Raw genomic sequence first — 72,089 nt, forward strand, 5'->3', positions numbered from 1 at the left:
ATTCCACATCTATTCATAATTACTTGGTTTTCCCCCTCTATATGGGGGAAAAATAAAAGATTCTCCCAAAGACCTAGGTGATCTGAGTTATATCCTCTTTTTCCCAAAGGGGACTAAGGGCTACAATCTCTTCTATTAGACCCATAGATCTTTTTCTATTGACTATGTATATCTTCTGTATTCCAAAATGTCTAGAAATGCTTCTAAATTTCTTCCTGCTATGTATAATCTAAGACATTACTTCTCTGAGCAAAGGAGCCTTAGGCTCATCTTACCTCATCAACCGCTTCTTAGACTGAGGTTAACCATCAAACCACTTGGAAAATGTGCAATGAGTATTACCAGGCCTTCCCCTCAGCTCAAAAATGGTATGGATATTGTAAATACGGAAAAAGATTTGGAAGCTGATCAACCAGTACTGGACCTTCCTCTGTTCCACAAGGTATTTACTTTTAGTTCAATGTGATATTGCATTTCCTATTTCATTGAACATTTCCATACAATGTATACCTCTGACAAATATGTGTATAGTTTACGCAAAGTATCTCTGAAATAAAAGTTATGACCTAGGTTGCATCAACATTTCTCCTTAATCCCATGGAGTCTGCCATATTACTTCTTTGGTAAAGCACATAATAATCTTTTCATTTCTGTGCAAAGGTCAAGAACTGTCTCAATCTTACAAGTGAGAATGAGACATCCACATGAATAAAGAGTGCTTCTGACCTGCCTTGTGTGATTAAGGAAAGTCCACAGTTGATTTCTTACCTACAACTTATAATTTACTAGGTCTGGAAAGTACTGTCCTGACTAAAGTGATCTCAGTGCACTCTGAACTGAGGTACTTGATCAAAAGAACAACAAGATAAGGGTAACTGAGACTACTTTCTTCACTCTGGCTTATTAAACAGAGAATTCCTGTCATACATGAAGAGGAATGTGTGGATGGGCCTTTACTAGATGAAGACACTGAGCCAGAAACTACTGTCATGCAGTCTTTTAGGAGATTTCTATGACTGCTGACATGCCTGACATGGACATTCATAAGATGTGTATTCTAGGTTGTGATTTCAAGTTTGGTGCTGATGAAGAAGTGAGTGCCTGGGACTTTCTCTCTTTCTTAGGGTACCATTTGACCTTCAGATTCTGCCCAATAGAGCCATAGGCATACTACCAAGAGAGGATGAAAGTATTCCTGGGGAGCTCCTCTCTCCTCTGTTTAAGTTACAGGTTCTTGTACCTTTTACCTGCTCCCAAAATGATAGCAGAGATTCTTCTGTTCACTGGGAACCTGGATATGCCCCACCTATCCCAAGAATTTTGAGAGTATTCTTTCCCTCTCTCTTGCTGAAGTGACTTTTCAATTATTTCCTCTCTCAAGTATACATCAACTCTTTCTTTTCTGACCAAAAGGTCCTCAGACTTGCCTGTTCTAACAGAGAGGTACAGTCAACAAGCATGCAAAAGGTTTTCAGATCTTCTGAATATGACCCTGTGGGAGTGACTTACTAAGTCCTTGTAATTGGGTTTTAGATCATTCCAATGGGACTAAAGGAGTTCCAGTCTACTGACTCTGATTTACCTATGAGCCTCAGATCATCTCACACAGCCAAGATTTTCTTCAGATATGCCCTTCTGCCCAAGGAGTACCTCATATTGTCGTCTTCTGATTCAGGGGCCTCCTACACCCAAAAGAATATTTTTTATTCTTCACTGATGACTTATTCAGAACACCCAGGCTTAAAGTATGAGTACAAAAGTGTAGAAAGATAAGTCTAGAACTGATGCCCACTACCTCAAGGCAGAAACCAATATAATGTGGCCCTCATCATTTAAACCTAGATCTGAACAGATGAACATACGTCTGAGAAGGAGAATGTGATTGGGACTCTCATGCAGACTATTGGGTGACCACTTAGACTGCTGCCTCACCTACCACACATTCACTACAGTGGACAGATGTTCAAGTCTTGGATGAAGAGCTGGAAGCTGATAAGGCAGTTCCTGGAATGTGTTCCACTGCATGAGGTAGGCTGAGACCTTGATCTCATGTCATGCAGTGGGTATGCTGGTTTCCAGCTTTACCCAATCCAACGTGTTAGTCTATATCTACAATAGCCCCCAGATCTCCACACTCCTCAAAAGACGCCCTCAAACATTTCCCAACTGACACTGGGGTCCTTTTCTCCATCACTGGATGTATTTTCTCCATCACTCTTGCCCCTCCTTTCCCCCTAACATCTCACTTCTGCCAATTGATCCTTATTAGTACATTTCTGACTTATGTTGGGGGGTGTTCAAGGTCTGAATATAAGGCCTTCAATAGTGCACCCATTCACCAAGGTTGTCTCCACATACTCTTTTCCTTTAGCTGAGTATTCAGACTCCACACCTGGCCAAGAGAACTTCAGATCTTACTCGTTTCTTATGTAAGGTGTCTATACTAACATTCTTATCCAAAGGCCTCTAGTTTTTCCTTCTCTCCAAGCAGGTGCCTGACATTTCCATTCTGCTCAAAGACTCATCTCATGTACATGAGTTGGACAGAAGTCTTAGGCATACTTCTGCTAATCAATGTAATATTTCTCCCTTCAGGCTGGAGGTCTTAGAGCTCCAGAGTAGCAAGGAGAGGCTGGAAAACAGCCATCAGTCTTCAGGGCATTCATCAGAACTTCAGAAACAGAGTGGTTCCATCTTTAGTGCCCAGAACTGGATGGCTGAACAGTAACTTGTGAGGCTGTAAAAGAAGCAGACACAAGCTACGCTCTTGGAACAATGTTCATATAACTGCATTCCTCCTGAAGATGCCACAGATGATATGGTTACTTTGTTGTTGTTGTTTTGGTTGTTGTTCATTTCTTGGTGTGACTGTTTTCTTTTAAGTTTAGAATAGGACATATTAATTTTTTCTTGGTATGTTAATCATCTACTGGCATTTAAACCCAGCAACCAATTGCTTAAATGCTTCACATGTTCAACTTTATTTGGAAATCACAATGTATGCATATCTTCTAACTTTTTGTTTCAAAGACATACCATTATGTAATTCTACTTTACGAATGTAATCATTTTAACCAATATTCCCCAAAATATAAACTTTATGTGTTAAACTATTTCCTCTGTGGTGTTAATTTTTCCACTGGTGCTAGGTTAATTTTATGCAATTTGGAAACTTTCTTTCTTACTGATGTGTCTTAAAAAGATGTACCTTAGCAAGATTATCCTTTACTGTAGAACTAATATTCACTTAGAAGTGTGTACAAACCATGTTTGTATTTCTGGACCAGGATTACCTCACTCAAGATGATTTTTTGTCTTGACTGATCCATTTTCCTAAAAATGCTGTGATGCTCTTGTTTTTTTTTTTCTTTTATGAAATTCCTATTTATTTATTTATTAAAATTTCCATTTCTTCCCTGCCTCCCTTTTCCTCTCCCTCCCCACCTCCCCCTCCCTCTCTAGTCCTAAGAGCAGTCAGGGTTCCCTGCCCTGTGGGAAGTCCAAGGTCCTCCCCCCTCCATCCAGCTCTATAAAGGTGAGCATCCAAACAAACCAGGCTCCCACAGTCAGTCCATGCAGTAGAATCAAAACCCAGTGCCATTGTCCTTGGCTTCTCAGTCAGCCCTCATTGACAGCCACAATCAGAGGGTCCAGTTTGATCACATGTTCCATCACTCCCAGTCCAGCTGGCCTTGGTGAGCTCCCATTAGATCAGTCCCACTGTCTCAGTGAGTGGATGCACCCCTTGTAATCCTGACTTCCTTGCTCACGTTCTCCCTCCTTCTGCTCCTCATTTGGACCTTGGGAGCTAAGTCCAGTGCTCCAGGGTGGGTCTCCATCTCTATCTCCATCCATCGCCAGATGAAGGTTCTATGGTGATATGTGAGATCTTCATCAGTGTGGCTATGGGACAAGGCCAGTTTTTCAATACTGAGTAATACTCCATGGAGTATTTTTGTTTTAGGTAGGTCACTACCTTTTATCTTTGTTACATCTCTTGTGGTTCATTGATTATTTCATTTTGCTAAATTTCCCCTTTGTTTATAAAACTTTGTATTTTAAACATCTTAGAGCTGAGGGTTTACAATAAAGTATCAGCAGTAGAATAAAAATCTTCAACAGTATTATCATCTAGTGGATTAGAAATATCAGTTAGCATACAATAGTAAATGAATTAAGACCAAAGTCTGAGGAAGAGATCAAGGGTGTAATTCCTTACAAGAGTCAGAAACTAAAGAAGTCCCAGTTACTAATCATATATTTGTGCATCAAATGGACATTGTGTGTTTTTTGTATGTGTTTAGAAGACTTTGTAGTTTGAATCCTCATTCTTCGTGTGTCAAATGGGAGTAATAAATCATGCTCAGTGTGTGTCTGAGTAGAGCACTATATTTTTGTGTTTAGTTTATCATTATATCTAACTATGTGTTTGTACATCTATCTATCTTGTATACATGCATGTAAGTATATATGAGGCTAGCTAGGTATGTAATGATGTAATAATTTCATTTTTCAAGTCTTGAACTGCTTCCCTTACCTGTTTGCTTGCTTTGTCTTGGTTTTCTCATTTTTCTTTGGTTTCTATGAGAGATTTATTCATTTCATCTACCTTTTTGTTTGTTATCTTCATTTCTTTATGGCAGTTTTTCACCTCATGTTTAAGTTTCTATATTATTTTCATATAGTTCCATTTAAAGTCAATTTCTTCTGTTTTTTCTGATGTAGGGTGTTCAATTCTTCTTCTTTCGTGATCCCTGGATTCTGGATTTTTTAATTTTCCTGGTAAGACACGTTCTTCACAGTAACTGGGAATGACTGGACCGCATTCATCATGGGGGGCCTGCGAGAGCCCCCCCCCATGGTGTTTCCTGATAATATCGGGTTGCCTTGCCAATCTGTTGTTGACCTACATGATTTTTTTTTTCTGAACTGCTTTCTATACCTAACCCTCATTTCCTGGAATCAGAAACAGTCATTGGGATTCAGACCTCTGTTCATGGCCTTGGAGATCCACAGAAATTTTACAATGGTTTACATATTTATCAGTCCTTCTTTCCTTTCTTCATACCCTTCTTTCTCGCTCAGCCTGTCCTTCCTTCATCCCTTTCTTCTTACCTATTCCATTCCCCCAACCATATTCTCATTCTGTTCTCTCGGCTTCATTTTCTGTGCATACAGTATATTTATGGTGTGAAAAACATGTTAGTGTTTGTGTGTGTGTCTGTGTGAAACACTGCATTCCTTCTCTTGACGACACTGACTTTATCATTTCCATGTATTTATATCCTAAGAAGAAAACAAGATCAAGGTGTACGTTTCTTTTGAGTTTGTCTAAAATGTAATACCAAGCAAGGGACTGACTGAGGAAAGGCTGCTGGTGTGCTGCAGTGGTAGTGGCATCCTGGCAGGAGCCAAGAGGACTGTGTTCTTTGTAATGTGTCCTGGTGCCCTTAAGTCTATGTAAATATATCAGCAGCTGTTCATTGTATGAATGGAGGGTTACAGACATGGGTACATGGCTGCATGCACATGGCAAAGAAAGGTCCATGTACAAGATGAACTCTGTCCTTTAGAGAAAGGAAATTGTGCAAATATTTTGTCTGGCAGTGGCTGTGTGTGGTGGAAAGAACTACTGATTACAGACAAAGAGATCATAATGTTTTCTGGGCGGACCCCAATAGATGGTTTGAGGCCACAGACCAGGACTTGACAGGCTGGTAAAAGCTGGGATCAACAAATAGTAAATTGGTATTTTCTAGTTCCCAGTGAGGGTTCCTGGGAAATTAATCTTCCATCAGAGGCTCAGGGGTCTCAACACAAAAACTCTTGTGATCTTGGAGGTGGATGATGCAAACATTTGGATGGACAGACAAGGTCTTAGAGTGCACAGGTTGGGGGTCTCTGGACAAGGAAGCAAAAGAGTTTAAGTGACATTTATACTTTTTACTCTGGCTCCAGTTTATGGCACAGGAATCGGGACCCTCAACATGGAAGCTAGCTGTGTGCTTTCAGTCCTTGATACAGCCTGGCCTATCATTCTTCAAGTGTAGATCCGTTGCTGGTCCTTTGGTGTGTGTGTGTAGGTGACGTCTCCCTTGGGCAAACTGCCCACCTTCCTCTCTGTCCTGTGGGCTCTCCCAGGCAGGATCCTGGTGTGTGAGTGTGAGGAGGGGGTCGGGCAGTCTTGAAGTAGAAGCTGGCTTGTGGAATGGCTACATAATGTCTGCACACCCACAGGAGGACTGGGCACTCTATGGGTTACCCTGACACCAGCTTCAAGATTCCCCCTGAGTGCCATGGACATGTGGGTCAGTTAACTTGTTCCTGGCAGGATATAGGGGGTTGTGCTCAGCCCAATGGCCAGTTTCTGCCTGAGATTTTATTTCTGTGCCTTCTTCTGGCTCATACTTCTCATCTGAGGGTTCCAAATTTAATTTTTCTGTATGATCCTTAGTCCTTGAGAGCATGTTGTTTCCTTGTGTTAGAGTAAGGTCTGTGACCTCCCATACAGTAAGATTCTAAGGCTTCAAGGCCCATCTCTGGCTAAAAGAGTCCAAAATTGAACTCATGCAAGGTGGAATCTAATAGCAATTTGCTTGACTTTTATTTTTTTAATCAGAGAAGGGTGGAGGGAGATGCCCAGGAAAACTGGTACCTTGACCTTGTTGGTACAATACTGCCCTCAAGCGGTGTTTCTTTACTGTTCCCACCAACACCTCAGTGTTCTTTCTCTCCAAAAGTGAGGGGAGGAATTGAATGAAGAATTCATTGGGGTTCAAAGAGTAAAGTAACAGGGGCTTCAGTTAGCCCACTCCAGCTGACAGGTGACCGCCTCATCATTGCCAGAGACTTGCTGTACTGCAGAGCAATAACCATAGCTACACAGGAAATGCAGGTTTGGATTTCCTGTGGCAGCCATATTTGTCAGGGTGGGGAGGGGCTCTCTACCCAGGAGTCTGTAGCCATAGTGCAGATGTGTGCAAAGTATCCAGGATCAGAGACAAGTTGAACACCTGTGAGTTCAGGTTCTCCTTCTTCTTGATTATTTTTTTGAACTTCACCTGCACTTACCCCTCAAGTCCTGGAATAGACACTGCCCTTGGGATCCTGGACTCTGTACTTGGGCTTGGAGGTCTCCAGAATATCAACAAGAGTTTAGCTATTTCTCAGTCAGTCCTTTTATTTCTTCATTCCCTTCTTTCTCCCTCATTCCATCGTCACTGCATCCCTTTCTTCTTTCCTTTGCTCCGTTTCCACTCCCTCCTTTGCTGCTGACATCCCCAGTCTTCTCTCTGCTTCATGTTCAGTTGATTCTTGCTGTCTTTCCTGAATTTTGACATCCTTTTTGTTTCGTTTATAATCTCCTGTCATTAAGGAGGGCTTCAGATACAACTCAGTGACATATACCTCTCAGCCCGGTGTTAAACATCAATATCAGGTCCCCAGTACAATCCAAGGTATGGGGAATAAACTCAAGTATGGATTGCAGGCATTCTTGGGCACATTGCAAGTGGGCATCTTTGTTCTGTGAGTCAAGTGAATTGAGTAGAAAGGAGAAGTCAGAGTCCTTCCTTAGTATGTAACTAAGTCAATAATGAAGGTAGATGTGAGACAGGAGAGCAGTTGATTATACTGGTTTAAATACCAGTGTCCCCTTTGCCAGGCCCAATGGCTCCAGGATGGTTTTAGAAGCAGGTAGCTGCTTTTGGAGGTCACAAACAGTAAGACAATAATGGTTGCTAGGAAAGCACAGAGAGAAGGTTTGGAGCCCCCAGCTCAGGTCTGGTAGGCAGGTAACAGGTGTAAATGAGCGCAGTGTCTTCTTAAGACATTGCGTATTTCCCAAATCAGGATTCTGGGGAGCCTCCAGTGTCAACAGAGGCTGAGAATGCCTCTAAGTTATAATGTCCTGAGAGCTCTAGAATGTGGCTGACACTCTCTACTTGAAATCAGATAGGGTCTAGGGATGCAGCTTGGATCCTTCGACCAAAACCTCCAAAGGGTTTCAGGGGAAGCTGACCTCTGTGCTTTGACTCTTGGCCACGGAGTTATGAACTGGGGCTCTCACAAGGGAGACCTCCCATATGATTTGAGTCCTCTGTCTTCCCTGAATCCTCCTTCTGTTAGGCAATAAGCCATTGCTGGCCCTAGGACAGTTGGGTGAATGGATGTCTCTCTCATGTCAATTGTCCATATCATCTGTCCTCTGCAAACCTTCTGCTATCAGGCAGGAAGGCTATACAATATCTACACTCACACAGGTACCTAGACACTATATGTGACACTGTTGTTGCCCAGTCAGCTGAGGGCCCTGTGCATGTGTTCCAGTTAGAGTGTTCCTATAAGACTGTGAGGGATAGGATCATGTTTAGCGTGAAGACTAGTTTCTGCCCAAGATTTCACTTTTGTGGCTTTTTGACTCTTGCATCCTTATGATGGGGATTGCAATTTATTTTCCCTGTATATTGTCCTTATGCCTTAAGAGTATGACTTGCTAAGTGGTTTCATGTGCCAATGCGGTAAGTGTACTTCCCACTTTTTCTTCTATAAGGTTCAATGTGGCTGGCTTTATGTTGAAGCCTTTGATCCATTTGGACTTGAGTTTTGTGCATGATGATAGATATGGGTCTATTTTCATTCTTCTACATATTGATATCCAGTTATGCCAGCAGCATTTGTTAAATATGCTTTCTTTTTTCCATTTGATATTTTTGCTTCTTTGTCAAAAATCATGTGTTCGAAGGAATGTTGATAATATCCAGGTCTTCTAATTGATTCCATTTTTCCTCCTGTCTGTTCTTATGCCAATACCAGGCTGCTTTCAGTACTGTAGTTTTGTAGTAGAGTTTGAAGTAAGGAATTGTGATGCCTCCAGAGGTTCTTTTACTGTACAGGATTATTTTGGCTATCCTGTTTTTTTTTTCTTCTTTTCCATATGAAGTTAAGTACTATTCTTTCGAGGTCTGTGAAGAATTTTACTGGGATTTGATGGGTATTGCATTAAATCTATAGATTGCTTTTTGTAAGATTGTCATTTTTACTATGTTAATTCTGCCTACCAAGAGCATGGGAGATATTTCCAATTTCTGGTGTCTTCTTCCGTTTCTTTCTTTAAAGATTTAAAGTTCTTGTCATACAAGACTTCCACTTGTTTGATTAGAATTACTTCAAGATATTTTATGCTATTTGTGGCTATTGTGAAGTGTGTTGTTTCCCTGATTTCATTTGAGCCCATTTATAATCTGTGTACAGGAACATTTCCTAAATATAACCCCAGCAGCACAGACACTGAGAGAAACAATTAATAAATGGGACCTCCTGAAACTGAAAAGCTTCAGTAAACCAAAGGACATGGTCAACAAGACAAAATGACAGCCTACAGAATGGGAAAAGATCGTCACTTACCCCACATCAGACAGAGGTCTGATCTCCAAAATATATAAAGAACTCAAGAATTGGTCATCAAAAGAAAAAATAATCCAATAAAAAAAATGGAGTACAGACCTAAACATAGAACTCTCAACAGAGGACTCTAAAGTGGCTGAAAGACACTTATGGAAATGTTCAACATCCTTAGTCATCAGAGAAATGCAAATCAAAAAACTCTGAGATTCCATCTTACACCTGTAAGAATGGCCAAGATCAAAAACATTGATGACAACTTATGCAGAAATGTACCCTTTTCCCCATTAATGCTAATAAGAAAGGAACAACAGCAGCAGAGAGGCATTGGATAATGGAAAAAAGTTCTGAATTGAATTAACCAGTATATTTCAAGGATGTGTTGACCTCACAATGGAAACCAGGAGATGTACTACGTTGGGGAACGGGTTTCCAAAAGAGATGAAAAATTATGGATACCATCAAAATTAATAAAGATTCGCTTTGAAAAGGAGAAACCTATTGAAACAGAGAAATGACAGGTCATCCACAATGGTGATAACCATACAGGTGGTAAGAAAAGCATATAGGATGTGGGCAGGGTCCCATTATTGTCTTTGCAGGAAAATATTCATCTTCAAAAATTCAAGAGACCCCTGATGTTTGAATGATGACAGGTAGAAAAATAACTATTCAATAAAGATCATCAAGAAAATCAAATATGGTTCATAAGTTCAAAGGATACAATGTATACATTTATATATATGAATATGTATGTATGTATGTATGTATATGTTTATGAATATATAGAACTGGTTTTAGAGTTGGACAATGGCTCTGTCCTTCTTTAAATCCAAGCGTGTTGTTGAAAGAAAAAACCCAGAGTATCTATCTCATGTCAAGAGCCATTTGATGTGGGACAGAAAGAAAAAAAATTTAGAAAATATCTTTGCTTTTCTTCATATCTATTTTTGTCTTTATCATACCTTTCATTGAATATATTTGTCTGTATATGTTAATATAAATCATGTTTAAGTTTTCCACAATGAACAATATATTTTTCTGCAGTAATCTTTGAAGTTTCCAGGAAGAAGATGGGGCCCCATAACAACTCCACCTGATATGACGCCATGATACTGAGAGTGATACTACAAGACCTGTTTTGGGTACCAGCTACACAAGATGGTTCCAACTTGGTTAGCTGAAATGGTGTACATCTTTTACAACGTTCTGGCCAGATCTCCACAAAATAATCAGAGACTATTTGCAACCTTACCAGACATTAATCTTGAAATTTAACCTTCATTTTACTTTCACAGGATCCCCTAGAAAGAATGTCGCCCCATGACAGCTGGAAGTAATTCTAGAAGATGACGTCCCCTTTCCCAGCAAAGTTTGTCCTCAGAGTTAGGGACATCATTTATGGTTTGATTATAATTGGTATATGGTTGAAGGTTGGGGGAGGAATTTTATAAGCTCAGGGATCTTTTTGGGAAAAAAAGAGGAAAAATTGGATGATGGGATAATAGATTGGCATTTGTGAGTTATTATTTACAGACAATTGCATTGGTATGGATTCTTGTATATTGATACAAAGTTATATTATATTGAATATTGTATGTATGCATGCATGCTGATACCTCTGTTTAAAACATTTTTATGTATTGATATATTTATTTGCCATATTGCAATGTACATTTCTACCTCTGATCAAGATACTTTTACATTATTTACATTTGGAGGTAATTGTCCTCATATATTGCACAGTTGTTTATTTTCATAGTCTTTAAGTTAGATAGGTATTAAGAATTATAGATCAATAGTCATCTATGTTTGTCATACTTATAGTTAGACTAATCAGGTTCTTTAGATACATAGAAATTAAATTCTGTATAGATAGATAACCTTCAACAATTTCAAGGATCTGTGGAACATGTCATTTAAATAACTTAGGGTTTTGTGGACATGAGACATGATTGCTCCTGGCAGCACTGATCTATTCCCGAGAGATACTTGAGCACCAAAGACAAACCACTAGGAGCCTGTTTTCTTCTTGGCAAAAACTGGCCTTTGGGCAAATAAATGTCCATGCCCCAAACACTGACAAGATGTAGTGTTCAGAAATGGATAAAAAAGACTGTCAAATCTTTCCAAGACAGGGTAAGATGGTTTTGAAAAATTTCTTGCCTTTGAAAATGGTCTGTCAGTTATTCTAGGCTTTAGCCAAAGGTGGTTGCAAATGAGACTTTGAGTGATTGCCCAGGTAGCCAGTTGTCTCTGTCATATATCGCTAACTTTGGAAGTTCTTTGATTACACTTCCTGCTTGCTCAAGTAATATCTCCCTTCTCAGGCCTCCGATAGGGTTGAAGATTAGATAATCACTGTTACTGTCCTCTTATGATCTAGCTAAGCCATTTCCAATACAAGACTTAGACTCCTTAGGATAGAATGTTTATTAAAACATTTAGCATATGTTCCTTGGTTAATATTAGTTGTGTTTATTGTAATTCTAATCTTATAATTGATATCTGTTCCTAGTGTATAATGTTTTGTATCAGGTTTGGAACTCTCTTACTTAAACAAAAGGGGGAGGTGCTGTGGGAGCCAACGGCCTTTAAGATACCAGTTCACTTGGGCATGGTCTCTTTAGGTTTAAAAAAAGCAGCGGTAGCCCTGCTCTCTTGTTTTTTGCTTCTGGCTCCACTTCCTGATACTAGACTCCTTTCCTGGTAGTGAAGAGGGCTGTTGTCTAGGATAGTGATCTATAAGTTTTTCCCTTTAAATAAATAATACTTTTATTAATCATAATTCCAAACTATGTGGGATTTTTTTGTTATTAACAACTTCAGTAGAGTCAGTCCCAACTTTAGCAAGTAATAGAGAATGACTATGCTTTTTCTGGACTTGATGACATGCTGTTGTGTGCATTTGCATGTGAGAGAGCTCATTCTGAGGGTGTCTGCTGTAGAGAAGAAAGGCCATTGAAGGTCCAGACACCATGGCAAAGCATCTCACCTCTAGTGGGCATGAAGGACAGACCTGAAGCTAAAGCCCTTAGAGACTCAGCCCTCAGCTGAAGCACAGGTGGGTAAGAGCTGGGATCATAGAAGTGTGTCATCTTGTCATGTGAGAGGGTGATTGTCTGCCTATAACATGGTAACAGGGACCTTTTGCTGAAAAGTATGTTCCAGAAGTAATTGTGAGTGTTCTCAGGTCAGTGAGAATTCAGCCAATCATAGTGAGTTCAATCGCCATCACAAAAAACATAAAAAGTGTTCTTTAAGCGTGCCTTCAACTGGATCTTAGTAAAGATGGAGTTTTCAAAGCCAGGCAGTGCTGTCTCGAGGAGAAAGGGATAGAGTCCTTTTCTTCTGGGCATTACAGCCAGTCTCAATAATGAGTGGTGGGCCTCTTGAGGTTCAGTCCTGGACACTCTATAGGTGAGACTTGATGCCCAGTGTCAAGGGGACAGTGCTCATGTAACAGAGTGCACCTGGCAGGATGAATGGTGCTGTATTTAGCCCCGGGACAGTTTTTGCTGAAGTTTTTTTTTCCCCCTCTGGCTTCTCCTGACTCTTGTATCTAGTGAAGGAGGTCCCTATTCAGTTTTCCTGTTTGGCTCTTTTGCCCTGAGGCTGCGCCCTGTTTTTTGTGGAGGAGTATCTAAGTACAGAGGTTTATTGGGTTGGAGACCTTACAGGCCAGATCCATAAACTAGGGATCCAAACCCATCTCTGGCTATAAGGAGCCAAATTATAGCCAAGATATTTTGGAGTTTAGTGTCTTGTTGCCTCTTTTCAGTATTTTTTTTTCCTCAGAAAAGGGCGGGGGGAGCGACTGAGAACCAAGGGTACATTTTGCATTGCTGGTGCTATACTGCCATCAAGCGGAACTACTTTGCTGTTTCCAACATCAACCCAATAGGCTTTTTGTCTGTATGTCTGAAAAATAGTAGGTGAGAAATGTAGGGGCATCTGGTCCAAATACTGAATTAACGGGGGCTCTAACTAGCTTGCTAGTTCTGTTGTAAGCCAGGGTTTAGTGCCTAAGGTGGGACTCAACCAGTGCTAGCCTCCAAGGCAGCATGGATTTCAAAGTAGTAAAGCCGTGAATATGGATGGGTTTTGCGATCTTGTGGCAGTCATGTTTGCCACAGTGATGAGGCTGTGGGATGCAGATGGGTGAGTAATTTGCTTGTTATGATACAGAATCTAGCCGGGCAGTGGTGGCGCTTGCCTTTAATCCCAATAAAGGCGGGTGGATCTCTTTGAGGTCGAGGCCAGCCTGGTCTACAAGAGTTAGTTCCCGGACAGGCTTCAAAGGTACTGAGAGACCCTGTCTCAAAAACAAAACAAAACAAAAAAAATTACAAAAACAAAATTATTCATGAACTTTAATCTTTTTAGACACCTACCTGCACAAATACTTCATTTTCTAGAATCAGCTACTGCCCAGGGGTCTGGTCTCTGCTTTAGCGTCCCCAGAAAATCAACCTAGAGGTCATAAATTTGTCAGTCCTTCTTTGCTTTTTCATCCTTCTTTCCATCCTACTTTCCTGTTCTCCCTCTTTCTCTCCGTCTTTTGTCACGTCCTCCCCGCTTTCATGTTTAGATCTTCAGTCTGTTGTCTATGTTTCATTTTCTTCTTCTGGCTTTCTGCATTCCTATCTTTTGGATTTCTTCTTATTCCCTTTGTACATTTGCTGTCCTTCAAGAGTTCTGCAAGACCTGTCTTAAACCTGTGAGCCAAAAATTCAGCAACAAAATCAAGTTCCTTGGAACAATGCAAGGGTATGGGAAATAAATGCAAAAGTGATATACAGAGAGGGCATTATGTATGATGTACCTTCAAAACAGGTGGGGAATTAGCCCAGGGGAGACAACCATCCTAATTTGTCTGATGATTTGCAATGGAATCATACCTGGAAGTAGACTCCATGGACACAGAGGAGAAAGGGCACACAGGAAGTTGTCATTGTGAGTTGCACTTTCCTACGCCATGACCAGGAATCAAAGTGGAGAGGACAGTTGCCAGTCAAATCCTTTGCTTTTCCTCTCCAGAGACCCCAGCTAACATTGCGTTTTGGCTGGTAGCATGCTCAACCTCAGCTGAAAGAAGAGGCTCCCCGGAACCATGATCTGAAGATAAGAAAATATCAAAATAAAACCTTCATTTCATCTCAGCTTCAACTTGCCTACCAGCTCCTTTGAAGCAGCCCCAATTCATTTCTTTGGGCTTGCCTACAACAATTACCTTCTCACTGTGTAAACAATAGTTCCCTGTACCTGAGGCATCGATACCTGTGGTGGTATTTTGTTTGTGCGCTAATAAATAAAGCTTGTCTAAAATCAGAGGGCGGAGCTAGCCACTTGTTAGTCATAGAGGTCTGGAGGTCTGTACAGACAGACAGGAAGTGGTATTGCTGGGCAGAGAGAAGAATATAAGGTGGATAGAGACAAGGGCTCAGCCCCCCTTTCTGCCAAATGAGTTATCAAGGTAAGAACTGGCTTTGGCTTGCGTCTTTGTTTTTCTGATCTTTCAGCATATACCCCTACATTTGACTTTGGGTTTTTATTATTAAGACCAATTAGAAATTATACAACAGATGCCCACTTAAGGTATTTGTTATTATTTCGTTTCTCCAAAGGACACAAAGTAACTCTAGGATTTGAAACTTTATTATGTGCATTCCAGTCATCTACCCATTTCTGAAGCACTGCACAAAAATAAAGGAAGGATTTCTGATGAAAGTCCCCAGTCCTTTGTGTTCCTGCTAGGATGCCAGCACCACAAAAAAACCCACCAACACCCCTTTATACTACAACTGGGGCAAATTCAAAAGAAACTCATCTTTACACCCAGAGCACACACAGTACAGAGAGGCACACAGTGCAGAGGGGCATCCAGGGACAAAGTGAGTATAGGTATCAAGTAAAAGAAGGTGTTTTATTACCTGCCCTTATGTAGGCATGCACGTGTGTGTGTGTGTGTAGATGGAGCTCACTGAATTCCTAGGGAATTATTTTCTCTTCTATCAGGTTCAGTGTGGCCAAACTCTTTTATGAAGTTATGGTTACCCTGATACCAAAACCACACAAAGAATAAACCCAGAAAGAGAATTACAGAGCAATCTCACGCATGAACATTGACGCAAAAATTTTCAATAATATACTGGCAAACCAAATCCAAGAACACATCCAAAAAATTATACATTATGATCAAGTAGGCTTCATCCCAGAGATGTAGGACAGGTTCAACATATGCAAATCTATCAAAGTAATCTATCATATAAATAAACTGAAAGAAAAAAACCATATGATCATTTCATTGGATGCTGAAAAAGCATTTGAAAAAATTCAACACCCCTTTATGATAAAGGTGTTGGAGAGATTGGGGATACGACAATCATACCTAAATATAATAAAAACAATATATAGCAAGCCGACAGCTAACATCAATTTGAATGGAGAGAAACTCAAAGCCATTCCACTAAAATCAGGAACACGACAAGGCTGTCCACTCTCTCCATACCTCTTCAATATAGTGCTTGAAGTTCTAGCAATAGCAATAAGACAACATAAGAGGATCAAGGGAATTCGAATCGGAAAGGATGAAGTGAAACTTTCGTTATTTGCAGATGATATGATAGTGTACATAAGCGATCCCAAAAACTCTACCAAAGAACTCCTACAGCTGATAAACACCTTTAGTAATGTGGCAGGATACACGATCTACCCCAAAAAGTCAGTTGCCCTTCTATACAAAGAACAAAGAAGCAGAGAGGAAAATCAGAGAAACATCACCTTTCACAATAGTCACAAATAGCATAAAGTATCTTGGGGTAACTCTAACCAAGGAAGTGAAAGACCTATTTGACAAGAACTTTAAGTCTTTGAAGAAAGAAATTGAAGAGGATATCAGAAAATGGAAGGATCTCCCATACTCTTGGGTTGGTAGGATCATCATAGTAAAAATGGCAATTGTACAAAAAACAATCTATAGATTCAATGCAATCCCCATCAAAATCACAACAAAATTCTTCACCGACCTTGAGAGAACAATAATCAACTTTATATGGAAAAACAATAAACCCAGGATAGTCAAAACAATCCTATACAATAAAAGTACTTCTGGAGGTATTACCATTTCTGACTTCAAACTCTATTGCAGAGCTACAGTAATGAAAACAGCTTGGTTTTGGCATAAAAATAGAGATGTTGACCAATGGAATCGAATTGAAGACCCAGATATTAATCCACAAACCTATGAACACCTGATTTTCCACAAAGGAGGTAAAATTATACAATGGAAGATGGAAAGCATCTTTAATAAATGGTGCTGGCATAACTGGATGTCAACCTGTAGAAGAATGAATATAGATCCATATCTATCACCATGCACAAAACTCAAGTCCAAGTAGATTAAAGACCTCAGTATAAATCGGACCACACTGAACCTGATGGATTTTTTTAAGTAATAAAAAAATAAAAAAAAGGTGTGAGTCACAAGCACCTGATCTCTTCTTGGATTGATTTTGTACAAGCCCAGTTTGGCCTTGAACTCACAGAGATCTGTCTGCCTCTGTTTCCTGAGTTCTGGTATTAGAGGCATGAGCTGCCACTGCCTGGCCTTTATGACTAACTAGTGGCTTAGCTTTGAGCTCTGATCATCAGGAAAGATTTATTTATTGAAATACAAATAAAATATCACTACATTTCTTCCTTTTGTCTAAATAAAAAAGAGAATGCTATAACTAATATAAGAAAAGCTAAATATAATAAGTATAATAACTATATACAATATATGCAGGTCATAAGCAAATCAGTAATGTCTAGTCCATTTGCATTTCAGAGAAATTACTCCATTATCTATCCTATCTTGGTGAGTCCAAATCTTGTACCCAATATACTTTATATCATAACTTGCATTACCATCCAAAACTATCTTTTGATATCTCTCAACCTTATATACTTTAGAACTTTTCAGTGAGTTTCTTTTCTCTGTCTGTTAAACAAGAAAAATATAGCCAAAACTATCTAGTCTTCAAATCTCTCAGAGATCCAAGAAGTAAATAATATTAACTGAATAAGCAGGAAGTATGAGCAATCAACTTCCAAAAAATATAAGAAATGACAAAAACAGCTTGTGCAATTTGAACAACATACTAACTATCAGCAGTTGAGGAAAGGGCATTTTCTAACCCAGTGGCTTACTTTTGCCCCAATGAAAGTAAACTTCATGTGGAATTTCTTCAATGCCTATTATCTTCTCTGAAGTAGATTGGGACTGCCAGGAGCAGACATGTCTCATTGTCATAAAAAAAGCCTCTGTTTTTAAAATATCTTAAATGCCATATTCTGTAGATCTCTAAACTGTTTGAAAATGACTTGACTATTTAAAATATATGTTTTGATTTTGAAAACATACCTAAAATGTCTACAAGTTCTGTTGTAATAGGTGACTAATTATTAACCTGCATTTCTTTATTATCCTAAACAGGAAATAAATATAACTTTCAATTACAAGAAATTTGTATTATATTTTTAAATAAGCTGTATACATACAATACCTTGAACAAGCTTAGAAACATGTACAGCATGTTTTACCAAAATTAATATCAAATTTGTATCCATGTACAAAATTTGTATACAATATACAAAAGTCCAATCCAATGTAAAACATTTAAAACTAGTAGTTGCTTTTTAAAAGCAGTTTCAATAATCTACCTTTTTATCTTATCAAAACTATATTTTTCCTTTTTCTTTACAGAGTAGATTTAATAATCTACCCTTTTATTCTATCGTATCTGTATTCTCCTTTTTCTTCTTTTCTAAACAAGAACTCTGTATCTTATCTCCTGTTTTCAACTTTTTTCCTGACTATAACCAATAACAAGTTGTAACTGAGCCCCCTAAACAATAACAAATATTCATAACCCATTGAATGACCAAAAACAACCCACCCTACTACTTGGGAGTGGGCGTTGCCTTCTTAAATTTACTTCCTGCTATCTTAGGGTAACAGCATCGTGAGGCAGGTCTGAAAAGACAAATTTGGGTTAATTGTCTAGTTCTGAGAAAGGTAGCTGTGTCATTTGTTGTTCCGATTCTGTATAATGGGGAAAGACAGGGCTTGTAGTTTAGTGGTGTTGACATCCTGGCAGAGGTAGTAGAACTAGGCTCTCTGGAATGTTTCTAGATGCCTCTCGGTCTATGTAAATCCCATTAGAGAGTTTTCCTTTGTCTGCCTGGAGAGATGCAGAAATGGGTAGCTGTCTGGATGCACCTGATAAAGAAAGGTACACATACAAGAATAATTCCCCACCTATTGCAGACAGGAAACAGAGGGAAAATAATGGTTGAAAATGAATTTCTGGGTTAATAACAGTGATTGATTACAAATAGTCAGATCATAATGACAGCTAGACAAGTCCAAAGAAATGATTTAGAGTCCCAGCCCAAGGTCTAGTAGGCAGGGAACACTTGGGATGGAGGAAAGGTTCTTCTTTTGATTTTCTTGTTCAGAAATCAGGATGTGTTGGAGCTCTATCTTTAAGCAAAGGAAGAGGTTGCTTCAACCCAAACTCATACATAATATGGCAGATGGCCCAGAGCAATCATTTGAATGCACAGCCAGGGTGATGAAGTCCACAGGTTGATGTCTCTACACAAGACGACCAAAGTGTTTGGGTAGCAGCTGCCCTGCTATGCTGCTCCTGGCTGTTGTCTAAGGAGCTAAGGACTTCACAATGAAAACTTCCTGTGAATTCAGAGTCTCATTTCTCTAGATATGAATCCATCCAGGCCCTGTGTGGGTAGGTGTTGTCTGTCTTGTGCCAAAGGCTCACATTCTTCTCTATCCCATGCACTTTTATGTCAGGAGCATCCTGTGTGGATGTTAGGAGGAGGAGGTCAGCTAACTATGAACATGAAGCTAGGGAACTCATGGTTTTCCAGAATGTGCACAACCATGGGAGGCCTGGACACACATTGCTTACCCTTAACCCCCAGAGTCAGTATGGTAGCTGAGACTCCTTTGCACAAGTGCCAGTTAGAGTTTCTTCCTGGGCTCTGAGGGATACGGGCCTTGTTCTGCCCTGAGTTCATTGTCTGTCCAAAGTTTTGATTCTGTGGCTTCTCATGACTCCTGCATCTAGTGGTGGGTTTTTCAATTTCATTTTCCTTGACCAGGCAGTTGTGGTGCATGCCTCTAATCTCAGCAATCGGGAGGCAGAGGCAAGCAGATTTCTGTGAGTTTGAAAAACCATTTAAAAATATTTCATTTTCCTATATGGCGTTTACACCTTCAGGGTGTGACATACTGGGTGATGAAGTGACTGGATATGGTGGAGTAAGGACTCTGGTCTGTGACAACCTTGTCCCCCTTCCCCCTTCTCCCCTGTCCTTGCAGAGTATGGGATCCTTACAGAAAGACTTCAAGACCTACATGTGCAGAATGTCCAAAATTGAATTCAACTACCTTGTAGTGAAGTAGAAAGTAGTTGGCTTTTTTTTCCTCCCTGAGAAGAGCGGAGGGAGAAAAGCTGGAGGAAGTATCCTAGGAATACTTGGTGCAACACTGCCATCAAGCGGAATTGCTTTCGTATTCCTGTGAACACCTCAGAGTGTGATTTCTCCTCAGGTCTTGGGATGAATGAATGAGAGGGCACGGGATACTGTTTTCCACAGTGAAGTAAAGGAGGCTCCAACATTCCAGCACTAGGAAAAACCAGGGTCAAGGTCATCTGTGGGGCTCTCTCAAGCTATCCCCTGAGGTTTGCTATGCTGTAGATCAATAGCCAGGGCAAGGCAGGAAGTGCCGGCTTGGATTTTCTGTGGCAGCCATGTTTGTCAGCGTCCAGAGGATCCTACGTGTCAGCTGCTTTAGAGCAGATAATATGTGAGACCTGCTTGTGGCTCCTTCATATCCTCTTCTGACCATCAGTGAGTGGAGACAGCCCAAGTGCTGAGGGCACAACATTGTGCCTGGCTTCATCATCTTTTTTTAATTCTCATGTGGACCTATCCGACTCATTTCCTGGAATAAGATATGGCTTTTTGGTGTCTGGTGTCTGCTTACGGGCTGGGGATTGCCCAGATTTCCACATGTCTTCCTATTTGTCAGTCCTTTCCCTTCTTCATTTCCTTCTTTCTCTATAAATTCATCCTTATGCTTCCCTTCCTTCTTTCACATTCTCCTTTTACACTAGCTCTTTCCATCCTATGCTCCCATCACCATTCTGTTCTCTACGATTCATTTTCTTTGCTTCCACACAATGTGTGCTGTGAAAGAAATGTTACTGTCGCCATACGTGTGTGTGTGTGTGTGCGTGTGCATGTGTGCATGTGTGTGTGTGCGTGTGCATGTGTGTGTGTGCGTGTGCATGTGTGCATGTGTGTGTGTAAAACTGCATTCCTTCTCTGAGGTCCACCCATGGCCAGTGTTGTCCAAGGTTGGTCTATGCCATCTTGAAGTCTAGCATCAAATCTTTAAGTTTTCTTTCTCTTTTTTTTCCCTCAGAGGAAGGTGGAGGGAGACAATGAGATGAAGGGTCCTCGGCATTGTTGGAGCAATACTGCCATCAAGCGGAATTGCTTTCCCATTTTTGCCAGCACCTTGGAGATCTGTTTCTTAGCTTGTCTGCTGGTTAGGGAACACAGAAAGAACACGTGAGGACTCTGGCTCAAATTCTGAGTGATGGGAACGCTAGTCAGTTGTGAGGTAATCCATGGTCCAGGTAACTGCTAGGGCTGCTCCCTTGTAAGCCTCTGAGAATCACTCTGCCTCACAGCAATATCCAGAGCTATATGCGAAGCATAGGCTTGGATTTCCTGTGGCAGCCATGTTTGTCGGGGTAGAGAGGAGCTTTCTTCCTGGAAGCCAGCACTCTAAGAGCAGATATGTGGACAATAGTCTTTTGAATTCTTCAAATTCTCCTACTGTCATGAAACAGAGACAGCCCAAGAACCTGTAGGCACAGCAGGGTCTCTGGCTTCATGATTAATTTTTTTATCCCTTCCCTTATAACTGGTGCTCCTTTCCTGGAATCAGACATTGCCTTAGGGCTTCTGCTATGTCTATGGATCAATCAGTCCTGACACCTTCTGCATACATATTTTCCTGCCAAAGGTCTTGAGAACCATATTGTAAGAACAGACACCCACTTCTTGAAAAGACTGCATGCCACTTCTCTGTGATCCCAGCACTTTCTGTCAGATGCATCCACTTGTGTACTTCTGCTGAGGGCTGGGGCTTCACAGGGCTTACAAAATTCATACCAATAACTCTTTCAGGTTTGAAATGAGTGGATGTGTTATACACCTTCTAGAGGCAGGATGCTCTACAATGAGAATTACACACACACACACACACACACACACACACACACACACACCCATACATGCAGGCAGAGAGAGGAGAGAGAGAGAGAGAGAGAGAGAGAGAGAGAGAGAGAGAGAGAGAGAATATATATAATATACCAGCTAACTGTCAAGTTGAGTTGAACCATAGATTCATCTTTTGCCACCTGCCTATGTCGGGCCATGATCTGCACATTATTCCACTGACTGATCACAGACCAGATTCCTGATTTCTATTACCTAATAGGGCAGCTATCACTTGGGAAGGGGCAGGGAAACTTTCCTTGACCTTGTCCCCAAGCATTCTCTGGGAATACTGTGGGCTAGTGAGGAGTACACTCCAAGAGTTCTGAGCTGCCTTTGAGTCAGGTTTGTTGTTAGTTGGTTTTCCAGGGAGACTCAGGTAGTGAATCCCGGTCATGTGGCATATCACCTCTCACCTCTACCTTCCTTCTAGGACTGAGGCTGCTTCTGCTCAGGCTCACCATGAGGATGGACACCGCCCTCTGCTCCTTGCGGATATGTACACAATTGGCTCTCACAACCAGGATGTTCCAAGTACATACCTCCGTTGCAGTAACTCCCTATACCCTGGGATTATGCTGTGGATATAATTTTTATAGCAAAATCCTTGTCTGATCAGTAGAGGACACTCAACTCCACCTGCAGCAGTCCTGAAGAAGAGTAAAAGTCAAACTGAAGCAGAAAGAAATGAAATGGGGGGGGGAAAGGAAGACAAGATAGAGAGGAAAGCAAAGTGAATAGGCTAAGGTTGTCAGTAAGCAAATGAGCAAGGGAGGATGAAAGCAGGGAAGGAAGGGAGGAAGGAAGGAAGGAATGGCCAGATGGAAAGAAGGAATGAACTAAGAAATGATCTACATGTCAATGACCTCTGACTGGAATTTCTGGGGACCCCTGAACTTCTGAGAAGAAGCAGTGTCCCTGGTATAGGTAGGGGACAGGAAAAATAATCAATCAGCCTGGGACACTGAGTGTGGCCACAGGTACTTGGACAGAATCTATCCCTTGCTCCTAGGAGGACACAAAGAAGTCACAATCAGTCTGTCCACACATCTGAGCCCCATGTGGCGCCTAGGCAGAGAGCTCCTCTCATGTATGTCAGCTATGGCTGCCACAGGATCTTCTTGGCTGTACTTCCTGTATAGCTGAGGTCTGGTGCTCTAGAGCCTTGCCTTCTTTGGGAGCTAGACTGGCCGGTGCTTCACATGGGTCATGGTACCCTGGCTACCCCAAAGTTTGGCAAGCCTGCTGGAGCCGCCTTTCTTGCACTGTTTGGACTAGAGTCTCCCTCCCTCCCATTTCCTCACCCCCACCCCCACCCCCACCCAGACCTACTAAGAAAACCTGGAGTGCTTGGTGCGAACAGCAAAATAATTTCACTGGATGGCAGTATTGTACTTTGAAAGCCAAGGAGCTCTTGTTCCAGGGCCACTCCCTCTGCCCTTCTCTGAGGAAAAATGCCAGCAACAACTTACCACCAGACTCTAAAATGGCTGACTACCTTTATAACTACTTCTGGTTATAGATGGATCTCTTAGCTGAACTCAAGGCATCTGACGCCACATGATCCTCATTCTCGCCGCCTAATTGAGACATTACCTTCCCAGCCATTGTACCCTCTCAAGGTACTAGGACCCTTATTGGAAGCTAAATTTGGAGCCTCATCACTAGTTGAAACAGGGTAAACTACAGGAACCAAACTTCCTGAGCCTATGACTGACCATCGCTCTCTCTCTGTCAGGGACATTGATCACCCTTTCAGCAGGCCTCCTCTGAGTTCCCAGAAGACCTCAGCTGCCCACTTGTTAAGATAGCCTGCCACCTTTCACATAATTTCTTGCTATTTGCCAACAGCTTTACCATTCTATAGCTATGGCTGCCCAGCTTACAACCACTGGACTAAGCCAATTCACTATGTATGTTTGTTCTTCCTCCAGTGTTAAGTCTCAAGCCCTTGGTCAAATGGCTGAGGTGTCTACCTAAAGTATTAAAGCAGACAATGGCCACCAGGGTCTCCCAACATCCCACAGTCCCTACCTGGCTGGTCCCCTATCCAGAACTCTCCAGCCCAGGGGCTGGGCTGCCCTTCTCCCAGAGGCTCTTCCCTGTATAATCCAGCCATTTTGGTTCCCCTCTCTCCCTTTTTCTTTTCCCTTCCTCCTCTGCCCACATGGCTCAGCTTTGTCTGGTCATGTCCACTCTGAACTCTCCCAGATGTCCCTACCTCTGGCTTTGCTCTCCCTTTTATCTACAAGGAATTTTCTCCTCCACCATATTTAGGGAAAATCATGTCCTTTTCTTTTTTATTTCTTTTTTTTTTCATTCAAAAAGAAACCTTGCTATCCTTTCTCAGTCAGCCACAGAAACTGCAAAAGTCCTGTTTTAGTCAGGTGGGTGTCCATGTCCGTTATATTTTGTCCTTAAGTGCAAGATGATGTGGGATTCCCTTCGCATGCTGTGACTATGTTTCATTACCTCTGTTTGCAGCAGGATGCAGACTGGAAGTTCTAAAGGCCCATATCCATCTTATGTGGTTCCATGTTGCCTGAAGAGTCACCCACACAACTCCTAAACCAGGTTCTGTCAACTAGAATCTCACGTACCAGCCTTTTCTTCTAGTCGTGGTTGAAACTATACCAGATGGTATACTACTGCTCCATTCAAGATCAACTGCTTTGTTGTCTTCTCCACCAGCATGCCAACAGAATCAAGGGATTACTTTTTGAACACAGAGTACTTACCTGGAACCCCAGGGTGTAGCGATGATCAGAGACTGTAGTGGAAGCCTTTATCACACTGAGCACCCTGGAAGGAAACAGCAGAACATCTTTCAGTTCATGTGGGGCTGCCAAACAGATTGTCAAAATGTGACACTATATTACTCGCTTGGCCAGACTAGAGAGTAAATTCAGGATATAACATCAGGTTTCAGTTACAGTATAGCTTTTGAAGAAACTATGCCATGAAATGTAATTCTACTCATCCTTTGGAAACCTCACAGGTATTAAGTTCAGGTTAAATAATTTAATCTTTAAGGTTTATTTTCTTTCTTTCCCTATCTTCTTTCTTCTTCACCCACCCTCCACCTGATCCCTCCTCTTTCCATCCCCACCCAACCCAGTCCATCCTCAAAAATATTACTCAGGTGTTAAAAAATATCATGAAACTTGCAGGCAAATGGATGGAATTAGAAAATAAATCATCCCGAGGAAGGTAACCTTAATCCCAAAAGACAAACATGTTATGTACACACTTATAAGCAGACGTTAGTTGTTAAGTAAAGGTTAACCCATGGACCAAGACAGGTTAAGTATCAAGGAGGCCTCAAGGGGAAGCGTGGATCTCCCCGGGAAAAGGAAATAGAAGATATTCTTTTTAAGGAACATTAACAAGCAGCTTTCACGAAAGAGTCCCTTGAAGACACAATTAGCATAAAATATCTCAGAGTAACTCTAACCAAACAAGTAGAAGACCTGTATGACGAGAACTTTAAATCTTTGAAGAAAGAAATTGAAGAAAACAACAGAAAGTGGAAAGATCTGCCATACTCTTGAGTAGGTAGAATTAACATAATAAAAATGGCAATCTTACCAAAAGCAATCTACAGATTCAATGCAATGCCCATTAAAATCCCAGCAAAATTCTTCATAGACCTCAAAAGAACAATACTCAAATTTATTTGGAAAACAAAAAACTCCGGATAGCTAAAACAATCCTGTACAATATAAGAACTTCTGGTGGCATCACAATCCCTGACTTCAAACTTTACTACAGAGCTACAGTACTGAAAACAGCCTGGTATTGGCATAAAAACAGCCAGGAGGACCAATGGAACCAAATCAAAGACCCGGATATTAATCCACACACCTACGAACACTTGATTTTTTACAAAGAAACAAAAAATATCATGTGGAAAAAGAAAGCTTATTAATCAAATGGTGCTGGCATAACTGGATATCAACATGTAGAAAAATGCAAATAGACCCAAATCTATTACCATGCACAAAACTCAAGTCCAAATGGATCAAAGACCTCAACATAAAGGCAGCCACACTGAACCTCATAGAAGAGAAAGTGGGAAGTACACTTGAACGCATTGGTACACGAGACCAGTTCCTAAATATAACCCCAGCAGCACAGACACTGAGAAAACAAAAAATAAATGGGACCTCCTGAAACTGAAAAGCATCTGTAAAGCAAAGGACATAGTCAACAAGACAAAACAGCAGCCTACAGAATGGGAAAAGTTCTTCACTAACCCCACATCAGACAGAGGTCTGATCTCCAAATTATATATTTTTTAAAAACCCTCAAGAAATTGGTCATCAAAAGAACAAATAATCCAATAAAATTGGAGTACAGACATAAACAGAGACCTTTCAACAGAGGACTCTAAAATGGTTGAAAGACACGTAAGGAAATGCTCAACATCCTTAGCCATCAGAGAAATGCAAATCAAAATAACTCTGAAATTCCATCTTACACTGGTAAGAATGGCCAAGATCAAAACCATTGATGACAACTTATGCTGGAGAGGTTTTGGGGAAAAGAGAACACTTCTGCATTGATGGTGGGAGTGTAAACTGGCACAACCCTTTGCATATCAGTGTAGCGACTTCTCAGAAAATTAGGAAACAACCTTCCTCAAAACTCAGAAATACCACTTTTGGGTATATATCCAAAGGATGCTCAAACGTGCCACAAGTACATGTGCTCAACTATATTCATAGCAGCATTGTTTGTCAAAGCCAGAACATGGAAACAACCTAAATGCCCCTTGACTGAAGAATGGATAAGGAAAATGTGGTACATTTACACAATGGAGTAATACACAGCAGAAAAAAATAATGACATCTTGAAATTTGTAGGCAAATGGATGGAGCTAGAAAACATCAAACTGAGGGAAGTAACCCAGACCCAGAAAGTCAATTATCATATGTATTCACTCATAAGTGGGTTTTAGACATAAAGCAAGGAAAACCAGCCTACAAATCACAAACCCAGAGAACTTGGATAATAATGAGGACCCTAAGAGAGTCATACATGGATATAATCTACAAAGATCTCCTGAGTAAATTGGGAGCATTGGGATCATGGGAGAGGGTTGAAGGGGAGAGGACAGGCAGGGAGGGGAGCAGAGGAAAAAAATGTATAGCTCAATTAAATCAATAAAAAAAAGAAAAAGAAAAGAAAGTGTCCATTGAAAGCTGAAGGATGCTTTCTTCTAGGACCACTTTCTGGAGAATGAACCTTTCATCTCACCACTCCTTTACTTAGACTGACAAGGTGGATCAATGAGTAAATGTGTTTGCTATACAATCCTGAGTACCCAAGTTCAATCCCCAGAACCCATGTAATGGTAGACTTTTGCCAACATTAAACATGCAGTTTTCACCTTAAAGAAAATAAGAGATAATTTATTCTGCAGCCATTATAAGTGACCATGTTATGGTAACACAGTTTTAGGCCACACCAAATTCCATGTGGGTAGATCCAGACATAGCAACCATCAGACAATGTTCTGTGTCCCCTTTATTGCAATCACCAGCCACACTGCCACCTGGTCTTACCTAGGAACTTAGATTGCATAAACAGTAATGTCTACCCAGGGTCTCCATAACGTCTACCAAACATCACAAGCGGGGAAGAGTTCTTTCTGTGTCTTTCTTGGACCAGAATCCCTCCCAAGCAGGTCAGTCTTCCCTAGAAAATACAGGAAAGTGTTGGCAGAATCTACAAAGCAATTCTACTTGATGGTTGTATTGTAACAAGAATGCCAAGGTAGCCACGTTTTAGGGCCATTCTGTCTACCTTCTGATGAGGGGACAAAGCAAATCAGTTGCTATGAGACTCCAAGATGGCATCTCACTATCTAGGTCACTTCTGATATGACAGACTGAGTCAGTGAATATGGCCTGTGGGGTCCTCATTTCGGCCGGACTGAGATACTTCACTACTGGGACATGGTACCCTCTCGATGCACAGAGACCATACAGGAATGCTGAAGGAACTTCATTCTATTTTGGAGATCTAAATCTTTAGCAACAAAATCATAAACAATGGCTCCCTGGGATGAGCCAAGGCCCTTTCACTGCCCAGAAGAAACATTTTGACTTGGACATATACAAAGAATCCTTAGTAAACAAGTTCTAGGAAAATCCCTGGCCAATAGCAGACTGGGGGGTGGCTGAATAATAGCTACAGAGAACACACTTCCACTTCTAGAACCATCTAGGCTCTGTCATCTTCATCTTTATCATCTGGGTCATGTTTTTTCCCCCTGTGGTCATTCTTAATCTTTGAGTAGAAGTCTCCTGAGCTTTCCTTACTGTATCAAGGGGATAAGAAATGCATTTGCCTCTTACACTGCACTTCCTTTTTAAGCTATGATCTTATGCCTAAATTGTTTCACTTTGTTCTGGGGTGGGTGACTGAAAAAGTTACAAGTTGTCTTTATTTTTAAGAACAGAAAAAAGAAATTTGAATAAAGTGAGGAAGAACTCCCAAGAATAGAAATGACTCCAAAGGAAGAATTCACCGGCATTCATTTTTTAAAAAAGTTTTTGTATTACATTTTAATTGCGTACATATGTGTGTGGGTATATGCATATGGGTGTAAGGTGCCTCTGGAAGGCAAAGGAATCAGACCTCATTGTAGATGGAGTTACAGGTGGTTGTGAGCCACCCAATGCAGGTGCTGAAAAATGAACTCAGGTTCTCTATAAGAACATTACGTGCTCAGAGCCATCTCTCTAGCTCCATGGTGTTCACTTTAATGGTGTATTCAATATGTTTACATAATGAAGTCCTACATTTTTGGCTGTTTTGACGATTAAGGTTTGATATTATATAACTCCTACTGGTCTTCTACTTGAAGTTATAAGTTTTATAATGTATAGTCAAGTTTGTGTGTGTGTGTGTGTGTGTGTGCAAGTGTGTGGCAACATGTGTGTGACTATGTGTGTGTAAGCATGTGTGAGAATATGTGTGAGTAACTGTGCCTGTGTTTTTGTGTTTATGTATGTGTGGATGCAGGGTCTCTTCTCTGGCCTGAAGATCTTTGATTAGTTTAGATTGGCTAGTCAGGGAGAGCCAAGGATTTATCTGCCTGTCTTTGCTTCCCTAGCTCTGGAATTGTAAGTGCATGTACCTTGCATGCCTGGCTTTTTAAAATGTGAGGTCTAGGTACCATTCTCACCCAGTTCACCATGTTTTGTGGGTTGTTTTTCCCTCAAGGACTGGATTATGGAGTCATTTCTCGAATCTGTGATAAGGTCAATATAAAATTGTCAATATAAAGATGGCTAGATCTAGTTCTTCCCAGGGCCTGAACAACTTCTGACCAGAACATTTTGGTTTTTCATCACTAAGACAAAGTTCTGAGCCTTTAGAAATAATTGTCCAAACAAAGAAATGTGACTATGACCATCCATGGGGTAAAGGGTCACCAATATGCAGAATGGGAAAAAGAAACACCAGCTCCACCAACAGACTATTTTTGGTTAGAGTTCTGGCTGTAATTGGCAAAGAAACAAGTTCCAAAATATTTTTTTTTCTTTGGGGCTTTCAAAGTGTTGAGAAATTGAATGTACATCACATGTACAACCTTCTTTCCCTATGGTCTTTATTTGGTCCTCTCTTGCTGTCTTCAGACATTTTGTATCTCATTTCTATGGTGTGTTTGGCAAATACTGTGTAATCAAGATCTTCACTATTTTCTGCCCTCCTCCTTTTTTTTTGATGTGGAGTCTCATATGTCTCATTCAGGCTAGCCTCAAACTTGCTGTGCAGCCGAGAATGACATTGAGTCTAGAATTCATTACATAACCCAGGTTCACCTGGAACTTTTGATAATTCTGTTTCAGCCTTGCAAATGTTGACATTATAGGTGTGAACTGCCATGCCTAGCAGTGGCAAGTAAACTTGTTGAAGGAGGAGGTATAGATTGTATTTCTTTTTCTAAACTTATATACCACTTGTTCAGTGATTGACATAAAGAAATAGGCACTGATTAATTTTAAGCTAATCATTCTAATAATTTTATTCTTGTCTGAGGAGCTGGACTGTCAGCTACAGTGGTAGGGAGACTGATGTCTTCTTTCAGCTATGGTGCCTTTCTGATTCACAAACAAACTGCTGGAATTTTCACTTAATAAGGAAGTCATCAAACAAATAATGAAAAATATTAGTAACACAATAATGAGCTGTCAATCATGACTCTAGTCCTTGGGAAAATGTTAAATTCGATAGGTGTTGAAATTAGCTCGATAGGGAAATAATCAGGCTAACTAAAGGATAAAACAATTATATTTTTATTTACTATAAGGGAAAAATTCATGAAACAGAAACGAGAAATCCAGGCTCAGCTGTGCCCCCATAGGAATCAGACAGAGAGAACGCACCTGGGCAGTGCAGATGCTTTCCCCCTGGGTCCCAGGAAGCCATGCCTTAACTTAGATCCATTTCTTAAAGATGATTGGCTAACAAGGATTTTTCATCACATAGGAAAAAAAAAATCCAGAAATGACTTCGTTAGCTTGCAAAAGTTCATTTCTTGAAGCAAAGAAATAGGCATAGTCAATTTCTGCATTCTATTTTTAAAGAATGTTCAAATAAGAAAATAAGAAGATAAAGGAAATGTGCTGGTCAGCTAATTTTGATAACAGATTTTTCCTGTGCGAGCCAGAACGAGGGTCAGATTGGTGCAGCTCCTCACTGACTCCCCTCTAAACAATTTCTTAGCCAGATGCCCCTGCTAATCTGCAAACTGCTTATTGTATTCTCACTTCTGAAATGTTGCTGTCTTGAGATGAGACAACTTTGTCATCTACCAGATCCTCTATGATGGTCTTCCTCACACTTGTCTTGCTTGAAAATGAAAATCACAGGACCAGAAGGGCCCTTGGGATGCTGAGCAGAAAAAGGTAGTTGCTGCTATGTCTAATGAACTGAGGTCAATACCCCCGTCTCACATGATAGGAGAGAACCAACTCCAATAAGTTGGGCTCTGTCTTCTATTCTTGTGCCACGGCTACAGAACTCTTAAACACATGTACGTGTAAAACACACACACACACACACACACACACACACACACACACGTAAAAGTAAAACAAGTTTCATCAAAGCATATGGACTGAATAAAAATGAAAGACACAGACTAGGAACACAAGTAGGATGAAAAAGAAAAAAAATTAAGAAGGCCCAGAAAAAACACATGGACATGTATTTATAAAACCTTTTGTTAAATAATTTTATATCTAGCTCGAGAAAAATTGTTATGGGATGACACCTCTTCCCAACTGCCTTTTAAATTAAAAATGGTCTTTCAAGAAGTAAGAATACTTATTCATCTTCGCTGATTGGTTTGGTATTCCTTAGTGAAAAACCAATGAATAAATTAGTAATTTAAGGAAAATAACATTAGCCACAGAATCAGAAGTACTGGGGCAGAAATCAGGGCTTATGCAAGAATTATCTCAAAGTGGTTGGAGATGTGCATTCCTTGGAAACTGAGCCTCTTTGGGGCTAATTTCTACTGAAGGCACAACAGATGAAGGAGAATGGAGAAAATCCAGACTAGGATATACAAGAGCATTCCGCACTGCTGACTTTAGCTTCAATAGGCTCACATCTAATCAGCTTAAAAATCTTTCGTTTTAGGTCTTAATCTGAAGTCAAAGTTTCAGGAGCCTGGGAAATGGACAGATTTACCATTTGCTCAGCACAAGCCACTGTATGAACTGAGTCGCCGGGAACAGAGTGCGGGGGAACCTTCCAAGGTTACAAAACTTCTGGTACTTTTCTGTCCTTCAAACCAGGTCCTCTGGCACTGGCACATGGGGAAGAGAGCGGTGGGGTTACTTGCCTCTTAGTTTAAAGAGGAAAGTCACTCTCTAGGAGGCTCTAGGTAAACTGTTCGGATCATAAACGTCAGCGAGCACCTCCAAATTCAAGATGCTGGCTGACCCAGGAGGTCTTCTTAGGAGTGAGGTTTGCCAGGAGCTTACCAAACCTGGAGCTCGCTTGCAGTGCCAGCCATACTGAGGCTTCTGTCGCTTTTGCAGCAAAGAGTTGCCTCCTGGGAAAGTGTAGCCACAGCTAGCCCCTAGCTTAGGACCATGGAAATACCCTGGAAGCAACGATTTTGCCAAAAAACAGTTAAGGAGAAAAACAGCTTGAGAAACTTACCAGGCTGAAAAGGGGCGGCAGGGACTAAGCATACATTTGCCTTGCTCTGCCCCACCCGAAGGACAGGAAAGCTGTCTTAGTCAATACTACCTGCTCTCAAGGTCACTGGTCATTGGATACACAGGCACACAACAACTCATCCTTAGAGGGTACACAGGAGAACTTTTTTTGGTTTTTGGAGGGGCTTGGGCAGTAAGCAGGTGTCCTAGGGGAATATCCCACAGCTTTTGAGGATGTGCCTCCCTTGGGCTAATTCCTACTGAGTAGACAACAGATGAAAGAGAATGGACAGCAGGCAGTCTAGCACTTCCAACAGCTTCAACCACTTACCGATTTTATCTTCAGTAGGCACACATCTAATCAATTTTAAAACACTCCTTTTTAGATCCTAATCATTCATAAGTTTTCAACAAGCCAGGACAGGGAAAGGATTCATTGCTCAGGATATTCAGGAGACTCTCAGTGCATACAAGCTCACGGGGGAGTCTCTGTCACCAAAGAGTGTGGGGATCCTCCCCCGAGAAGAATCTAAGAATTCAAGTAATTGAATTACTTGGCAAGTTTTCTAGTCATCTCAAGTGGAAAGTCACTCTCTAGAAAGTTCTAGCCCTGCTGTCCACAACCTTAGTGAGCACACCTAAACACTCAAAAAGCTGGCTGACCCTGGAGTTCTCTCTTAGAAGGGAAATTTAGCAGGAGCTTAGTGAACCTGGAGTTCACTTGCCATGGAACATATTGCAGGATCCATCCCATTTTACACAATCAGTTGCCTCCTGGGAAAGGACAGCTGCAGCTAGCTACTAGCCTACAGGCAAGCAAATACCCTGAGATTAAAAACATATTACCATGTTGCAAAAAAATGAGAAAACTGGCTAGAGATACTTGCCTGACAGAATTGACATCTTACAGTAATGGATTCTTTGTGCTCTTAATGAACTAGCCACCTGGAAGAAACTTCACATGAGTGTACCCCACTCCACCCCAACTATAAGCCTGCAAGGTCCCAGTTGAAATGGTCAGGATTCTTCTTTTCCTCTACAAAAGGTTCCCATTTGCTGGGGTTTGGGGTGCAATGCATACTAAAAGTAGGTGGGTAATGGGGGTGATGAAAATCCACTTATAGTGGTATCCTCCCCACACAAGAGGAGGTTGGACACCATCAGATCATCCTGTCTCTTTAAAAATGATTGAGTTTAATTATGGGATAGCCAGGTGCACAAAAGCTCCCCAGTTAGCTCTTTGGTCATAGTGTTTCATTGCAGCAAATAGAAACCCTAATTAAGACAGGCCTTGATTGTTCCTGAAATGGTAAAAAGCAGGGACAGAGGGCCACCACTCCTACATATTACCTTGGAACACCTAGGTCAGATGTTCTAAATCTTCCTGATGTGATCCTGCAATACAGTTCTTCATTTGTGGTGACCCTATGCCAATCATAAAACCATAAAATTATTTTGTTGCTACTTCATAACTAAGCTTGCTGCAGTTATTAATCCTAATGCAAATACCTTAGAATGCAGCCTTTAAAGGGGTCGTGACCAGAGGTTGAGAACCCTTCCTCTAACACGGTTGCAATCTTCTCTGGCTGCCCACAGTTCCTTGGTGACTCTGGGATGAGAGAGTTCCCAGAGAGTACCACAGACACTAGTGTTCCCCTAGCACACCCATGCTATCCTGTTACATTCCCGGCCCTTCAAACACTGTCCACCTCCTCTAGCAATGCAATCAATGAACAGGTGAATGGGGTCAGCTACACCTTATGCAAGAACAGAGAAGCAACCATGGGACACATTCCTTACACGATTTCAATCTTTAACTCCTACAGACCCAATAGCTTCCTCTTCAGGCCTGCAGGGGTGGAGGGAGCTAGGTACAAGTAGTGTCTTAAAACCATCTGGCTCCTCTCTGCTGTAACCTTTCCACTGTTAGGCTCCTGAACAATTCATACAGAACCATTTCTGCTGCTAAGGTGGTTTGTGAATGATTGCACTCCCATCCCTTGTGAGGTGAGAACATGAGGATCTCAAGGGTGTCCTCTGAGAGAAAGCAAGTTGGAGGCACCTGCTACACAGAGTAGAATCCTGCATTTTATGGGAAAAATTTTCTATTTGTGCTGAGCTTGTTTTATAGAATGTTCAATTTATATTTTTCCTTTCCCATATTCCTACCTCCATCTACCGCCATTACTCATGAAACTGTACAACTCTTTTCTCTAGAACCCCCCGCCCAGATGAGAAAGAGTAAAAGGACTAAAACACATAAACCTAGAAAGCAAACAAAAAGCCCATGATGATTGCTTTGTGTTGGGACATCCTGGGCATGGGTCGACTGCTGGGGTATTACTGATATATACTTTGCTTGAATATGTTTCTATATGAGGCCTCAGTAGACCTGGAGATCAAGATCTTCATGCCTCTGAATTCATAAAGAAAGATTATTCATGTTTAACACCATATCTAGATAGACTTGTTGGCTATTTTTGGCTTTCCATTATTGTCATATGCTTTGATAATCTTTTTCATTTTATAACATTTATTAAAAAATTCCTTCCAAATAAACCACTCCTGCATTTTGCCACACTCAATGTATCTCAGCTAGTGTAAGCACCACATTGAATTTTAAAGTTCGTTATTGAATATATTTTAAACATCCATCATCTAAATCAAAGACTCAGAACTAACAGATCAATTCACTCTAAGGCCTCATTCAGGACTCAGGTAGATCACTTGACTCAGTTTTCCCTACTCCCTTATATTCAGACTTCCCTATTCTCTACTAAGCATTTTATTTGTTTCATTATATATGTATATGATTGACTAGTTCCAACATTTCAGGGAGAATATCCATCATTCATGTTTTGAGATTGTTCCACCCCAGTTTAACATCCCCTTTCCAAGCCCATCCATCTGGCAATCAACGTTATAATTTTATGTTTCTTAGACGTAAACAACAACGTGAAAATTGCAGGAAATGGATGTGTTTTCATATTCCTTAAAGAAAAATAACAGCTTTCCAAATGCAAAAGAATTTCAGTATCACCCATACCAATACTGTTGTTAGGAGATTTTTCAAAAGAAATAGTCACAGGGAAAATACACTGGCATATTTTGATGAAGTCGTTCATAAATGCTTTTGTTTCTAGCTCTAGAAATAGCTCTATAAATAGAAAAAAACCAATTTTTTTGAAAGACACCTCCCATTCATTGTCTTTAAAATCATTTTTAAAGAGGCAAAATCATTTACTGTTTGTTGTTTGGTTTCCTGTTTCTTAGTGAAAGTCCAATAATGAAAGCAATAATTTAAGGAGTATAATACTAGACAAAGTACCATACCTACCTGGGTAGTAAGCAGGTTTACTCTCAGAGTTGCATCGAAGTGGTTGGAGATGTGCCTCCATTGTATACTGAGCTTCTCTGGAGCTAATTCCTACCGAATGAACAACAGATGAAGGATCAGAGAGAAAAGCCAGGTGAGCATTTGCAGCAGGGAATCCCACTGCCGATTTTATCTTCAGTAGGCTCACATCTAATCAATTTAAAAATCTTACGTCAAAGTTTCAGGAGCCTGGGAAATGGACAGATTCACCGCTCCGCAAGTTTAGCATTCGCTCACCACAAACAACTATATGAACTGAGTCCCAGGGAACAGAGTGTGTGCGGACCTTCCAAGTTTCCAAAATTTCTGCCTCTGTTGATCCAATCAGGTCCTGTGTCGGATGGGGGAGGGGAAGGCGGGGGTTACTAGTCTCTTAGTTTAAAGTGAAACGGCACTCACTGGGAGGATCTAGGCAAGCTGTCCAAATCCTAAACGTCTGTGAGCACCCCAAAATTCAAGATACTGGCTGACCCAGGAGGTCTTCTTAGAAGTGAAGTTCGCCAGGAGCTTACCGAACCCGGAGCTCCCTTGCTTGCCGCGGCAGCCATACTGCAGCTTCTGCCGCTTTCGCGGCAAAGAGCTGCCTCTTGGGAAAGAGCATCCACAGCTAGTTGCTTCCCCAGGAGGACGGAGATTTTAGAATAAAAAATATTGCCCCGTGTTTGCCCCCTTCAAAAAATAATTAAGGAGAAAAATGGCTTGAAAATTTACCAGGCAGAAAAGGGGAGGCAGGGACTGTGAATTCATTTGCTGTAGTCTGCCCCACCCAAAGGACGGGTGAGCTCCCCTAGTCAATCCTGCCTGCTTTCAGGGCACTGGATTCAAGCTTGCACTGTAACAATTCATCCTTACAGGCTGCATAACAGAACCTTTTTTATTTTTCCGATGGGCTTGGTCAGTAAGCCAACCGGTTTCCAGGCAGAACGATCTCAAACTGCTTGGAGATGTGCCTTGCTTGTTGGCTGACCAACTCTGAGGTTATTTTTTACTGAAGTCACAAGAGATGAAAAAGAATGCATTTGCGACAGCTACTCCCATTACTTATTTTATCTTCTTCTTATTTTATTAGATTTATTTTAAAATCTAATAATAAATTTTATTAGATTTAGCACACATCTAATCAATTTTAAAACATTTTATTTTAGGTCATATATTTGGTATCGTTGCGCGACCTTACCCAGGCAGTCTCTCTCGGGAAGGAGGTTTGTCAGACTCTTATCTAAGTAGAAGCCTGCTTGCTCTGGCGGCCATACTGCAGGATCCATGGTTTTTGCAGAAAAGAGCTGCGTCTTGGAGAAGGAGCCTCAGGAGCTAGCTGCTACCTATCAGCACGCAGATGCCCTGGGATTAATGATACTGTACCATGTCTGACAAAAAGGTAAGGGGAGAAAATGGATTGAAAAACTTACCTCGTACATTAATAGAATCTTTGTGCTCTTAAGAAATGGATGCCTTGAAGGAGCTTCACGGGTGCAACACATTCTGCCCCTAGTGGTGACCATGCAGGGTCCCAGGTGAAATTGTCAGGATTGCTCTGGGCCTAGGGCCAGGTCCCCATTTGCTGGAGTTGGGGGTGCATTGCATGTTGAAATCTAGAAGAAAATGCAGATGATGAAAATCCATTTGCAATAAAGTCCTCCCATCCCAAGAGGGAGTTTGGACAGCTACAGACATCCTGTGTCTTTGAAAAGGCTTGGGTTTAATCTTAAGATAGCCAGGTGCACAAAAGCTCATCCCTGCAGACTGCACAAGAGAACTTTATTGACTTTCAGACAGACAAATTCACTGCTATTAAGAACATCTAGAGTCGACAAAATCAAAAGTGACGAACGGAAACTCTAAATTCAATAGAAGGGAATGAAAAAAAGCAGATTCCATGTCCGTTTTCACACTGTAATGCCCACAATTGAAGATTCCTATGTCTGTGGTTATTAACTAAGGGCTTGTACTTGCTGTGTTTGTATCAACTTGACACAAGTCAGTCATCAGAGATGAAGGAGCCTCAGTTGAGGATATGTCACCACAAGACCCAGCTGTAAAGCAGTTTCTTAATTAGTAAGAGCCCAACCAATTGTGGGTGGTGCAATTTCTCCAGTGGTATTCCTGGTTCTAGAAGAAAGCTTACTGAGCAAGCTGGCTATGCAAACAAGAAAACAGCACTCATTCACCAGCCTCTGCATTAGCTCCTGCCCCAGGTTCCTGCCCTTCTTGAGATCCTGTCCTGACTTCTCCTGTTTGGAGCTGAAGAGCAAATTGGAAGTATAAGCCGAATAAACTCCAACTTGAGTTTTAGTCATGGTGTTTTGTTAGAGCAATAGGAACCCTAATTAAGACAGCCCTTGACTGCTTCCTGACCACCATGTGAAAATCGGGTACCTAAGACCTGATGGTGTTTACCTTGGAACTCCTTCTTAGTGGTTTAAAACCATCCTAATCCTGTGATCCAGTAAAAGAGTTCCTCATGTGTGTTGAAACTCCTCCCCAACCATAAAACCATTTTGTTGCTACTTTGTAACTGTAAGGTTGCTACTGTTAAAATTATAATGTGACTGTCTTATATGCAAGCCTAAAGGGGTTGTGACCTACAGGTTGAGAACGCTTCCTCTAACGTGGTTGCAATCTTCTCTGGCTGCCCACAGTTCCTTGGTGACTCTGGGATGAGAGAGTTCCCAGAGAGTACCACAGACACTAGTGTTCCCCTAGCACACCCATGCTATCCTGTTACATTCCCGGCCCTTCAAACACTGTCCACCTCCTCTAGCAATGCAATCAATGAACAGGTGAATGGGGTCAGCTACACCTTATGCAAGAACAGAGAAGCAACCATGGGATACATTCCTTACACGATTTCAGTCTTTAACTCCTACAGACTCAATAGCTTCCTCTTCAGGGCTTCAGGGGTGGAGGGAATTAGGTACAAGTAGTGTCTTAAAACCATCTGGCTCCTCTCTGCTGTAACCTTTCCACTGTTAGGCTCCTGAACAATTCATAAAAATAACAAAGTAAGAAAACAAACAAAAGCCCAAGGTGTCTGTTTTGTGTTGGGGAATTCTGGGCACGGGGCCTTTCCCGATGTATTGCTGATATACTTCTCTTCAATATGTTTTCACTATGAGGCCTCAGTAGTCCTGTTCGTTCTTTTTCGTTCTTTTTACAGTTCCATTATTCTGGTATGCTTTGATAATATTTTTCATTGTATAACATTTATTTAAAAACTCCTTGCAAATAAACCATACTTACTCCTCCATGTTACCAGACTCAATGTATCTCAGTTAGTGTAACCTCCACATTGAATTTTAAAATTCATTATTGAATATATTTTAAACATCCATCATCCAAATCAAACAGACTCAGAACTAGCAAAACAATTCACTCTAAGGCATCGTTCAGGACTCAGGTAGATCACTTTACTCAGTTTTCCCTACTCCCTTATATTCAGACTTCCCTATTCTCTACTAAGCATTTTATTTGTTTCATTATATACGCATATGATTGACTAGTTCCTACGTTTAAGGGAGAATATCCATCATTCATTTTTTGAGATTGTTCCACCCCAGTTTAACATCCCATTTCCAAGCCCATCCATCTGGCAAGCAATGTCATAATTTTATGTTTCTTAGAGCTAAACAACAATATGAAAATTGCAGGAAATGGATGTGTTTTCATATTCCTTAAGGAAAAATAACAGCTTTCCAAATGCAAAAGAATTTCATTATCACCAATGACAATATTGGCTTGAGGAGGTTTTTCAAAACAAATAGCCACAGAGAAAATACACAGAAATATTTTGATGAAGTCATTTGTAAATGCTGTTTCTAGTTCCAAAAAAATGGTTTTTTTTTTTTCAAAATACCTCTCATCTATTGTCTTTAAAATCATTTTTGAAGAGATAAAATCATTTACTGTTTGTTGTTTGGTTTCCTATTCGTTGGTGAAAAATCTATAATAAAAGCAATAATTTAAGGAATGAAATACTAACGAAAGAACCATAAGTACCTTGGTTGTAAGCAGGTTTCCTGACAGAGTTACATTAAAATGGTTAGAGATATGCCTCCATTGTATACTGAGTGTCTCTAGGACTAATTCCTACAAAATGCACAACAGAGGAAGGATAAGAACCGGGTGAGCATTTGCAGCAGGGAATCCCACTGCCGATTTTATCTTCAGTAGGCTCACATCTAATCAATTTAAAAATCTTACGTCAAAGTTTCAGGAGCCTGGGAAATGGACAGATTCACCGCTCCGCAAGTTTAGCATTCGCTCACCACAAGCAACTATATGAACTGAGTCCCAGGGAACAGAGTGTGTGCGGACCTTCCAAGTTTCCAAAATTTCTGCCTCTGTTGATCCAACCAGGTCCTGTGTCGGATGGGGGAGGGGAAGGCGGGGGTTACTAGTCTCTTAGTTTAAAGTGAAACGGCACTCACTGGGAGGATCTAGGCAAGCTGTCCAAATCCTAAACGTCTGTGAGCACCCCAAAATTCAAGATACTGGCTGACCCAGGAGGTCTTCTTAGAAGTGAAGTTCGCCAGGAGCTTACCGAACCCGGAGCTCCCTTGCTTACCGCGGCAGCCATACTGCAGTTTCTGCCGCTTTCGCGGCAAAGAGCTGACTCTTGGGAAAGAGCATCCACAGCTAGTTGCTTCCCCAGGAGGACGGAGATTTTAGAATAAAAAATATTGCCCCGTGTTTGCCCCCTTCAAAAAATAATTAAGGAGAAAAATGGCTTGAAAATTTACCAGGCAGAAAAGGGGAGGCAGGGACTGTGAATTCATTTGCTGTAGTCTGCCCCACCCAAAGGACGGGTGAGCTCCCCTAGTCAATCCTGCCTGCTTTCAGGGCACTGGATTCAAGCTTGCACTGTAACAATTCATCCTTACAGGCTGCATAACAGAACCTTTTTTATTTTTCCGATGGGCTTGGTCAGTAAGCCAACCGGTTTCCAGGCAGAAAGATCTCAAACTGCTTGGAGATGTGCCTTGCTTGTTGGCTGACCAACTCTGAGGCTATTTCCTACTGAAGTCACAAGAGATGAAAAAGAATGCATTTGCGACAGCTACTCCCATTACTTATTTTATCTTCACTAGGCACACATCTAATCAATTTTAAAACATTTTATTTTAGGGCATATATTTGGTATCGTTGCGCGACCTAACCCAGGCAGTCTCTCTCGGGAAGGAGGTTTGTCAGACTCTTATCTAAGTAGAAGCCTGCTTGCTCTGGAGGCCATACTGCAGGATCCATGGTTTTTGCAGAAAAGAGCTGCGTCTTGGCGAAGGAGCCTCAGGAGCTAGCTGCTTGTAGGTACCCCAAAATTCAAGATGCTGGCTGACCCAGGAGGTCTTCTTTGAAGTGAAGTTCGCCAGGAGCTTACCGAACCCGGAGCTCCCTTGCTTACCGCGGCAGCCATACTGCAGCTTCTGCTGCTTTCGCGGCAAAGAGCTGCCTCCTGGGAAAGAGCATCCACAGCTAGTTACTTCCCCAGGAGGACGGAGATTTTAGAATAAAAAATATTGCCCCGTGTTTGCCCCCCTCAAAAAATAATTAAGGAGAAAAATGGCTTGAAAATTTACTAGGCAGAAAAGGGGAGGCAGGCACTGTGAATTCATTTGCTGAGGTCTGTCACACCCAAAGGACTGGTGAGCTCCCCCAGTCAATCTTGCCTGCTTTTAAGGGCATTGAATTTAAACTTGGGATATAAAGGACGTAAGAGCTCATCCTTACAGACATGTTTTTTTCAGAAAAGAGTTGTGAAGGAGCAGCCAGAGCTTGGTGCTAATGTAAAACACGCAGATGCCTTGGGATTAAATATACTGTATCATGTCTGACGAAAAGGTAAGGAGAAAAATGGATTGAGAAACTAATCTCATACATTAATAGATGGTTTTTTTGCTTTATAAATAATACCATTCAAAATTTCTTTTTTTATTTTTTTTAAGTAAATTTTATTAAATTATAAAAGTTTCCATTTCCGCCCCCCCCAACACCCTCCCACTCCCCCCACTCCCTCTCCTCCTCCCTCTTCGTCCCCCAGGGCAGTCAGGGTTTCCTGCCCTGTGGGAAGTTCCAGTTCCTTCCCCCTCCCTCCAGGTCCAGGAAGGTGAGTGTCCAAACAGACTGGATCCCCAAAATCCAGTATATGTAGAGGTAACAGGTCCCAGTATCATAGTCAATGGCTTTTCAGAAAGACTTCGGGCCAGCCACAGTCAGAGAATCCGGCCAAATTCCGAGAATCTGGTTAGATCACGTCCTCGTTCAGTCCCAGTCCAACTGGCCTTGGTAAACTCTCATCAGATCCGTTCCCTTGTATCAGTGGGTGATAGCATCCCTCGCACTACTGATTTCGTTTTTCATGTTCTTCCTCCTTCTGCTCCTCATTTGGACCTCGGGGGGCTCAGTCCGGTGCTCCAATGTGGGTCTCCGACTGTATCGCCGTCCTTCGCCAGATGAAGGATCTATGGTGATAAGCAAAATATACATCAGTATGGTCATGGGCCACGGCCGATTCAGGCACCCTCTCCTCTGTCCAGAGAGCAATCTGGGGGATCTCTCCTTGGACCTGGGATCCCATATATAATCAAGTCTCCTGTAAACCCTAAAATGGCTCCCTTAGTTGAAATATATTGCTCCCTGATCCCATATTCATCCTTCCTCCCTCCCACCCCCATCCCCTGCCACCAAGCTTTCCCCGTTTCTCCCCTACTCCCTTCTCTCTAACCCTCTCCCCTTCCATCGACCCTCCCACCCCCCCATGCACCCGAGGTTACCTGGGACTCTTGTCTATTTCCTACCTCCTGGTGGATAGCTAAATAATCTTCATCAGGTTCATCTTCTTATTTAGCTTCTCTAGGATCACGAATAATAGGCTCAAAGACCTTTAATTATGGTTAGAATCCACTTATGAGTGAATACATACCGTGTTCCTCTTTTTGGGTCTGGCTTACCTCACTCAGTAAAGCGTTTTCTATGTCCATCCATTTGCATGCAAAATTCAAGATGTCATTGTTTTTTACCACCGAGTAAAACTCTAATGTGTATATGTTCCACACCTTTTTTAACCATTCTTCTATTGAGGGGCACCTAGGCTGTTTCTAGGTTCTGGCTATTACAAATAGTGCTGCTATGAACATAATAGAACAAATGCTTTTGTAGTATGTTAGGGAATCTTTAGGGTATATTCCCAAGAGTGGTATTGCTGGGTCCTGAGGGAGGTTGACTCCCAGTTTCCTGAGAAACCGCCACACTGATTTCCACAGTGGCTGCACGAGTTTGCATTCCCACCAACAATGGATGAGTGTTCCCCTCACCCCACATCCTCTCCAGCATAGACTATCATTGGTGTTTTTGACTTTAGCTATTCTGACAGGTGTAAGATGGTATCTCAAAGTGGTTTTGATTTGCATTTCCCTGATCGCTAAGGAGGTTGAGCATGACCTTAAGTGTCTTCTGGCCATTCGAAGTTCATCTGTTGTGAATTCTCTGTTAAGTTCAGTACCCCATTTTTTAATTGGGTTAATTAGAGTTTTAGTGTCTAGTTTCTTGAGTTCTTTGTATATTTTGGAGATCAGACCTTTGTCTGATGAGGGGTTGGTGAAGATCTTCTCCTAGTCAGAAGGCGGCCTTTTTGTCCTACTGACAGTGTCCTTTGCTTTACAGAAGCTTCCCAGTTTCAGTAGATCCCATTTATTCATTGTTTCTCTTATTGTCTGTGCTGCTGGGGTCCTACTTAGGAAGAGGCCTCCTGTGCCTAAATCTTGTAGACTACTTCCCACTTTCTCTTCTATCAGGTTCAAAGTGGACGGACTAATGTTGATGTCTTTAATCCATTTGGACTTGATTTTTGTGCATGGTGATAGATATGGATCTACTTTCATTTTTTTTACAGGTTGACATCCAGTTATGCCAGCACCATTTGTTAAAGATGCTTTCCTTCTTCCATTGTATACCTTTAGCTCCCTTGTCGAAAATTAGGTGTTCATAAGTTTGTGGGTTAATATCTGGGTCTTCTATTCGATTCCATAGGTCGACTTCTCTGTTCTTATGCCAATACCAAGCTGTTTTCAATACTGTAGCTCTATAATAGAGTTTGAAGTCAGGGATGGTAATGCCTCCAGAAGTTATTTTATTGTGTAAGATTGTTTTGGCTATCTTAGGTTTTTTGTTTTGCCATATAAACTTGATTATTGTTCTCTCAAGGTCTGTGAAGAAGTTTGATGGGATTTTGATGGGGATTGCATTGAATCTATAGATTGCTTTTGGTAGAATTGCCATTTTTACTATGTTGATTCTCCCAATCCAAGAGCAGGGGAGGTCTTTCCATTTTCTGGTATCCTCCTCAATTTCTTTCTTCAACGACTTAAAGTTTTTGTCAAATAGGTCTTTCACTTCCTTGGTTAGAGTAACCCCAAGATATTTTATGCTATTTGTGGCTATCATGAAAGGTGATGCTTCTCTGATTTCCCTCTCTGCTTCTTTATCCTTTGTGTATAGGAGGGCCACTGATTTTTTGGAGTTGATCTTGTATCCTGCCACGTTACTAAAGGTGTTTATCGGCTGTAGGAGTTCTTTGGTAGAGTTTTTGGGGTCACTTATGTAAACTATCATATCGTCAACAAATAACGAAAGTTTAACTTCATCCTTTCCAATACGAATCCCCTTGATCTCCTTATGTTGTCTTATTGCTATTGCTAGAACTTCAAGCACTATATTGAAGAGGTATGGAGAGAGTGGACAGCCTTGTCGCGTTCCTGATTTTAGTGGAAAGGCTTTGAGTTTCTCTCCATTCAGTTTGATGTTAGCTGTCGGCTTGCTGTATATTGCTTTTATTATATTTAGGTATGATCCTTGTATCCCCAGTCTCTCCAACACCTTTATCATAAATGGGTGTTGAATTTTGTCAAATGCTTTTTCAGCATCTAGTGAGATGATCATATGGTTTTTTCCTTTCAGTTTATTTATATGATGGATTACATTGATAGATTTGCGTATGTTGAACCAGCCCTGCATCTCTGGAATGAAGCCGACTTGATCATAATGGATAATTTTTCTAATGTGCTCTTGGATTCGGTTTGCCAGTATTTTATTGAGAATTTTCGCGTCGATGTTCATGAGTGAGATTGGCCTGTAATTCTCTTTCTTGGTTGTGTCTTTGTGTGGTTTTTGGTATTAGGGTAACTGTAGCTTCATAAAAGGAGTTAGGCAATGACTCTTCTGTTTCTATATTGCGGAATACGTTAAGGAGTATAGGTATTAGCTCTTCCTGGAAGTTCTGGTAGAATTCTGCATTGAGACCATCTGGTCCTGGGCTTTTTTTGGTAGGGAGATTTTTGATAACAGCTTCTAATTCTTCGCGACTAACAGGTCTATTTAGATTGTTCACCTGTTCTTGGTTAAACTTTGGTATATGGTACTTATCTAAAAAAATGTCCATTTCTTTTACATTTTCCAACTTTGTGGCATATAAACTTTCATAGTAAGATCTAATGATTCTCTGAATTTCCTCTGTGTCTGTGGTTATGTCCCCCTTTTCATTTCTGATCTTATTAATTTGCATGTTCTCTCTCTGCCGTTTGATTAACTTGGATAGGGGTTTGTCAATCTTGTTGATTTTCTCCAAGAACCAGCTTTTTGATTCATTGATTCTTTGGATTGTTTTCTGTGTTTCTATTTTGTTGATTTCAGCCCTCAGTTTGATTATTTCCAGTCTTCTAGACCTCCTGGGTGAATCAGCTTCTTTTTTTTCTAGATCTTTCAAGTGTGCTGTTAAGTCTCCAATGTGTGCTTTCTCCGCTTTCTTTAATTGGGCACTTAGTGCTATGAACTTTCCTCTTAGCACTGCTTTCATAGTGTCCCATAGGTTTGAGTATGTTGTGTCTTTGTTTTCATTAAATTCAAGGAAGAGTTTAATTTCTTTCTTTATTTCTTCCTTGACCCAGGGGTGATTTAGTAGTTGACTGTTCAGTTTCCATGAGTTTGTTGGCTTCCTGGGGGGAGCATTGTTGTTGAATTCTAATTTTAGTCCATGGTGATCTGACAAGACACAGGTAGTTACTAATATTTTTTTGTATCTGTGGAAGTTTGCTTTGTTACCGAGTATGTGGTCAATTTTCGAGAAGGTTCCATGAGCTGCAGAGAAAAAGGTATATTCTTTCCTATTTGGGTGGAGTGTTTTATAGATGTCTGTTAAGTCCATTTGATTCAATACCTCCAATAGGTCTCTCAATTCTCTGTTTGTTTTCTGTCTGATTGACCTGTCCATTGGTGAGAGAGGAGTGTTGAAGTCTCCTACTATTAGTGTGTGTGGTTTGATGACTGCCTTGAGTTTTAGAAGAGTTTCTTTTACATATGTGGGTGCCTTTATATTAGGGGCATAGATATTCAGGATTGAGACTTCCTCCTGTTGAATTGTTCCAGTTATGAGTATGAAATGTCCATCTCCATTTCTTCTGATTGATTTTAGTTTGAAGTCGATTTTGTTAGATATTAGAATGGCCACGCCCGCTTGTTTCTTAGGTCCATTTGCTTGGAAAACCTTTTCCCAACCCTTTACTCTGAGTAAGTGTTTTTCTTTGTGGTTGAGGTGTGTTTCTTGTAAACAGCAGAATGTTGGATCCTGTTTTTGTATCCAATCTCTAAGTCTGTGCCTCTTTATAGGTGAATTGAGTCCATTGATATTAAGTGATATTAATGACCAGTGGTTGTTGACTCCGGTCATTTTTTTTTTTTTAGGTAGTAGAGTGTATGTGTTTTTCTTCTTTGATTTGTGCTTGTGAATGGTCGCTAGATGTTCGAGTTATTGTAGGTCGTGTTGGGAATGTTGGATTCCTTCGGTAGTGGTTTTCCTTCTAATATTCTCTGTAAGGCTGGATTAGTAGCTACGTATTGTTTAAATTTGTTTTTATCCTGGAATATTTTGTTTTCTCCGTTGATAGTGAATGAAAGCTTGGCTGGGTATATTAGTCTGGGTTTGCATCCATGGTCTCTTAGTTTCTGCAATACCTCTATCCAGGACCTTCTGGCTTTCATGGTTTCCATAGAGAAATCCAGTGTAAGCCTGATAGGTTTACCTTTATAAGTTACTTGACCTTTTTCCTTTGCAGCTCTTAAAATTTTTTCTTTAATATTTATGTTTTGTGTTTTGATTATTATATGCCGCGGGGATGCTTTTTTTCTGATCCAGTCTATTCGGTGTTCTGTATGCTTCTTGAACCTTCATAGGAATATCGTTCTTTAGGTTGGGAAAGTTTTCTTCTATAATTTTGTTGAATATATTTTCTGGGCCTTTGATCTGCAGTTCTTCTCCTTCTTCAATCCCTATTATTCTTAGATTTGGTTTTTTTATTGTGTCCCAGATTTCCTGAATGTTTTGTGAAGAGAATTTGTTAGATTTGCCGTTTTCTCTGACCAGAGCATTTATTTTCTCTATGGTATCTTCAGAATCTGAGATTCGTTCTTCTATCTCTTGTATTCTATTGGTTATGCTTGATTCTGTAGTCTCCGCTCGTTTACCTAGGTTTTCCATATCCAGCCGGTTCTCGTTTTGTGTTTTCTTCATTGCCTCCATTTCAGTTTTCAATTCTTGGACTGTTTCCTTTACTTGTTTGATTGTTTTTTTCTTGGTTTCTCAGGGTATCACTCACGGATTTACTTATTTCTTCAAACTTTTTGTTATATTTCTCATCCATTTCTATACTCATTTCTTCAAACTTTTTGTTATACTTCTCGACCAGTTCCTTAAGGGAGTTATTCATATCCTGTTTAAGGGACTCTATTGCTTTCATAATGGCACTTTTTTCCACTTCATCTGGGTTAGAGTGTTCAAATCCTTCTGTTGTAGGGTCGTTGGTATCTGATATTTTCATGTTGTTTTTCAGATTGTTGGAGGAGGTCTTGCCTTGGCGTCTGCCCATCTCTTCGATCAAATGCTCTCTATTGGAACTTCTGGTATCGGGTCAGGTTCCCTTGTTGGGCAGGGAGTTCACTGATAGAATGCCTACCTTTTCCCAGGCAGGGTATTGAAGCACAGGCACTCCCTCTTTCCGGGATGCCCCTACAGAGCAGGCCCAGTGTGCAAGGCAGCTGAACTGGGGAAATTTTATGGCCTCAGTGGGAGGGGAGAAATATAGAAATTTGTACCTGGATGGAAGCTGGGATGGCAGGCGGGAGAGCCTAGCAGGGTGGAGCCAGCACTGCAGGCTGACCTGGGAGTCTATGAGGTCGGGGAAAGTCCTAGCTCCTCCTCGCCGGGCCCCTGCCGCGGGCCCGAATCACCTCACCACTCCGAAGGCCCTCTGGATGGAAGCTGGGATGGCTGGCGGGGAAGCTAGCAGGGTGGAGCCAGCAGAGCAGGCTGACCTGGGAGTCTATGGGGTCCGAGAGAGTCCTAGCTTCCCCTCGCCAGGCCCCTGCCGCGGGCCCGAATCAACTCACCACTCCGAAGGCCCTCTGGATGGAAGCTGGGATGGCTGGCGGGGAAGCTAGCAGGGTGGAGCCAGCAGAGCAGGCTGACCTGGGAGTCTATGGGGTCGGGGAGAGTCCTAGCTCCCCCTCGCCGGGCCCGAATCAACTCACCACTCCGAAGGCCCTCTGGATGGAAGCTGGGATGGCTGGCGGGGAAGCTAGCAGGGTGGAGCCAGCAGAGCAGGCTGACCTGGGAGTCTATGGGGTCGGGGAGAGTCCTAGCTCCTCCTCGCCGGGCCCCTGCTGCGGGCCCGAATCAACTCACCACTCCAAAGGCCCTCTGGATGGAAGCTGGGATGGCTGGCGGGGAAGCTAGCAGGGTGGAGCCAGCAGAGCAGGCTGACCTGGGAGTCTATGGGGTCGGGGAGAGTCCTAGCTCCTCCTCGCCGGGCCCCTGCTGCGGGCCCGAATCAACTCACCACTCCAAAGGCCCTCTGGATGGAAGCTGGGATGGCTGGCGGGGAAGCTAGCAGGGTGGAGCCAGCAGAGCAGGCTGACCTGGGAGTCTATAGGGTCGGGGAGAGTCCTAGCTCCCCCTCGCCAGGCCCCTGCTGCGGGCCCGAATCAACTCACCACTCCGAAGGCCCTCTGGATGGAAGCTGGGATGGCTGGCGGGGAAGCTAGCAGGGTGGAGCCCATTCAAAATTTCTAATTCCTCACATCCTCCCATTTCCTTCCTTCTCCCCTTCCCCTCCCCCTCCAGTCCTAAGAGAGTGCAGGTTACCCTGCCCCGTGGAAAGTCCAAGGCCCTCCCCCTCTTCATTCAGGCTTGGGAAGGTGTGCATCCAGATAAACTAGGATCTCAAACAGCCAGTACATGCAGTAGAGACAAATTCCAGTGCCATTATAATTGGCTTCTCAGTGGGCTACAACCGTCAGCCACATTAAGAGGGTCCAGTTTGATCACAAGCTCCTTCAGTCCCAGTCTAGCTGGTTTTTGTGAGCTCACATTATATCAAGCACAGTGTCTCAGTGGGTGGATGAACCCCTCATGCTCCTGACTTCCTTGTTCATACTCTCGCTCCTTCAGCTCTTCAACTGGACCTTGGGCACTCAGTTCAGTGCTCCAATTTGGGTCTTTGTCTGTCTCCATTTGTCGCCGGATGAAGGTTCTATGGAGTCATTCAAGATAGTCATCAGTCTAACTATGGGACAAGGTCAGTTCAGGCACCCTCTCTTCCACTGCCCAGGGTCCTAGGAGTGAGGTTAGCCAGGAGGAGCTTACCGAAACCGGAGTTTTCTTGCTTGCTATGGCAGCCATACTTCAGCTTTATTGCTTTTGCGGCAAAGAGCTGTCTCCTGGGAAAGAGCATCCACAAGTTAGCTGCATCTCTTGGAGCATGGAGATACCCTGGAATCAAAAATATTACCCCATGTTTGCCAAAAATAAAAGAGTAAGGAAAAAAATGGCTTGATAAATTTTCCAGGCAAAAATGAGTGGCAGGGACTGTGGATTCAGTTTTGTGCTCCACCCCACCTGAAGGACCAGTGAACTGCCCTAGTCAATCCTGCCTTCTTTCAAGGTGGCCGAATTTAAGCTTGAGATATCGAGACATATAACATCTCTTATAAACCTCTGAGCCATCTCTCTAGCCTGAAATAATTTTTAAAGGAAGTAATTCCACTCACTCTATTAGTTTAAAAGTACAAATGATTTTTTAAAGTTTTATTTTATTTCTGTGTATATGCATGTTTTTGTGAGTATACTCTACTTATGTGCAGGGGTCCTGAGAGTGATATCCAATATTGTCTTCTGGCCTTCACACATTTTTATACCTGCATACACATTTGTACCTTCTAACACATAAACATGTGTCAAAAAGAAAACAGATGAAGTACTTTGATATTTATTCATGTGCATCTAGATAATGGTAGATGATGGTGGTATAATATTGAATTATGGAGGCCCTAACAATTCATAGATGGGGAAATAGTTTTATATCCTATAACACAAAGCACACTAAATGACTATCCATAGTAACAGTTGTACTTTAAATATGTCATGATTTCTAAATTGCTTTAATTAAAGATTTAATGTTATTTTTATGTATGTGAATGCTTTACTCCAATTTTGCATATATTTGACAGTTTACTAACCTCTGTGGGAGGTCCCAAGAGGAGAGCAGAGGAAGATATTCTGGCTTTCAGTTTGAGTCCTCAAGTCTTTTCTCAGTAGTAGTTAGACCCTCCCACTGGGCCACCTTACCAAACAGCATATACTCTTCTTGGGGGGAGGTGGGTGAAATTTTCTGTCTATAACAGTCCTGACTGTCCTGGAACTTGCTTTGTAGACCAGGCTGTCCTCGAACTCACAGAGAGTTTGCCATTACTGCCCTATACCAGCATGTTTTAATTCTTTGAATTTCATTGCATTGGTACTTCATTCTTCTTTGCTCTAGAGCCTTGATCTTTGCTGTACCCTCCCTGGAAAGGGAATGTAGCTAAAGCTGTGATCCTTCCTCAGTTTGGGGAGTGGAGACTTAGACTTTTGAAACATACTATGCCACAAATGCCCTGCAACCCTGCATGAGGTTTGTGTGTACACCACTTGTGTGGAGGCACTCACAGAGGCCAGAGGGCATTGAATGCCCTGGAACTGAAGTCACAAGCAGTTGTGAGCCACGTCATGTTGGTGGAGGGAAGTGAGCCTAGGTTCTCCACAAGAGCAGTAAGTGCTCTTCAACAGTACACATCTCTCCAGCGAAGGGCAATCTTTTCTCCCTTGGCTCTAGGAATTATTGTCCTCATTATGTTTAGCAAAGGAAATAATCTTTCAATCTTAAGATCTGATTCGTACCTTTTTTTTCTTGGCATAAGGTATGGAGGATTCTCTTTTATAAGCATGCCAAAATTCAGCTTCAGTCTGAAAGTGTTGCTGCTACCATCCTAAGAATAACTTGGTCTAAAGAGCAATTTAGCCCAGTGCCTCCACTCTAATAAGGAGATTTGGTCATAAGGTTGCTCTTACTTACCTGGATTAAAGGTCAGTGAAGACCACTAATATTTAAGGGGAGGGAACTATCAAGGACTAGACATGCCAGAGATTAGGTCTGTGATGTTCATAAAGATTATGGATCCATTATAATGGTTTAATTTTATATCCTGAAAGGTGGATCTTGTGCTGGGAAGATGGCTCAGTGGGTAAAGGTGTTGGCTATGCAAACACTAGGGCTTGGTTTTGATCCTTGGCACTCATATGTGTGTGATGATACTCTTCTGCAGCCCCACAGCCAGTGGTACAAAGCCAAAAAGGTCCCCAGAGTTCACTGGCTAGTTAGTTTAGCCATGTGATGACCACCAAGTTCATTGTGAGACCCTGCCTCAAAAGTTAAGGTGGGAAGTGTAATGGTTTTATGGTGGAAGGTAACCTTGGTGGGTTGGGGCCAAATGGCAATACAAAGTCATATCATGTAACAGAGCTCATATGGAAGGTTTATGTGGGGTTACAGAGAAGATCTCGCAGCAAAAGCGGAAGGAAGAGAGAGCAGGGTGAGAAGGGCTTGCTTTATATAAGGATATATAGCAAATGAGCAAAGAGAGAGTGGTGCAGAGTATCCCCCTCTTGGCTGCTGCTGTGTCCTGCTAAGTCCCCAAGGGCAGGCCAATGCAAAATGCTTGAATGCTAACAGAAAATGATAAAGAAACCTGACATTAACCTCTGGCCTCCATGTGTGTGCACACAATGGCATATGCACCCTCACACACAGGGACCACACTTGCACACACCACTACCACCAAAAATAAATTGGAAAACCCAACAAAGCTACCCTTAAACTTGAATTCAAAGGGAACTTCTGATGGGAGTGCCACTTAGTTACTAGTTTCTTTTACATTTCATGAACTGAGATACAATCCAGACAGTTTTCAATTATATCAATGTAGCTGCTCACCAAATAAAAGGACCAACACTGATAGTTAGTATCTACAGAAGGACTCTATCTGGTCAAGCCATTGCATTCAAGATTAGGGAATCTTGAATTAGCAGACTCTAATAGGCCACATGCTAGGCCTTACAAACTCCAATTAGCAAAGGTGATGAGAGAGGGGTTTCCTTGTAGTTAATACTAAGCTTTCTTTTCCCTCTCCTCCTCCCTGCCCATCACTCTTCAAGGCAGAATCTTTCTGTGTTGTAGACCAGTATGCCCCCAACACCATTATCCTTCTCCTTCAGCTTTCCAAATACTGGTGTTTGTTTGCTCATCTCTTTTGTTTGCTTGTCTTTAGAGAAACAGGGTCTTGCTAGATCAGCCAGGCTATGCTTTAACTCTTGCCTGGGCTTAAGCAATCCCCTGACTGAGCCTGCTAGGTAACTAGAACCTCAAGCAATTTGTCACCATGTCCACGTCTATGTATCACATGTATCTGTTTTGTGAGTTCTTGATGTGCTTCCTTTGGTTACCCCTTGGAGGACAGCTAGACACCTTTGTCCCAGAAATTTTGCATGGAAAGCAAAATCTGTCTGCTGGCCCATCACAAAAGGAGTGAGTGAGCTGTAGGCTCATTATTTTCTGAGGGTTTCAGCAAGTTCTCCTTAGCTATAGTCAAGCAACCCTGCCTTTCTGATTACACAGGATGGAACACTCCAGAACATGCCTGCAAGGATACCCTCTATCTGCGATTATGTTAAATGAGTGTGCCCACTGCTTTGAGCCCTGCCTGGCTATGTTTTCTTTCAGGAGAAACTCGAAGTAGTAAAATTGATACCATAAAGGATTTACTAGTAATCTTGCCTGGGAACTATTAATTTACACACAAAAGAATTTGGCTAGAGGCCTCACTGCCTCCATATAACTGGAAGGTAAGAAGGGAACTAACCAAGTTTGTTTTAAAAAACTGTGAGTATGGTATGTATTCACTCATAAGTGGATTCTAGCCATAATTAAAGGTCTTTGAGCCTATTATTCGTGATCCTAGAGAAGCTAAATAAGAAGGTGAACCTGAAGAAAATCATGTAGTTATCCTCCTGGAGATTGGAAATAAACAAGAGTGCCAGAACCTTCATCTGGCAATGGATGGAGATAGAGACAGAGACCCACATTGGAACACTGGACTTAACTCCCTAGGTCCAAACGAGAAGCAGAAGGAAAGAGAACGTGAGCAAAGAAGGCAAGACCAGAGGGAACCTTCATCCGACGATGGATGGCGATACAGACGGAGACCCACATTGGAGCACCGGACTGAGCCCCCCAAGGTCCAAATGAGGAGCAGAAGGAGGAAGAACAGGAAAAAGGAAATCAGGACCGCGAGGGGTGCGATCACCCACTGATACAAGGGGACTGATCTAATGAGAGTTCACCAAGGCCAGTTGGACTGGGACTGAACAAGCACGTGATCCAACCAGATTCTCTGAATGTGGCCGGATTCTCTGAATGTGGCTGGCCCGGAGTCTTTCTGAAAAGCCATTGACAATGACACTGGGACTTGTTTCCTCTGCATATACTGGATTTTTGGGATCCATTCTGTTTGGATACTCACCTTCCTGGACCTGGAGGGAGGGGGAGGAACTTAAACTTCCCACAGGGCAGGAAACCCTGACTGCTCTTAGGGATGGAGAGGGAGGAGGAGAGGGAGTGGGGGGAGTGGGAAGGTGTTGGGAGGAGGGGCGGAAATGGAAACTTTTATAATTTAATAAACGTTGAAAAAAATTAAAAAAAACTGTGAGTAAAATTTGTACTACAATGGGAGTTTAGGGTTGCTGAAGATGTTTCTACTAATGTTTATGCTAGAAGATTGTCTTCCAATTAGGCTCCATTGCCATAATAAAGGAGTGTCAGCTATTAAGTCTATCCCCATAACAAAGAATATGGTAGCCAAAGGATAATGTCTCAACCATCTTTAAGTCCTGGTCTGTCATTAAGCTTCCTGTTTAGTTTTATCAGGACGGCATAATTCTTCCAGGTGGGCAAGATGAACCTGGGTTACAACTATTGGGAAAGAACACTGCTGTACTTCTTTTATTCTGTCCTGTTTGGTTGATATTCTTGGGAAACCTGCTCTTTTCTGAAGGGAAAGGAGGAGGAGTGGGTCTGGGGAGGAGGAGGGACTGAGAGGAGTGAAGGGAGGGGTGCCTGAACGTGAGATGTATGTGAAAACAATAAAATAAAACAGAAGAAAAAGAGAAAGAAATGATTCTGATAATTGTTGGATGCAGGGGGGTTGTGCAAAGATGGGGACAGACCACCAAAGTCTAATAAACCAGAAGTAGACTTTAATCCAGAAACCATGCTGCAGGAAAAAATAAAATAAATAAAATTAAAAAATCTCCATGGGACATAAAAAGCTTATCAATTAGCTGAGACCACAGCCAGAAATGGATTTTGTAAGTTTGTGTCAAAGGCCGGTTTCTGAGCCCACCTTTTTTATAATAGGGACACCAAGCATTAGGTCTGAACAAAGGAATTTTTACAATCTCGAGGTAAAACTCAGATACAGATTGCCTTAGTTTACAATCTCCATTAACAGAGTTTTTCAATTAAACTAGTGTTTGTACTTAATCTATTGTCTTCTTGGTACTTCAAGGCAGTGTTTACTGAAGCTGTGCTCTCCCCTTTGATGCTGCCAGTCTCACATGGTGATAATGTGTAACCCAGGGGTCATACATCTATCTTCTAAACTTGACTCAGCTCATATCCATAATTCATCAAGGATGACTGGGGTCTTAGACTCCAGTTTGCAGAAAGATGCTTCAGTCTGGTAGAGTTATAGGGTGTAAAGGAGAGTAACCCACTGTTTACAGTTAATCCCTAAGCTGCTGGGAAAGCTACTGACAGTCTATTCTCATTCTCTTAGGCTTACAACTTTATATTTATTTCTACATTCTTATTTCTGGAATCTACCTTTTTATATTCTTATTCTTGGACCTCTCAATAATGTGGTTGCTTTGTCAATCTTCCACCTAAGTGGTCAGACTTGTGTCTCCTGTGTCTGTTTCAATTTTTCAGATCCAAGGGTGGGGATCTGACTGAGATTTAAGGATGCCAGCATATATGGAATACATAAGCCTAAGGTTCATGTATGTTAGTAAAACCTTCTATTCATAGTTGGTTCCTCTTTGAGTGTTAGTCAGCTACTACCATACAGTTTTAGAGTTTTTAGAGAGGTACTATTAGAGTTTTCTTTATTAATCTCTGTGTGGTGTGATTTCTCACTGGGAAGGCACATCAATTCTCTAATGCTACTGACACGCTGGTACCCTGGCCTGAGAGCCTTGTTTCAGAAACTCAAAAGTTCTCTGGATAAAACTCTGCAGACAGCAATTCTAACACAAGCACTCTCTCCTCCCTCATCTTCCTTTTCCAACTTACAGCAGTGACATTTTTTTTCATCTCCTATGTAGAGACTTTGTTGTATCACTCTTAGGGGACAGCTACTCCTTTTTATACCTACGGTTCACAAGCTTGGCAAAAAATCTCTGGCAATTTAGGGCCCCTTTAGACCCTAGAGCTCAGCATTATTGTGCACAACTACCCTATAAGTTTAAAAGGGATATCTTTAGCTAGGTGTTGGGGTACATTCCACTAATTCCAGCACGTAAGAAGCCAAGGTTAGTAGGATAATGATTTAAAGACCAGCCTGTACTACATAAAGAGTCCAAAGAAAGCCTAAGACAAATATAAAGTTCCTGCAATATATAGACTGGATTTATAGTAAGACACTGTTCAAACCATAAGAAAACAAAAGTTGGGCATGATAACGCATCCTTTAAATCCCAGTACTTGCAAAGTTGAGGCAGGCAGATCTCTATGAACCAACCTTGTCTACATTGCAAGTTTCAGGTCAACCAGAATTAAAGTACATCATTTTAAATACAGGGCATAGAGAGAAACACATTTGGAAGATCAAATTCTCTTGGATAGCTCAGTTAGAAGCATTTTTTTAAATCAAGTAATTGTCAGTAACGATCACCCTGTGAATCCTTTATTTCCCTCTATAGGAAGAGATGCTCTTCTCCTTTGCCCATGTTTGTGGGATAAACCCAAGCCACTGACTCTTTTAGTGTGTCCCCAATGGGTCAGAAAAAGAATGTGTACATCTCCAATAACTATGCAGGATAGTGAATGTCTAATAATGTTGCTATTGGTTAAAACAAGGTACCAGAAAGCCTAAGCTTATATTTTGTTATTTGGGATATGTTAATTGTTATAGTTATAAGACTAATCATTTCCACTTCTTCCTCCCCCAGTGTTGGCGGTGGAACACAGGACCCCATATATGCTAATCAAGCATTCCACTATTGAACTAGACTTTCTTACTTCCAACTGATTCATTTTCCTTTGAATCAGTCCTGTTATTCCAGCACTTATGCTGGCTACCAAAAGTGCTATTTAAGCTATTGGCTATCAAACTAAAATCATAAGTCTTTCCCAACAAAGCTTTCATTTTTATTATTTTATTTTTTAAGGATTTAGTTATTTTTATTTTGTGTACATTTGTGTTTTGCTTGCAGGTATGTCTATGTGAGGGTGCTGGATACCCTGGAACTGGAGTTACAGACAGTTGTGAGTTGCCATGTGGGTGCTGGGAAATGAACCTGGGTCCTTGTCTTCTAGAAGAATAAACAGCCAGTGCTGTTAATTTTAGAGCCATTTCTCCAGCTCCAAGCTTTCATTTTCAAACATGATAGATGGATTTAGAGATGGTAGAGTCTATTTAAAATGCTCTGTATTGGTATTTTTCTATAACCCATATGTTTTATTTTCAGTACTAATTGCTGAAGAAACATAGTCATACTTGATAATAATTTTAAGCTCTTTTCTTCCTCTCTCTCTCTCCCCCCACTTTCTTCTTTTCTGTTTTTCTGCTTTTGGAGACAATGTTTCTTTTTATAGCCCTGGGTGCCCTGGACTTTGTGCTGTAGACCATGCTAGCCTGAAACTCACAGATCTGTCTACCTCTCCCTCCCAAGTGCTGGGATTAAAGGTGTTCACCACCGCTACCCAGCTAACTTTTTCAATTGCCATGTGATAGCATATAGATGTATAAGGCAGAGTGTGATATTTTGAGACATATATAAGCAGTGGTAAGGTCAAATCAGGGTACTGACCATATTCACCACTTCAAATTATTTTAAATGTTTATTTATTTTGTGTGCATGTGTGCACATGCACCTGCCATCATGTGTGTTTGGGAGTTAGTTCCTTGCTGCCACCTTGTGGGACTAAAGTTGAAACTTGGTTTATCAGGCTTGGTCACAAGTGTTTCTTCCTGCTAAGCCAGTTCTCATCTCAAATATTGTTTATGTGTGTTAAGAATGTTAGAAAATCTTTTCTAGTGATTTTGAAATATGCAAAGTTTTGTTACCAACAGTTGCCCTACTGTACAAACGGTGCAATGGGATGCTAGAAACTGTTCCTCCTATTGGGTCTGGAATATTGCATCCATGGACCTACCCCTGCTGAAGTCTCCAGGGCACTATTTTACTTTGGATTTGGATGATGCCACTGTTCAGCTTCCTCATTGAAGTGAGACATGCAGGCACTCTTGGTAGTTCACATCTGAAGTTATGCTACTGTTTCATAGCTTTTGGGAAGCTAAGAAAACCGTACCTTCTTTCCTGATCCCCAACTCCCTTTGCAGCAATACTCACATGTGGAAGTGTACCTGAATACACTTCCACAGCACCCTGTCCTGTAAGGAGCCGCCAGGATGTCACCTTGGCAAGATGGTGCCAGCGGTCCTACAGCCTGGAGGTATACAGATCCTTTGATGCTGCCAAGCAGGCCAGAGTGCTTGGGGCCTGTGTTTTGCATTTCAGAGCCTTGGTTCCCTGACCTGTCCTGAGGCCTCGGGCCCTAGCAGAATGGCATCAACCAATCAGCATCCAAGCCTCTCCACCCTAGAAAAGCGGCTGCCTTTGGGGTTTTCGCTCTCTCTCTTGCTTCTTGCTCTCTCACCCTCTCTCCCTCACTCTCCCTCTCTCTCTCTCTCTCTCTCTCTCTCTCTCTCTCTCTCTCTCTCTCTCTTTCGTTCCCCCACATTCCCCCATTCAACCGAGGGCTCCAAATAAAGGCGTGATTTGGGAAGGAATCTCGATTTCGTGGTCATCCATTCCTGCTGGTCAGGAAGCGTGCCACAACTGGTGCCTGAAACCCCGGGAAACGCCGAGATCGGACACCGGATAGAGAGAGCCAAGTTTTTCAGAACCCGACATATGGAGCAGTGAGTGGCGTCAATAAAATCCTCCAGGTAACGGGAGGAAAAAGTATAGGCCTAAAAAGAAAAAAGGAAATATCAAAGGAAAAGTATCTGAAAGAACGTACCAAAAGTAACGGGGAAGAAAAACCCCGTAAGTTCAGTGCAGGAGGAGCTTGAGAAAACAGCAGCCATATATGAATAAAAGCAAGGTAGCTGAAGGCGGGACTATGAGGATGATGGGGTACAGGAGACCGCGGCTTCCGCCCCCTCTCCGTCAGTCCCTCCACCTGCGTACTCGCGGCAACTGGGGACTGTAGTTGTGTAGGGAGACAGACGTGGTATGTGTTTGACGACTGCCTTCCCTGTTCTTAAACAGCCACAGAACTTTTTGAGGTGATTTTTGCCTAATTTTGATAAGAGAGCTCAGTCTCTGGCTCTCACGTACAGAAAACTTTAATTTTGATTGAGGAAAACAGGCTGCTGGATGGAGTGGGGAGTGCAGTCGGCCGCCGAGCCCTGCCTATGAGCAGCGATGCCTGACTGGGGACACGGAAGTGGCGGGCGCGCTAGACTCCTGGCTGACTCCGATGTCTCCCGGGCGGGGGCTTCATGAGATAAACACAGGGCGTCGGGGAGCGATGCAGATTGGGCGGCTGGGTGGACCCCACAGGACTGCACGGGAACTGCCACCTCGGCAACATCTGAGGGAAGTGCCATGGCACAAGCCGGCAGGATTTGCTAGAGTTGGCAGAGGCATCTGTGGAAAGCCAGGTCTCCATAACAACATGGGTGGTGCATTCAGGGTGAATGGAGCGTGCCCGCAGAACACACAGGGCCCGGGGTGGAGCCATGCCTTTGTCGGGCTGTGCCGAGTTTACCAGAGGCGTGTCCTTGATTAAAACAGCAACAGCCAGGGCGAGCTTCATTTCCAAGGGAACTAACTCCACGCAGCTATGCAGACCGGGAAAGCTTCTACGGTGTTCGATGCGGTCCATAAGACCGCAGCGCCATAGCTGGAGAGCCGCTGCTACAGGTTGTCTGTATCCTAGGCAACGGGGGCGGATCAATAGCCTGGGGCAACAGGCAGGACAAACAATGCCACCTAGAGATTTTCCATCTGAATACAGGAGCTGGAGAGATAGCTCAGAGGTTAAGAGCACTGCCTGCTCTTCTTGAGGTTGCAAGTTTGATTCCCAGTGACTACATGGCAGCTTACAACTTTTTGGTTTTAAATCTAATGTTTCTCCTTTTTAAAGAAAGGTTGTTTACACATTTTTAGAGGACTCCAGGCTGGGAACAGGAAAGCGGTTTTCTCATATTTTTGGAGCAATAAGCAACTATGCCAGATTTAAAATGGTTTATTTTAAAACTTAAATCTCGACAGTTTTAAATTAGAGATTATAATAGATTCAAAGGTTCCTTAATTATACAGGATTTTAGGTCTGTATTTTCTCATAAGGGTAATAATTATTTTATTTAAAAGTCTAAATTTTCATCATAAATTTGATGGATTTTCAATAATATTGTCAATTTGGCTATATTGGCACTGTCTCCTCAAAAAAATAGGAGATCTCTCCATTATCTAATGGCTTAAATTTCTTATAAGGTTGATACATGTTTTTCAAGTTATATAAAGTTACTCAAAAAATATTTTATGGCATTTATGACTATCTCATTTATTGTTTAAAAGCCAGGAAGCCAGTCAGGCCAAGTCAAACCCTGTCAGGCCCTTAGGCCTGGCCTCTGGTGCTTGTAAATGTGGGAATAGCGTCCAGGGGCTCAGACGACTTCCTAGTTTATATCTGATAACAGTCATGTTAAAGAAATACATTTGGGTTATTTTCAGATTCTATATTGATAAAATAATTCTACTATAAACATGGTTAAACACATGTCCTTGTGACATGGTTAAACATCTTTTGTATATAGGCCCAAAAGAGACATAACTAACTCTTGGGATAATTCATGCCACCCCACTAGTGGGGGGAAAAAGTAACTTATGTAAAAATGCATTGCTTAGAGGCCTGGACAGCTTGGGGAAAGCCAAATTGTCTAATAACCGACAATGGCCCAGCATATGCCTCACAGGGCTTTAAAGCCTTTTGCAAGCAATTACAAGTTGAACATACCACTGTCCTACCATACAATCCGCAAAGCCAGGGTATCATAAAAAGAGCAAATAGAAATTTAAAGAAAATTTTCAAAAACAGAGAGAGGGGATAGCTGCTTCCCCCAGAGAAAGGATTTCTCTTGCATTCTTTACACTTAATTTTTAATTCAAAATATTGCTGGAAAAACAGCAGCAGACAGTCATGCCCTGTTTGAAAGCTCTACGGAGCAAGATTTGGTCATGTGGAAAGATGTATTGATTAACAAATGGTGTGGACCAGATCCAGTAATTACCAGTTCCAGGTGCAGCCAATTCTAAAAGATATTTTAAGGTTGGCCATTCAGTCTAATTCTAAGGCCTGCTGCAATGGCACAGACAAACAAGATTTGCTATTTGGAGCAGAGACCTGCAGGTCTCTAAGTTCAAAACCAGCCTACTTTCAGTACTGACTGTGCTGAATTTTTACACTGAGTTTTTAGTACTCTTAATTGTTAATTTGGGAGAAGAGTTTTGTTTATGTTTTTTCTAGAAATGCTGATATACATCTGGATGCCAGCAAGACTGAAGAATGCTACAAAGGATGAAGATTCGTGCGGAAGCAGCCGAGATGACCCCCTGGGTGGTGCCAAGAGCAGCTGTTTCAGCAGCACCCTGTGCAGCCTCTTACCTTTGAGCAATTTTCTGACTGACTCTATTCTGCCTTTCTCCCTCCTTGGGAATGGGTGGGAGCAGAGATATTCTTGGCATGCTGTCTAGGTGGATGTGCTTTATGTCTCTGATTGTGTGTGCCATCTCCTAGCCCAAATGAGGAGGGACAAGGTCTTTGTGGCACAGGCCTTGGCAGCCTTGAAATGGGATCCTCAACCCAAGTTTGGCTCTCAGCCTTAAAAGAGCTCGTAGGCAGAAGCTGTGCATAGCCTTTGCACCCTCTAGGGACCAGATAGTCCCACTGCACAGAGGAAGGTATACATTGGCAAGGGTGTATGGATACAGCCCTCACTCTCCCAGGGAAAAAATTTATCCCATTGCACTGGAAGGGTGTATCTTGTGTCTTCATTTCCTTTAATCGATCCACACATCATGAGGTGGGGACCAGACTGGGAAATAGTTTTGCCTTATTGCTCTTAAAAACAAAAAAGGAGGAGCTGTAAGGAGCCACCAGGATGTTGCCTTGGCGAGATGGTGCCAGAGGTCCTACAGCCTGGAGGTATACAGATCCTTTGATGCTGCCAAGCAGGCCAGAGTGCTTGGGGCCTGTGTTTTGCATTTCAGAGACTCGGTTTCCTGACCTGTCCTGTGGCCTTGGGCCCTAGCTGCCTTTGGGTTTTTTGCTCTCTCTCTTGCTTCCTGCTCTCTCACCCTCTCTCCCTCACTCCCCCCCCCCTCTCTCTTTCGTTCCCCCACATTCCCCCATTCAACCGAGGGCTCCAAATAAAGGCGTGATTTGGGAAGGAATCTCGATTTCGTGGTCATCCATTCCTGCTGGTCAGGAAGCATGCCACACTGTTCAGTGCAACACATGACTTGTGCTTTCTGTAAGGCAAGTTGTGAAATTCCTTTGTAGAGTTTAGTTTATAGGACTCAAAGACTAGCCATTTCACTGCCAACTCAAAAGTTATTTTAGAATTATTTTATTTTATGTGTATGAGTGTTTTACCTGCATGTATGGATATACTTTACATGTGTGAATAGTACCTGCAAATATTAAAATAGGGTGTTGGATTCCCTGGAATTGGAGCTATGGGTGGTTGTGAGGCACGATGTGGGTGCTGGGTATGGAAATCTGAGTCCTCTGCAAAAGAAACTAGTACTCTCAGCTGATGAGTCATCTTTCCAGCCTGCACTGCCAAGTTTTCATTTAGAGGTTTGATTCAGACCTGGGCTTCCATTTGATCATTTCTTTCAGGTGGCTTGTAATACAAATCACAGTTAAACTTCATTTGGGGGACTGTTGGTTAAGATAGTTATCACTACACTGAAGCATTGAGACAGACTTGTCAAAAATGCTGACCGTCTATATCCATACTTGTACACACACAAGGAAAAACAGGGCAATGGAGGAATAGCATCTGATGTACTAAACTATCCATGACATGGGTGATGGAGGAAGTGCTATTCACATGTTTCATAGGATCGAGTTTAAAAGCCTGCGCAGTGACAGTAGTTGTATGTTTTGCTATGTGAAGGATGAAGGGCCTTTCCATATTCATTCCTGATAAAACTATTCCACTGGGTAAACATTTAGCTCCCCCCATCCCAGTTGTAATGTACATGTCTACCTAAAAGGCATTATATTTTGACCTTCCAAAACCATAACAATACCTGTCCTTTTGAAATAGCCTAATGCCAAATAGCAATTTATGCTTTGGGACTTGGAAGGTGCATCCCTCTGGAAAGCAAATGTATTTGTATTGATTTCTTTGATTGATTTTCATTTGCTTGCTTTTGTTTCTGATTTTGTTTTGTTTTCAAGACAGGGTTTCTCTGTGTGGCTCTGGCTGACCTCATACTCAGAGAACTTTCTACTTCTGCCTACCAAGTACTGGCACTAAAGGCATGCACCACCATCACCTGGCTGCATTTCTTTGATTGTTAACACCAGCTTTTCTTTTTTCAGGCAGCAGATGTGGACTGGTAATTTCTCCTTTGGTCAACTTGCTGATGTCACTCCTGATTTGAGGCTTTGAAAATCCATAAACCAGCAAGTCAGTACCAGCATCTGAAAAAGAGCATCTTTATTTAGCCCCTGGCAAAGGTAGGGAGACTTTCATTTCTGACTGAAAACCTACTTGGATTTAATATCCATCAACATGGAAATTAACTATAAATCTAAGTATCTAAGGGTGGGTAGAGTATCAAAGAAAAGGTTTCTTTGTCATGAAAAAAATATTTATTTCAGCTTTCCCAAAACTCAAAGGTTATAAAGTCTCAAGACAGCCTTAAAATTTCTCTAAGTTTTTAGGTTTGTGCTGTCCTCTAGTGGCAACATTTGATAAGGCAAGATACTATTGCCTTGGTGGAAAAATTGAAGTAGCTACTGTGGCAAAACGCTTTAGCAAGATGATTTGTAAGCTTACTATTTTTGAGATTGGGATATCCAAACTTAGAGTGTCAGCAGATTTTGTGTCTGGTGAGGTTTCTTGCCACGCCTGCACGGGCTGGAACCACGAGTCTCGGTGGAGGTTGAATGAATGCACAGAGCACAAGGTTGAGGAGGAACAGCTTCTTTATTGTACTGCTGGGGCTAGCTTTTATACCATGGCACCAAATGAGGAGGGGGCTGCGAAGGGACTGTAACCTGACCTCAGCAGGGATCAAGGAACGGTCACCATGCACTCAAAATTCCTTTCCCAACTCCAGGAGCAGAGGGAATTTATTATGTTTTCTTTGCAGATAAGTACCTCAAATGGGGGCAGGGATAAGTAACTCGGGGCTGCAGTTCCCACAGTTTCTCTCTGTTTTGAAGCTAGCCTCTTCTAGCCATAGTGGAGAGGGTCAAAGGGGCTTCTCAAAGTTTCTGCCTACCTTCCGTTAGGGTTCTATTCTCACAAAAGTAGAACCCTCCCACAGGCCCTGCAATCTTACTATCATAACCTTGGGTATTTAGTTTTCTTTGGGCATTGCAGGGCAGTCTTACCATAGCATCTCTTCATATACAGTAAGGGCTATGGGAAAAGGGCTGTGCTTCATTAGAAAAGTGTGTGTTAGAACACATGTTGAGTACAATGTTCTGGTTCTAGATATTATAGTAGAACTCTCAAGAGAAGCAGCCAATAGGACATATGCTTCTGGGTCTGTTTGTTATAATGAATTATCATACATGACTATTTCACTTGGTGTTTACCAGCCTGGGACCTACTCACTTCGACAGCATTTTGAAGTCCTAATTGTGTGACAGACAAGAGTAATGATAAAGTTCTTCAAGGATACTAGGGATCCTGAGACGTTTGTTCTTCAGTCATCGCAGAAGCCATGTGTCTGGACCTTCTCGAGTGGGTGTAATTACAAATGACAGGTTCATTTGAACATTTTTAAAATTGATTTTTATTTTTAACTGTGTGTGCATAGATGACACGCCTGTGCAGGTGCTCTGGGAGGCCAGAAGAGGGGATAGGATCCATCTGGAAGTGGAGTTAACAGGCAATTTTGAGGCACCTGATGTGGGTGTGTGAACTAAATTCTAGTCTTCTAGAATAGTAGCAAGGACTCTTAATTGCTGAGTTATCTTCTCAATCTGTCCTTCCCCACATTTTTAACATTTTAACTTTCTAAAGCCTTTGATTTCCTTCTTCTATAATAAATGAAGGAAAATTTAGCTTTTGTAGCATTTTCTTTTCCTGTGGACCAACTCTGGGTTTATTATTTTCTTTTCCTTTTTTCCCCTAACATAACTTCCTTATTGATTATTTGTTAATTTCATACAATGCATCCCAATCAAACTAACTTCCAAATTCTGGTAAGTCCACTCTTTTACCCTGTGGCCTTCCCTCTGTGTTCATTTTTAGCTAATCAAGAATTAAAAGCAGCTCATCTACTAGGTTAGCTCTTACCAGTAAATTCAGAGTTGTGTTTCTTCTACCAGTGCCCCATATCCTACATACTTAGTGTCCATTTCTAAAATATTTCTCATCTTTTTCAGTAGATAGTAGAAAATCCAAGTCATTCTTTTTCTTACCTTCTTTCCTTCCTTTTTTGTTTTTTGGGGCAGGGTTTCTCTATCTCTGACAGCTTCAGTGCCTGTTCTGTAACTGACTCTTGTGGACCAGGCTGGCCTTGAACTCACAGAGATCTGCCTGCCTGCCTCTGCCTCCCAATGGGATTAAAGTCACCACTGACGGGCTTCAAGCCATTCTTCTTTTTTTTCAAAGACACATGTAGGTTTATTTGTAACAACTCCAGGATGAACTTTTTGTTTGTCTGAAGATTTATTTATTCATTTGAGACATGGCATCAGGTTCCCTAGGCTGACCTTGAAATTTTCATGTACCTAGCTGAAGACGATCTTGAACTCCTGATCCTACTACCTCTACCATCTGAGTATGGAGATTACAGGTATGTGCCAGTGTTCTTTATTTATCTTTTGCTGGAGGTTCATCCCAGAACCCAAGCATACTAGGCAAGTACCCTATCAACTGAATTATATCTATAGCTCCACGTTATTTTTGAGACAGGGTCTCATTGTAGCCCAGGGGCCTTGCCTCAAACTCACCTTGGAGCCACAGTTGACCTTGAACTTCTAATCCCCCCCTTTGCCTTCACCTTCCAAGTGCTGAGGATGGAGAGCTGTGCCATCTCCTTGTAGCTGACTCTTCAAAATTCATCTTTAGTGGGTTGTGATGATTTAAATCTAGTTCTAGGTTCAGAAGCAGAAAGAAGTATTAGAGTTGAGTCCACAAAAGATTTGCAAGGCACCATGGTGAGGTCGTTTCAGTTTCCTCAGGCAATTCATTTCCAAGACTTAGACTCCTTAGCATAAAATGTTTACTCAAACATTTTGCATACTTTCCTTGCTTAATATTGTTTATGCTGGTTGAAATGCTAATCTTATACTTACAATCTGTTTCTAGTGTATATAGTTTTGTACTGGGTTTGGAGCTCTCTTATTTAAGCACAAGGGAAGGTGCTGTGGGAGTTTCTTCCGTTCCTTCACCCAATAACCTTTAAGATACCAGCCTACTTGGGCATGGTCTCTTATACTATACTATATTTATACTTAAACTCAACTGTAAAGTGTGTGCTCTCATTCTTGCTTCTGGCTGCTAGACTCTGTTCCTATTCCCCATTTGTACAAAAGTCTGTGATCTGTGAGTCTCCCCTAAATAAATAACCCTTTATTATACATAATTCTGAACTACTGTGGGATTATTTTGTATCTTCCACCATCACATCTGCATCCGCATAAACCCTGAGAGAGCTTGGGAAGTAATTCTAGACACAGAAGAATATAGTTAAGAACAGCTTATTAATAGCAGCATATTCTCAGGTGGGCTCTGTTTGCTAGAGGAAAGCACATCTCATTTAAGAGAGGTTCCTGGCTCAGCTTTAGCTGCAGAAACCTTGCAGCTCTTTTAAGAGGCCCTGCCACCAAATACTTAAATGGTGTTTATGAATTGCTGACAGAATTCTTCATGGTGGTATCAGGGACCTTGAAACGCCATAGAATTTTGGCGATAAACTTGCCTCTGGCTAGTACCTCTGCCATGAGGCCAGACTCTCAGAAAGCTAAAGAATGGGCTGGATCTAGTCATCAAAGCCATGGGCTTTAATTCTAGCCATATTGCTTAGCAAACTAAAGACTCATGTTGTCAGAGAAAGAGAGATATACAGTAAAGATAGATTCAAAGACAATGAAACCTCTAAATGCTTTACACTACATTTAAGAATATATGTAGCCTTGGGAGGAAAATAAAAAGGATGAAGTCCTTAAAAGAAAAAAGAGAGTAGTTGGTTATGTTGGCACACAACTTTAATCTCAACACTTGGGAGGCAGAGGCAGGTGGATCTCTGTTAGTTCAAGGGCAACCTCATCTACAGAGTGAGTGCCAGGAGAGCCAAAGATACACAGAGAAACGTAGTCTCAAAAAAACAAAGCAAAAAATGAAAATAAAAACAAAAGAAATAGAGTTTAAAATAAAGCCATATAAACATGGAAAATGCACAGAGAGTCTGGATACTGTATATTATTGTGTTGTCTTTGAACTGTATGACCACTGAGGAAGGAACAAAAGCTGCTATAAGATTTTTGATTATAAATGCTGCTGGATTAATCCAACATATGTATTTTGAAAATGCCTTGACTTCAAAATTTAAGTCAAAAGGTATGATACTTTGGAGAATAGGTTTTGCTTTTGTTTCCATAGGAAATGAGAAGCTGTGGATTCATTCTGGGTTAAGAAAAAAATCAGGTTTGACCAAGGAAGAACTCCTGAGAAATCTCAGAAAAGAGTGGATGGCCCAGATGTCTGAGTTCTACATCCAGAAGAGCCTCAAGACAGCTGGCTGAGATGATCAAGCCTCACAGAATATTCTGGTCAGGACTTGACCATAATTCTAAATTTGCTTTAGGCTCTATAAGATTGTCAACACCCCCAATCAGCAGGAAGGAGCCTGGAAATCTATGCCCACAGTCCCCCCAAAAATGGATTATGGATATTAATCTTTGTTTAGAATGTTGGTTACAAGTTGTTTTGGATAATGGTTAGGAGAAAAGATAAACAAAGGATATTAGATTCAGTGTCCTTGTTTTAAAAAAGTGGGAAGTGCTGTGGGACAATGGTCTGCACCCTGTCGCTTGTAATTTAAACAGAGTTTCATCATGGCAATTCTCTGAGAGTCAAGTCTCCAGTTTCATCAGCATTTTACTGTGCATCCTTATTCCAGCATCCATGATCCCACTTCTTCCCAGTCAGTTTCCTCACTTCAACAGCAGACAGCCCACGAGAGAATTCTTAGAAGATCTGTATACATTCACATGCAGATATCCACAAATACAGTCATATACTTAGAAGGAATTGGCTCACATGAAGAGAGAAATCAATATAATTGAAATTATGTATTTATCTGGCGATCCAGGAGAGTATTAGTTTTAGCCTGTATACCAAGGCCTGAGAATGGGAGAGGGAAACATGGAGCGTGTAGCTTCTGTTTGAGGTCAGGTTCCAAACCCATGATGATCTGATGGAAGGCTGGAGAAGATGGCATCTCAGCTCTAAGGCACAGACAGGAGGAATTCCCCTTCACTGAATGCTTATTACATCCAGGCTTTCAACTGGATTCTATGATGCCTGCCTTACAGTGAAGGATGTTATGCTTTATACATGATTTTAATAGTCCTGTCTCTTGCCACATGACATCATACATCACCTCAAGACTCAGTCAGCAAGAAAGCTCTCACCAAATATAGACTTCTGACTATCAGAACCATGATAAGCTTCCTTTCAAACTCAACAAGTTTGTGATATTTTGTTATTATCAGTGGAAAATGATCTCTGAGTAGCCCTGGCTGTTCTGGAACTCACTTTATAGACCAGGCTGGCCTAGAACTCAGAGATTCTCCTGCCTATGGCTCCAGAAAGCTGGGATCAAAGGCATACACCACCATCGCCCATCTTTTAAACATACTGTTTTTGAAAAATACACTTTAGTATCCTTCAAAATTGATAAGGAATATGACTTCTCTGAGAAGAAAGCAGAACCCTAGAATAAAACTTGGATAGAGTAGATGACAAGACCGGTTGCTTTGTCCTCGGGCTTTGTTCTCTTCTACAATAGCTTGCATCGTTGTTCAGAAATTTGCTGAGGTTCTCAGGTTGAATATTTTTTTTCCACATTTCTTCACACTCTATTGTCACTTTTAAAAAGAAACATCACAGCTTCCAAATGTGAAAATTAGTTCTCTGATATGTTCAATGGCACTCCAAATTTATATAAACTTCTACAAGGTGAGACTGTATGGTTAATTTGCACACCAATTGGAAATGACGCTTAGATAACATCACTAATGTATGATTAGATATTTAGTTACATTTTTGAGGTGCTAGGTACCAAAGCATGGCCATGAGCTTCACCTTCAACCCTGTAATTGTAAAATCCATGACTTGGATCTACCATCTTAATTAGAGTAAAAGGTACCGTATGCTGTATAATAGCTAAATGGTAAAAAGATTCCTGATGTGAAAGAAAGTTTTGGTTTTTCTTTTTCTGGGATCAAAGACACCCATAGATAAATGACTGACATATTAAATGTATATGTGCAGCAATTAATCCATATTAATATATTTCTGTGAAATGTAAAACAAAAAGCCTTGCTATAATTCAAATATTTTATTTCCTGTTTAAAAAACTTTTGTTTGTCCTAAGAGAATCACACTAGTACCTTAAATATTTTAAAGTTGTGTGTTCAGTATGTTATATTTTAATTATGTTTTTGGGCTTATTGAGTATAATAATAACTAAATTGAATTACATTTCAAGAATGCAATGTGATTACTTGATATACATACAGGGAAATTATTGACACAATCAAATTTATAGGTATAGCCATCACTTTGGGGGGGGCATTGAGACAGTGTCTCTCTATATAATTCTAGCTGTCCTGAAACTTGCTATGTGGACAAGCCTGGCCTCAGATTCACCGAGATCCACCTGCCCCTGTCTCCAGAGTACTGGGATTAAAAGCATGCACTACCATTTCTGGTTTTCTGCCATCTTTCTTGGTACATGTGTGTGGAAAATATTTAAAACCCCCTCACAAAATTTTTTAACTATATAGTATCATTATCATCATTACTTTATTTTTCAAGACAAAGTTTCTCTGTGTAGTTTTGGATATCTTCCTGAAACTTCCTGTTTACACAGCTGGCCTCAAACTCACAGAGATCTGCCTGCCTCTGCCTCCCCAGTGCTGGGATTAAAGGCCTGTGCCACCATTGCTTGGCAAGTATGTAGCATTATTAACTTGAGTCACCATGTTGGGTTACAGATTCCATAATTCATTTAATAACTTAAAATCTGTACCATCTGCCCAACATTTTCTTACCATTCTTCTACCCACACCCCTAGCTACCATCATTCTTCTCAGTTTCTATGGTGTGTGACTAACTTTATATAGCTTTTATTTTTACTAAGACATTTATTTTCATTTTATGTGTATGGGTGTTTTGCCTGCATGGATATGTATATATCATATGCCTGTCTCTGAGGAGGTCAGAAGAGGGTGTCTGATCCCTAGGAACTGGAGTTCAGAGAGTTGTGAGTTGTCATATCAGGGTTGGGAGCTCAGGTCCTCAGCTAAAGCAGCAAGCACTCTTAGACACTGAGCCATCTCTCCAATCTTTGTTGGAATTTTTTAATGACTTATTCAATCTCTTCATTTATTACTCTATTTGGATATTCTATTTCTTCATAACTCTGTGATGGTTATAACTTCATAACTCTAAGATGTTATTCAATTTGTTGATATAAAATTGACCATAGTCTTTTCTCATAGTGCTTTGTATTTGTGTATATCAACTGTATTTTTCTCCCATTTTATTTATGAGTTTATTATGAGTGTTTGAGGCTAAAAATAGAGTAAATGAATAGATAAAAAATTTCCAAGATTCAAGTCAATTGCATGCTATGTGTAGGAATTCACTTTATGGGGTTGGAGAGATGGCTCAACAGTTAAGAGCACTGGGTGTTCTTCCAGAGAACCCTGGTTCAATTCCTAGCACCCACATGGCAGCTCACAACTATCTGTAATTTCAGTTCCAGGGGATGTGACATCCTCACACAGACATACATGCAGACAAAACACCAATGCACATAAATTACAAACAAATTATTTAAAAAAGAATTCACTTTATATTGGACATGACGGCACCTGCTATAATTTCAGCACAGAGGAAGCAGAGAAAGTATCACTGAAAGTTAGTTTTAAAAACAGATAAATCAAGCGTAGCAATGGTGGCTCATGCTTCTTAATCCCAGCATTTGGGAGGCAGAGGCAGGCAGATCTCTGTGAGTTCGAGGCCAGCCTGGTCTTCAGAGTGAGTTCCAGGACAACTAGGAGGGTTACATAGAGAAAACTTGTCTCAAAAACCCAAAACAGCAACAACAAAACAAACAAACAAACAAAAAGTTAAATCATAGGGGGGCGATTGTTTGAGAGGAGAACGAATAAGAAATGAATGAATAAGGAAAAATTGTGACATGTCTAAATAGAATGATAATAAAGTAAATTACTTTGTATGTTAACATAAAATAAATTTTAAAAAGTTGTAAATCAATTTAGCTAATCAAACCAATAAAAAAGAATACTCAATTACTTATTTAAAGAAATAAATAAGAATAATGGGGTATGTGAGATGACTCAGCAGGTAGAGAGCTTGCCTCAAGATCCTGGTGGATTTGAGTTAAATTTCTGGAAGCCATGCAAAAGTGGAAAGAGACAGCTCATGCAGCAAATATGACTCTGACCTTCAAATGGGACTTGCATGGATCACATTCCACATCAGCACACACACACACACACACACACACACACACACACACACACAGAGAGAGAGAGAGAGAGAGAGAGAGAGAGAGACAGACAGACAGACAGACAGACAGACAGAGAGAGGCAGAGAGAGACAGAGAAAGACAGAGAAAGAGACAGACAGACAGACAGACAGAGACGATAAAATGATAAAGGAGAAATTATAGTATGTGTGTTAGTAATAAAAAAAGGAACATAAGGGCCTATTTTTAAGACACTGGAAAAGCGAAAAGAAACCAATACATCCTAGAAACATACAACTTACTGGATCAAATGGACCAGTGATTCAACTCTATTGATGAATTCTATTGTATGTTCAAATAGAAATTAAGGGTTGAGAGAGATGGCTCAGTAAGTAGGAACACTTGTTGCTCAAACATGAGGACCTGAGTTTAGATCGGAGAAATCTGAAGTTTCTGACTGCAGTGTGGGTGCAACCATAACACTGTATGGGTGGAGATGGGAGGACCACTATGGCTTTCTAGCCATAATTTCAACCTCCAGGTTCAGTGAGAGAGCTTGCCTCAGTGGAATAAAGCTAAGGAACAAAGAGATAGAGACATCAACCTCTGGCCTTCAGGACTATACACACATGTAGATATACCAAACATACATGCACCACACTTACATATACACAAATGCACATGCACTAGCATACCCACATAAAAAGTTAAAAGAGAATCAGGTCCAGTTCTTAAATTCTGTCTGGAAATGTCAGTAGAGGGGATCTACGTAAACTCATATTATGATGTTGGCATAATGCTGGTACCAACGAAAATGCTCTGATTAGCTTGACACATACCATAAGAAAAATACGTAGAACTGGTGAGATGGCTCAACAGGTGGAGAAGGCTGCCACCAAGTCCTAGGACCTTGCTTAGATTCCTGGAGTATACATAATCGAAGAGAATTGACTCCTGTAGCTGCCCTTTGATCTTCATGTGTGCATGTATATATCACTCCACCACAAAATAAGTAACTAAATGAACAGGATTTAAAAAGAACACCAGAGTCCAATAACAGTAATGATGTAGATAC

General features: G+C 41.4%; 1 long non-coding RNA gene across 1 annotated transcript; it reads right to left on the reverse strand.

The window, feature by feature from the left end:
• Positions 1–13,748: 13,748 nt before the first annotated feature.
• On the reverse strand, positions 13,749–36,285 carry LOC125410660 (uncharacterized). The gene is made up of 5 exons (XR_015736976.1): positions 35,501–36,285; positions 35,290–35,379; positions 24,504–24,567; positions 14,304–14,520; positions 13,749–14,120 (listed from the first exon to the last, which is right to left on the reverse strand). It is a non-coding gene; the product is annotated as an uncharacterized LOC125410660 (long non-coding RNA).
• Positions 36,286–72,089: the final 35,804 nt, after the last annotated feature.

This window comes from Myodes glareolus, chromosome X, assembly GCF_982192425.1.
Source record: "Myodes glareolus chromosome X, mMyoGla1.1, whole genome shotgun sequence".
Taxonomy (NCBI): Eukaryota; Metazoa; Chordata; class Mammalia; order Rodentia; family Cricetidae; genus Myodes; species Myodes glareolus.